We start from the raw sequence: 72,089 nt of genomic DNA, 5'->3' as shown, positions 1-72,089 counted from the left end.
GTTGATAAAAGCCGTTAAATAAAAAAAAAAGAAAATGTGGTATTGCCAGTGCGTAGTGAACTGTCAGAGTTCTGCAAATTGCTGATAGTCAGATGTGAGTTTCCATTGCGTATTATTCATATAGGAGGATAATTTGTAACTTAATTGTGAGTACGAGAGTTCATGTTACTCGATAAATCAGAATGAATCCACTAGCTTGGCAGACCACTCATCTTGCAGGCCTGACTGCTTGATGCCACAGTATGAGCAAGGCATGTGGGTGCCTCTCAACTATTACCGCCAAACATGTTACAATTTTTGTAAACTATATTGGAAAGGAAGTCACACATCTAGATTGAAGCAGATACGTACAATAAATAACAATAAAGGCAGTAAATAGGAAAAGAAGTAAGATAAACAGAAATGAATAAATTCAGAAAAATAAAGGAGTGCTAGGGAACATACAGTAAATGCCATCTTTCAGAGACTGGTAGTACTGCATTTTAAAAAGTAAAAAGCTTAACAATATGCAAGTAAAAAAGGAGCAAACAGGAAAAAACATTAACACGATACTCAAAGCTGTACCTATGTAACAATTTGCATTAAATAAATTAACCAAGTAAAGTAAAAACACTACTTGATGAGACAACTACAGTGAGTATCAGATATGGAAAGTAATATAAGTATCAGTCTAGACACAGATTTAACAGCTCTAACTACGGTCTATACGTATCACACAGACAATTTCAATAAAATAAGAGAACTCAATGAATATAGGAAAATGGACGGACATTGTCTGTTCCTTCATATGCCCCTGAGTATTAATTTTGTTTTAGCTTACTAGTTTTGTTTATTTTTATAAACTATTATATAGGCTTGCTGTCCCAGTTTTCTGTTAATTTTTTTTTCCTGTTTAAATCGTTTATGCTTATTTACTGTTCAACTTTTTGCTTCTTACATTGCATTACTACCACACTGTCAGAGATGTTATTTACTGTACGTCTCTGCCTCAATCTAGATGTGTAACATTTTTTCCAGTATCATTTACAAAAATTGTAAGTTCTTTGGAGACAATAGTCAGTAAATATCTGAAGATGGCGTTGCAACCTGAAAACCGGTTAACACAATAAAAAGATTACTGCAGAAAAAAATCAAACTAGCGCTTTACATTTATTACACTCAGCTTTCTTTCAAGTTCATGCTGGCTCAGCAGCAATCTTGATAATCCGTTCACCGTTGCATTAAAACCTGCCCACTTCCATCATGGGGTGTCATGAGCGCTCATTGATGACATCTGTTTTATTGTTCGTCAGTGTTAAATCCAGTTGTCAACCTCAGACTCGATCGTGAATTTAATCTTTGGACTCTGAGAACGTATTTTTCGCGCTGCATTTTCAATGCCATACATTAAAATTGAACTGTCATGGGACGTAACTGGCTCAGTCACATGTCAGCAAGCAACAATATTATGCAAAATTTTCTCAATAGAGGAACGGGGCTTAAAACTGTCTCTGAGCACTATGAGAACTGCTGAGGTCATCAGTCTCCTAGAACTTAGAACTATTTAAACCTAACTAACCTAAGGACATCACACACATTCATGCCCGAGGCAGGATTCGAACCTGCGACCGTAGCGGTCGCGTGGTTTCAAGCTGAAGCGCCTAGAACCGCTCGGCTATTCCGGCCGGCAATGGGGCTTATGAGGTCCAGAGTATTGAGCTCGTTAAATTCACCATTGTTGAAATTTGGTCAGAAAGTTCAACTGCAAGCTCAGAACGTTGGGTGACCAAGGAGCGCATTTTGCGTTGCGTTTCCCTAAATTCTTCCATGTAGTCTAGAACCTGGCTGGCAGAGACGACAGCACTCACAGGCCGCGGAACCGTAATGCACCTTCTGGAGCTGTGGTCCCTGCGAGGTATCGAGAAACGCCCTCAGCCTTTCCTAGAAGCATACACAGAGAAAGAGCGACTGCCACATTATCGTACGTAGTGTGGGGATCGAGCTGCAGTTTTGTGCCCAGACGAATTTTCAGCCAATCGGTGTGAAAGCCCGTCCTGCAGGAACTTCTAGTCGTTTTACCGAAACACAACAAGCGCTTTTGGAGAAAGTTCTGCGGACTTCCTGAGTAATTTTGAATCCGAGAAAATATTTTTGACTGTTCTGGTGACAAAAGTCGGGTTCCTACCTGCCACTGGTAGCGTAGGGAAGGTGTGACGATCATAGTGAAATGGAACTTGTTGTCCCGTTCCACATTTTTCTCAATAAATTCCGGTACAGGAGAATTATAGCGAGAGAATTTTTATTCTGCAGAAGTAAATCTGTGGGTAACAAGCAGGAGAGAATGGATCAAACGGAGTTTATTCATTCATTCATTCATTTCATTGTTGCCCTTATGGACAGTGTTTGAACTCGAAAATCACATGATGACACAATTTTCACTTCTTTCCTTTCTTCCTCTTCTCTTCCCAAAATCTCTTCATCCTTTGGCTGTGCTCCTGTTTCCTTTGCTCTGTCCATAATGTTCCTTTCTTCTTTCTCTCCTTTACAATAAATTTTGCACTCCTAACTTTGTTTCTGAAGTATTTCCTGTCTCCTATCATTTGCCTGTTGATCCCTATCTGCCTTATGTCTTCGTCTATTTCATGATACCAATTTGTTTTCTTGCTTGAGCTGTTTACTACATCAAAAATTTTCTTTGTAAGTCGGTTGTTGTCCATTCTCTGTATGTGCCCATAGAAAGTTAATCTGCGTTTTCTGATCGCGTTTGTTAGTCTGTCAGTGTGCTGGTACAGCTCTTTGGTAGGTCGCTTCATCCATACGCCATCTCTGTGAATTGGTCCAAATATTTTTCTGAGAATTTTGCGTTCTATTGTTTCTGTGTCTATGATGCCTGATGCTCCAATTGTGGTTGTTTCTGACGCGTACAATGCTTCTGGTAATACAACTGTTTTGTGGTGCCTAAGTTTGGCCTGCCTCGATATGCTTTTCTTATTATAATGTGACCATGTGAGTTTGTATGCCTTCTGGAGTTTCTTCGTTCGTTCCATGTTAGCCGCCTTGTTTGATCCTCCCATTTGTATGTACTCCCCTAAATACTTAAATTTTTCGACTCTTTCTACGGATCCATAAACCGTGTGCATGGTGTGTACATTGTTGGTCTGTCGTTCCATATATTGTGTCTTCTCGTAAGATACCTGCAGACCTGTTTTGGCAGCTATTTCATGCAAGCATTCCAGTGCTTCCTTTGCCTCCTGTGTATTATTGCTGAGTATGGCTATATCATCTGCAAATGCCAGACATTTTATGATTGTTTTGGTTTCACGTGTTCTTCCCAGCTGTATTCCTTTAACTTGTTCCTCCCACTGCTTGATAATTTTGTCTAACACCATGTTGAACAGGATTGGTGAGAGCCCGTCTCCTTGTCGGACACCTGTGTGTATGTGGAAGGGTTCCGAAATTTCTCCCATGAACTTAATCTTGGAGGTAGTGTCTGTAAGCGTCTGTTGTATAAGTGCCCTGGTTTTTCTGTCGATACCATATTCTTCCAGCACGTCAAAGAGTGTCTGTCTGTCTATGGAATCATATGCTTTTTTAAAGTCCACAAAGGTAACTACAGTGTTTCTTGCCTGACTGACTTTCAAAAGTGTTCTCCAGTTCCAGATCTGTTCGATGCATGATCTCCCTTTTCTGAAGCCTGCCTGGTATTCCCCAATTTGCAGGTCTGCTTGTGGTTCTAGTCTCTTTAATAGCACCTTAGAGAAAATTTTGTATGTAACTGGTACTAGCGAAATGCCTCTGTAATTGTTTGGATCTGACTTATCACCCTTTCTATGTAACGGATGGGTCAATGCACATTTCCATTCCTCTGGCACTTTCTCTGTGATCCAAATTTCGGAGATAATCTTATGGATTTTTTTGGTGATGTTTTCATCTTGGAGTTTCCAGATCTCGGCGATAATACCATCTTCTCCGGCAGCTCTGTTATTTTTCATTTGTTTTATGATTTCCTCTATCTCTTCTATTGTGGGTGGATCAGAATCCGCATTAGATGTGGTCTTTTGGAATGTTAATTTTCCTGTAGGTTTTTTGCAATTAAGAAGTTTATCAAAGTAATGTTTATTCATTTATTGATTGATTTTATTTCGTGTGTGCCACGTTTCGTTGCACACTTTCCCTTGTGTGACCTGGACGGTATGAATAAGAAATTATGCGAAATAGCAGAAAGCTTTGGTCAGAGGTCGTAGCATTGCATGAGTAGAGTAGTTCTGTGGGAGGATAGTACCAAACCCCAAACGCGAACAAGTTTGGCAAATGTAGTGTGCAAGTCAGGTCAGAGAGGTCACAAAGGCATGAGTATTGGCTCTGTCAGATTGGCAAACCATCCGCTCCACCACCTTTCGAACAACGGTTAGGCGATGTGGCCATAGGCGTTGGACAGACGTGGAGGACCGAACTCACAATTCTGGTAATGTTAACAAAGGTATTAGAATGTTTGAAATCTGTTCGCTAATAAAGTACAGATGTTGAAATCAGGTGTGAGGTTACCACTAAACCCCCGAAAGGGAGTTTCTTTTCGTAATTTAGTCAAATTTCAGTAAGAACTTTGCGTTTGTGCCTTGGTCAAGCATTCACCATGGGCCTTAAGCTCACGGTCATATTATTCCTCTGTGCTTAACGGAAGTTAACTCATTTGATGTATTTTAATGTGGTGTTTCTTTCACAGTAATATTTTGGGGGATTATCTTTTATTTTTCCTATGTTTTCTGTGTGTACTTGCTTCCCCGCCACATTGGTAAAGTGCAGTTTCGGTCTGAAAATGTACAGTAGACGAGTGAATAACTGTGCGGTAGTGCGTGAGTGTAAGATAGGGGAGGAATAATCTCGTGTGTCGGTATTTTTTGCATCTCTGTTGGCTACCGCAACTTGGCCACGTGTGTGGATTACTATCACGATGATAGTAGTAAATGTTTCTTGTGTCCCCGATAACTATTTGATTTGGTTACAATGAAGTACGTGACGTAAAATATACGTTTTAAACTCTTGTATCTAAGAAAGTTCAGATTTTTATTCCCATTGATGGGATAAAGGCTTGCAAAATTTTGCCGTCATATGATAGTAAATGATCTTCCCCCCAGCTCAGTAATGTGGTGTTATTTCTGAAAGCAAGATTAAAACAAAATCGCCAGTCATAGTCAAGTATATCACTTGCTGCCCTCTCTTCAGTTACGTTTTAATGAAAATCGAAATATTCAGTCAGATGCTCTTCCGCCCTGACCGTGTTCGCTTGTAGTGTCTTTGCTGAACTTGTTCTGCGTGCCCCTAGCAATTAAATGTAATAAGCATCGGTTTAGGTATAATTGTGTGCCTGTATAAAATTTCATTGAAGCAAAGCCTGCGTTCCCCTCTCCCTTTCCATAAAAAATGGTTCACATGGCTCTGAGCACTATTGGACTTAACATCTGAGGCCATCAGTCCCCTGGACTTAGAACTACTTAAACCTAACTAAGGTCATCACACACATCCATTCCCGAGGCAGGATTCGAACCTGCGACCGTAGCAGCAGCGCGGTTCCAGACTGAAGTGCCTAGAACCGCTCGGCCACAGCGGCCGTCCCCCTTTCCATAATTACGTGGCGAAAGTGAATTATGTTAACTAGAGAGACCAGTTGTGGTTATACATATTCCAACAGATACACGGTTAGTTGTTGAAATGCCATCGGTATTGAATAAGTACCAGTTAATCTACACCCTCGACTGATTATCTCCGACCTTCATCATAAAGAATAGGTGAAACTCACTATTTCAGTTGCATGCTGGCTCACAAATGAAAGTGAATAAAAGTTCTATGCTGCTTACTATGCCCTGCATAGCTCTTCTGTAGTAGATCTGAAAGATTCCGTTATCCGTTGCTTTCAAATTTTTTACCCATTGGTTAAACTCACCTGCAATACCACAGCAGGGGCCTGTAATTTCGTGGACCACACTAATTTGTTAAACCATTACTACAGAGGGTAGCTTGCAGGAGGTGTAGGACATGACACGCGACAGTAATCCTCCTACCAGGTCGAGCTTTACCAACACCAGTGGTAGTGAAACGTTACGTTGCAATAGGAGAGAGCAGTCAGACGGAGTGGCGTTCGAGGACGTTGTGTTTACTGTTCAGGCGACGTCTCACTGCGGAGATATTGCTAGGATGCAAAACGTCCGTGCTGTGAGCGGGTTTGGTAGTGTGAGACACCAGCTCTTGTACTCTACGTGACAGATCGTTCTTCAGCCACACCACTACAAAATTATGCACAACGGGGATCTGACTATAACTAATCAATATTTTGGTCCTCATGGAGGGAATGAAGTGGACTTAATGTAATAGACTCTTCACTACTTCGACCATCTGCCACATAAATTATTGTTGAAAGGGTTGTAGGCTCTGATTTCTACTGAAATTCGAGGCGTTTGGTGTGATTACACAAATTTGCTATAAGGACACAGAAGCGAAATACGATGATCCAATATAATGACACATAATTAGAAATCATATGGAAATTGCTGCAGTGCGTTTGAAAAAGTAAAGCTAAGGTGGACACCTACACCACAGTTCCCAACGATAATTCAATATGACTATAGTTCCCTGGATTCACAGGGTTTGTGAATGGCAAACTACACGCTAACGCGTTATATGTATGTCGAGCTACGATTGCAGCTGTTTGCAGGGGCGCACGCATTATGCTGTGAGCTATACTCCTATGAAGACCAATGCTTGCCACGCGGCCTCAGGAATCTGCAGTGAGATGAGCGGTGCGGCGTCGCGGCGGTGAATCGAGCGACCGATGTACCACAGTCTCTGCTTCTCAGTGCTGCATCTCCAAACCATACACCGCACTGCGATGCCTCGCGAACCAAAGCTCTCAGGCAGAGATTAGTTCAGATACGCCTTGCCGCAACAAACCAAAGGCAACCTGAGTTGCCTTGCACCTAAGGCCGTTATTACACTATCACCTTTCTACGACAAAGAAACATGAATGAGACTTTCACTCTGCAGCGGATTAAAACTGTGTGCCGGACCGAGACTCGAACTCGGGACCTTTGCCTTTGCCCGTGAAAGACAAAGGTCCTGAGTTCGAGTCTCGGTCCGGCACAGTTTCAGAAACAAACATGATCAAATATTCGTCAAGTTTATTTGACAAAGACTTCGATGTGCTACTAAAACGGAGTATTACACTATAGTCATATTTTTCGTCAAGCTTCAAGATGGCGGACAGGAACTACTTGTTATTATGCGCTGCAGTTGCTTCTACTACAATTGCATTGTTGTGTGTATTTGGAAAAAAAGCGGCGGAGAAACGGGAAAAATACTTGGGTGGAGCCTTGTGTGTAACGTAGAGATAATAAAAGGGTTCAGCAAGTTTGTTATGGGAGCTGCTAGTGGAGCACGTCAAGTCTTACATAAACTATTTACGAATGTGTGCGAGTGCATTTCAGTATTTGTTCAGTAAAGTGGCTTCTCATATTACAAAAAAGAGTACTCACTTGAGAAATGCCAAATGTGCGGAATAGAGGCCCCCCGTGACACTACGATTTTTTGATACAGGCGACAGGCACTCTACTAGCAAAATGGCTCTGAGCACTATGGGACTTAACATCTGGGGTCTTCAGTCGCCTAGAACTTAGAACTAGTTAAAGCTAACTAACATAAGGACATCACACACATCCATGCCCGAGGCAGGATTCGAACCTGCGACGGTAGCGGTCGCGCGGTTCCCGATTGAAGTGCCTAGAACCGCTCGGCCACTTTTTTTTTTTTTTTTTTTTGTGTTACAAGCTGTGAGTTCTTAACTTATTAGAGCCGACAATTTGCTCATTTGACAACTACATAAGCCCAGAAAATGATGAGGCGTACGGCACAGAGGAAAAATACATAACTGAGAAGGTATAAAAACGCTAACAAATGAAACGTCCCCTTATGAACAATTGTACAGACTGTGCTTAACCAGACACACAATATTTTTAGCGCAACGCAATCTGACTTTCAGAAAGCCCTACAAAAGAATGGCCCTGACTAACATTAACCTATGCATTTCACAAATCGCTTACCTCACAAAAATCTTGGTTACTCGAACTACTGCAATACAGCGAGCACCACTACTGCCAGCTAAATAAAAGATTCAAACTACGGAAGGCACTAACTACTGATAGGCATAGTTAGGAAATGAAAGACTTTAATAGAGAACAAACAATGTATTTACCTTAATAGTCATAATATATATAGCAGTTCATGACAAATTACAAAACTCCGCCATCTATCTCCCCACATCCACCCATCTCTCTCCCCACATCCACCACTGCTGGCGGCTCACCTCCAACTGCGCAACGCTACGCGCTGTTCACATCCAGCTGCCGCTGCCCAACACTACAATGGCAGACAACAATGCAAACTAGCCACAGACTGCACACAGCACAGCCAGTGATTTTTATACAGACCGCTACGTAACGTTGCCAATAAGAAAACATAAACAGCCTACTTACATAGCCCCCATGCTCCCCACAAAAAATTTTACAAATTGTTTTGGGCAGTGGCCAAAAATGATTTGAAGAAATTTTTCATGATTACAATAACAAAGAAATCAAATGCACACACTTATTGATACAATGTTGGTCAAAAGCTCAAATTTTCTCACAGTCCATAAAGACAGTCCTGCTCGTTCATCACGGTAAAATAGTAGTGTTTTTCTCAAAGTCTGAGCAGTAGAAGAAAATGCACACGAAAGTAGTGGATTTCCATGCAGTCTTGAAGAAGTAGTGTTGTCCTTCGAACGAAAAGACAGTGCTGACTCTTGACATGCAGACAGGTAATGGGCCACAACAGAGCAAACCCACAACAGAGTCAGTCGAAGTTTTGAAGAATATTGGTAGGTAGGTCATCACAGAGCAGACCCACAGTAGTGCTGGTAGAGATTATGGTATTGGTGGGCCACCAGAGGTGCAGACCCACTGCAGTCCTTGTAGAAATAATGGTATTGATGGGCCATCAAAGATGCAGATCCACTGTAGTCCTTGTAGAGACGGCCAGCAGCCATCTGTTGCGACTGTGCAGGTGCACAATCACAATTGAAGAGTCTTGCGGATAATATAGCAAGTCCATAACCACCACTTGTCCACTCACAAAAAACTTGTTTGAAATGTCCTTAGAACCAGCAATGCTGTTATCCAGTCCCTTGCTGAATTATTAACACACGTGCAAACACTATCAGTCCCTACTTCTCACATATTGTCCATATACTACGAACAACAGAAACGTGTGCAGTGAAATGTAACTTACAAGTTAATAATATGATGAACTGGTGTCAATTACAATTTTATAACATAAGAATACAATTACAAAGGTACAAAATACATCATTAAAGAACATAACAATACAGATAACATTTGTAGTACAGGTTTTACAACAGAATTGAAGTAAACATATACATCAGTGTTACAAAAATAATGACATAAGTACATACATAAAGATCAGAATAACTTTTGAAACATCACCTTCACATATGAGCATTAAAAAAAACTGAATAAATAATGTCTAAGCATATTTACAAGGTAAAGAACATATTATTAATGCCAATTATATTTGAGGATAACAGTATTCCTCATCATAGTGAATGTAGCTTAGTATTAGAAAAATTCTACAACATAAGTCTTATCAGATAAACATATAAATACAGGAAAAACATAAATACCCAAGGGTACACAAACATATAGCGGAATAACACAAGGAAAGGACAGGGTTTCTTTCACTGCAGTATTTTGCAAACAAAACTTTCTTTACTTCTCGGAGATCTCCCTTCGTTCCTCATTATTTCCAAAAAGTCCTATCTACACCTGCTTTCTGTACCTTTTTCGTATGACTTCTCAATGCATTTCTTCCAATTCATCGCAACTCATTCTCTTATATAGTCTACCCCCTCTAAGCTAACTTAAATCTACTGAGCTCAGATGCTAAACTAAGGGACGAGGCAATGCAGCAGCATAAAACAATTAATACAAACAGCAATGACAAAAAATTCAAATTGGCAAAGCAATTGCAATATTACAACTAATATAAGGCAATGTGCAGCAAACAATAAAAATAAATCAATAGTAAAACTGGCTTAACCCAGTAATACAAAGTCAAATTCAGTAACACTATGCCTGGCAAGCAGCAGCAGCAAGTGCTATAAACCTAAACATGACAAAGCTCAAGCAGAAAGAATATTACATTAAAAAATGGCCATGTCTAATACCTATGTCACATCTTAACACTAGAGTGATGCATCACGAGAACTTACACTAGCAGATAAGTTACCAAATTGTAAAGAAATTATTTATGCAATTCCTGTGAGAGGAAAGGTCTATTTATGTGCCCTCATTTTCTTGGAAGTAGATCATAAATTTCTTATTGACTGGATATGTAGGCATAAAATAACTATATTAGTACATATATTAAATTTTATTTTAACCAATGCTGCAGTGCAGCTAGAAACTAGATATTAAAGAAAATGAGCAAATATGTACAAAGGATGGCATGAAACATCATTCATTAGCCATATGGCATTTCATAAGGCAGTAAAAATTCTCTCAATTCTCGAGAAAGACGCTTGTCATAATCTGGTGTGCAGATGTAAATATCTTTCCAAGTAATGAGCGTGTCGTATTTGCGGTGCTTTCTACAAAGGAATGTCAATAGCGAGAATTGTGGCCTCCCTTTTTTTTTTTCTACCTGTGCCTCTGAAAGGGGCCCACGCTAATGGCTTTTTTTTTTCAGGCGACTGTCGCCCAGCTGGGTGCCCACGACGCATTACATGCAGGTGGTCACTTAACTTTCTTACCGAAATATTTACAACACCAGTTTCCGCTACAGTGACAGTCTCATATAAAAATATTTCACAGGTCAAGAATTTGCGTTACAAATCTGTAGAAACAAGATCCTATAAATATAACAGTGTCCAAAAAATTTTCAGTGGCACTGTAATACATTCACGCATTTACATACATTTCATAACTCTTAAAGTACGATTCTTGGTTTCCAACAACCGTTTTCACAAACCAGAGTCCCTAACCACTACTCATTATTCCTTACCTTATTACACATATACATATTCGTCGACACTTCTTCAATATTTTATCATAATAAATATGTAGCATAATCAAATTCCTCATTTAGCATCAGCTTATTGATCATAAACATACCTCAACAGCATAATACACATCGTCATCGTAAAAATAACATCATAACACCTCAGTCAAATCTCAAAAACGTCGTAGCTTTCTGCAATAATTTCAAAAGCTAAAAAAAATTCTCTGCTCATGTCAAAAGTGTCATCCGCCTCAAACGTACTTTAAAATCATGCTCCCTTACCAAATACATCATTCAAAGCTCTCATAGTATCACAATGGTTCCAAAAACTATGAACAGTTCACAAAGTACAGACAAAATACAATTTCATAAGTGTGAAGTTACCCAACTGTGCAATTACATAAACATCTGTCACTGATGTAATAAAAAAATGTTTGTTTCTCTGTTAAATAATCAGATAGCTGTGTAATTCTGTGTTACAGAAATATGGTACCGATGTGTAAAGTTGTATAAGCAAATACCATATTAGCTAGGGCTCCTTGTGCTTGCCAAACACATGGTACACGAAGTAAGCGTGTACCCCCCTGAGGATTAATGTAATTATACCCTCAGGTGTTACAGATTACAGCAATGGAATGAAATATATCACGGAAAACTTTCTTTGCAATTCAAAAATCTTGAAAAATAAATGGCTTAAGTACAAAATCTCTCAAATGCGTGTCCTGTAGCGCTAAGTGTGCGTCTTACTGTAAGGTAATTCTGTGGAAGTGTCGTAGTTATCATCCTCTGTAAGCAAAGTTCTGCTGAAGTCAATATACTTACCTCATCATAAACAAAAGTAAATGCTTTGCGTATGGATACCGTATTTATTACGTACCTTACCGTGATCAAGAAAGTACTATAATGTAACGTATTGTTGTGCTATGAAAAAGGCTGTCTCATTGTAGCTATAGCACAAAAGTTACTACTAAAACATGTTTTACTTTCCAGAATAATACAGAAAAACTGTGCAGAAATAAAACAGAAACACTGCAAAAGCAACATTGTAAATTGTCACTCATTAGTAGCATCGTGATAAAACCATGTATTTGTCACATAAACTAACCACTGTGTCGTCTGGTATCTCACAGAAAGTACTTTAAATCCAGAATGTATTTTCAAGTAAACCAAAATGTTGCATGAAAATCTCATTAGCAGTACTGGTAAATGTTCTAAGTATGTGAGCCTTATAGTCGTTGCGTAATCGTGCAACTAACAAGCAAGAATGTACAAATAACAACATAGTGTCGTCTGTTCACTATAACAATGCATTCATAATTTCTGTTGAAATAAGTTCTTTTGGTTCTTGACTGGATATTTAACTTCAAACATCGTTGCATATTAACAGATTCTTAAGTCTGACAAAGCATACTAGAAATGTGAAGTGAAAAGTTTTATGGCAAAGACAAAGTTAAAAAGCAGATTATCTTTCAATAAACGGTTTTACATGTGAAATGTGGTGTAAACCTTTATTCTTCCTAGTACGCAGAGTTTCAACTTCAACGCAATTATCCTGTGGTATATGTCGGATTCTGTAAGGTCCATTGTAAACTAGAAAGAATTTGTGACTCAAGTGTTTCTTCTTATGTGACAATGAATGAGCTTTAATGAGAACTTTCTGACCAATATATAATTTCTTTGCATTTGCTCTACCGTGTAGTGTCTTCTCCTTTTGTCTGCTGCAGATTTTATATTTTTAAGAGCCAAGACAATTATGTCTTTGTGTCGAAGTTTACGTGTATTCGGGAAAGGTACAAGCTCTCTGATTCTGTTTGGTGGTTCTTCATTCTTCAGTACAAGAGTAGGTGGTAAAGCAGTGGAGTCAGGCATTTCATTCAGCACGTTTTGAAATAAGTGTAAATATCTGTCCCAATGCTGATGCTTCCTGTGACAATAAAGTCTGCAAAGCTTGTTGATTTCTTTCATAATCCGTTCAGACGGGTTACAATGTGGTGAGTACAATGAAATAAAAACAGGTTTGATTTTATGATTCCGAAGCATGAGTGACCAAACAGCAGATCTGAATTGCGGTCCGTTATCTGAAATGACTTTACTAACGTGTCCAACTTCACGTAAGAAATTTTTAACAAAGGCGTTGGATACAGACCGTCCAGTGGCTTTACGTAACGGAGTGAAAGAAACAAATTTTGAAGTAAGTTCAACAGCGACTAGAACGTACGAAAATCCATTAGATGTTCTGACAAGCGGTCCCAAGAGATCAACAGCAGCAAATTCTTTTAATTTAGAAGGAATAATAGGAAACAACGGAGCACGATGTGAGACAGTAGATGGTTTCGCCTTTTGACAAAGTTTACAAATAGACAAGACTCTTCGAATTCTCTTTTCCATATTGTTAAAATAACAAGTCGTTCGAAGAATATGATAACATTTTCGTGGACCAAAATGTGCGTAGCTGAAATGAATGTACCAAATGAGCTTATTAACAAAATCGTCTGGAATGCAAAGTACCCATAGCTTGTCATCAACAGTGCAGCGTTTGAAGAGTATGTTGTTTCTAACCAGGTAATAATGCCAAATCTGTGTGTGTGTCTTTTCATGCCATTTGCTCTTGATGTCTTTCCAAATCGGATCTTTATCTTGTTCATGAGCAATGTCCTTTAAAGATGTGGTGATGAAGTTTTCAAAGGCGACTTTCTGAATGTAAAGAATACTGAAATTTTTCTCGAGGTTGCCTTCTGTGTTACTTTTCTCAAGCCCAGCCGGTGCGCGTGACAGTGCGTCCACAACAATGTTCTCCTTGCCGGGAATGTAGACTATTGTGAAGCGGAATTCTTGCAGAAACAATGCCCAACGTTATAACCTGTCATGATTTAATTTTGAAGACATAAGAAATTGTAATGCACGATGATCACTGTATACTTTTACGTGCTTACCAGAAAGAAAGAAACGGAATTTGTTAAATGCCCAAACGATAGCTAAAGCTTCTAATTCAGTAACGGAATAATTTTTTTCAGATTTTGTTAGCACTCGGCTAGCAAAAGCAATGGTTTTCTGAACGGTAGTGTCATTTTCTATGGCTTCTTGAAATAAATGGGCACCAAGACCGACTTTAGAAGAATCCGTGCTACGGCAGAAATCTTGTGACAGATCTGGATGAGCTAGTATTGGCGCGTTAAGTAACGCTTCTTTCAAGGAATTGAATTCCAACTGTGATTGTTCGTCCCAGTTCCAAATAGTATTTTTTCCAGTGAGAGAACAAAGTTTTGGTGTAACTAGAATTTGCATATTCAGAAAACGACGGTAAAAATTTACAAGACCTAGAAAACTGCGGACTTGTCTTTTTGTGGATGGAACTGGAATGGCTCTGATTGCTTCTAACTTTTCAGGATCTGGCTGAATGCCTTCAGAAGAAATAATATGTCTCAAAAACTTCACCTTTGTCCTACCGAATTCAGACTTTTCCAAGTTACCTGTAATTCCAGATTCTGCAAAAATACGTAACAGACTGTTGAGGATGCGATTACGTTGTTCCCATGAAGCTTCTGCTATTAGAATATCGTCCACATATAAGGTGATGTGACGTTTTAAGAACTCAGGTAATATGGAATTTAGCCCGCGAATGAATGCTGCCGAAGAAATGTTCAAACCAAAAGGAAGTTTCCGAAACTGATAACAAACGCCGAAACAAAGGAAAGCTGTGTATTTTCTACATTCTGGATGAAGTTCGATCTGATAAAAGCTGGATCTGAGATCAATGGAAGACAACACTTTTACACCATTAAAATTTTGAAGAAGTTCTTCCATCGTCTGTGGCCTGTCTGTTTCAGGAATAATGATAGTATTGATTTGTCTCGAATCTAAGACAAGCCTGATCGATCCATTTTTCTTCTCAACAACATGTAATGGATTGTTGTATGAGCTTACTGCAGGGTCAATAATGCCCTCGTCAAGCATAGATTGTATTTCTGTTCTAACACGGTCTCTATAATGTGCTGGAATTACGTATGGTCTAACACAAAATTTAGTATGCTCACGAACACGAAATTGGTATTGAAATCCCTTGATTGTTCCTGTTTTGTGAGTAAAAACTGTGGAATGTGCTTGTAAAATCTCAAAGAGGTCCTGCCTATCAGTGTCATTACAATTCTCAATTGTTTGAATTTTATTCTGAATTAACTCATTAGTTTCAAATATGCCGTCGATATCATCCCCGTCAGTACTTGCAGAGTGATTGTTAGTCTCTAGTTCCGTAGAAAATTCCGAACTGTTGTCTAACAGAAGGTAAAGCCGATTAATTTCTTCGTCATGGTTTGAGAGCCAATCTTCAAATTTCAAAGCTATTGACTTACCTTCTTTCTCTAAACTTATTTCAGCATCGTGAAAGTTTAAGATTGCTTTGTATTCATTCAAAAAGTCTACTCCCGATATAATTTCCGTCGACAATAATGGAACAATAAGAAAGTTCATAGAGAAGCTGTGGCTTTGACAAAAGAATTCTAAATTGGTTTGTTGGCATACATGTACACTTTTTCCAAAGATTGCACCTTGTAATTTAATCTTACGTAACGGAAGTGTGGGGCAATCGTTCGATATGTTGCATTTTCTAAAAGCTGTTTCACTAATTACTGAAATGGGACTGCCAGAGTCAAGTACTGCCGTAAATTTTACGTCATTTACAGTAATTTGAATCACAGGATATGCAATGTTGTTATGTTTTATGTCGTGTTCCTGGAGTAAGATGCCCCTAATGTCTTCCATTTTTACGTAATTACTAGCTACGGCAGCTGCGACGTCAGTTTCATACGTACGTTTTGTGGCTGCCAGCGGTATGAGTCATTGCCTATTGTCTCTTTGTTGGCGCGCGTCGTTATTGGGATTTGGAGACCTAACTTCTACAAATTCACCTCCTCGAGAGGGCCCTGCTCTGTCTGAATCCCGCCAGTTCTGATGCAATTCAGGTCTGTCGTTACGATCATATCGTCTGTCGTCATGTCGGTAGATGCCATAGTTTCTTTCTTGTCGGTCACGTGGTGGAGAATTTCTCCCTGAATCGTAACTGCGCGCTGGACCGTTGCGTCTAAAGTTATTCTGTCTCCCTTGATAATAATTGTTTTGGTTCCCATATTGTCTGTTTCTCTGATTGTCTCTGTGATAGTCATTACGGCGGAGAGGTGATCTTTCCCTGTAATTATTACTACTCTGCCAACGGTTGTCATACGGGTGGTGTCTGTTTCGGTCACGATTTACGTTGAAAGAATAGCCTTGTCGTATATTATTTCTGTCATCGCGGAATTGTGACGGATGTGGACAGCTCGCCTCAGGAATCCGAAATGACAGGACACAATGTCGCAAATACTGTAGATTCAGGTTTTGGGTCCTCACCGTTTTCTCAAATAAGTCAAGACACATTTTCTGCTTGTCAAAATGTTAATGTTGCTGGTGCAAATGCAGTGCCGAAAAGCATAGAGGAACCGATTCCAGACACTAACACATTATTATTGCAATTAATGCAGCAAATGAAACAAAATCAGAGACAAACACAGCAACAGTTAGACACAATGGAACAAAATCTTCAAAAGTTAGACACAATGGAACAAAATCTTAAAAAGTTAGACACAATGCAACAAAATCTTCAAACGTTAGACACCACGCTTGAACAAACACGTGAAGATTTAACTACTGAGTTACATAACATCGAATCGAAATGTCAAAAAGTCTGTAATGACGTAAAGACACAAATTTGTGAGCATTTCCAACCTATTTTTTAGCGTCATGAAAATGCATTACAGAATCATGAAGCAGCCATAAAAGAACTGCAAACTATTGTTCATGAAAATCACGACACCTTGCAAGCTAAAATTGACTCAGTTGCGTCTACCGATTCGGTTACGCAACTTGCAAAAACTTAAGAAAACTTAAAGGACACAGTAGATACGATTTCAACACGAATGGACACTCTGAAACTTGGTTCAGAAAAACACACTGAGGAAATAAGTACACTATCGGAGAAAGTAGCCGAACTTTCGGATCAGTTCACTAACTTATCTACGAAGGTAGATGATAATCTGAATGACACAAAACCGGTAGTCTTTAATGAGACAGAAGAGTGCGAACAAATTAGGAAACTGAAACAAAATCTGAATCAAATTAATACGCAACACCAAAGAGAAATCCGGGAAGTACAAGATCAGCTGACACAGGTAATACAAGAATTACGTATTTCAGAGGACACTCGCGCCCCAATACGGAATGAGGGACACAGAAATATGGAACAGCCACAAAATAATAACACTGGACACTTCGGAAATTATGAAAGAAATTGGCAAGGTGCATTGGATTTTGAGATGGAACCACCGAAGCGAAGTAACAACGAGCGATGTGCGACTCGCCGACATGATGATTTTGACTATTAGCTGTTCATTACTACACGTAAATTTAAAACATTTAAGAATCCTGGCAGGGTCGCCATATGAAACGTCCCCTTATGAACAATTGTACAGACTGTGCTTAACCAGAAACACAATATTTTTAGCGCAACGCAATCTGACTTTCAGAAAGCCCTACAAAAGAATGGCCCTGACTAACATTAACCTATGCATTTCACAAATCGCTTACCTCACAAAAATCTTGGTTACTCGAACTACTGCAATACAGCGAGCACCACTACTGCCAGCTAAATAAAAGATTCAAACTACGGAAGGCACTAACTACTGATAGGCATAGTTAGGAAATGAAAGACTTTAATAGAGAACAAACAATGTATTTACCTTAATAGTCATAATATATATATAGCAGTTCATGACAAATTACAAAACTCCGCCATCTATCTCCCCACATCCACCCATCTCTCTCCCCACATCCACCACTGCTGGCGGCTCACCTCAACTGCGCAACGCTACGCGCTGTTCACATCCAGCTGCCGCTGCGCAACACTACAATGGCAGACAACAATGCAAACTAGCCACAGACTGCACACAGCACAGCCAGTGATTTTTATACAGACCGCTACGTAACGTTGCCAATAAGGAAACATAAACAGCCTACTTACACAAAGAAAGAAAAACAACACAACCGCATGAGGAAAACGTTCTCACACGGAGACACACCAGCCCCAAGGTGGCAACAACTTGAGAAAGCGCGAGGGCCTGCCACAGCTACATACACTTTTTTTTTTTATGAAACTTTTCACTCGAGGGAAGATTCGAACCAGGGACCTTTCGTTTTTTTTTACCATTTTGGTTTTCCATTCATATATAAATAAAGAAAGAAAATTACCTCTTCCACTTCAGGCGTTGGCCCCTATCACCCATACTACACCCAAAAACCTATCTAGCCTAAAAACAAAAACAAAGCTAGTGCCACCGCCACTTTCATCCTAAAGCTAACTTGGACGGCCGTTCGCCACCACTTCAGGTTCCGCCAACATAACAAAAATTTAATATGCCTCTGAACTTTTTAGAAAAAAAATAATAAAAGGAGAAAGGAAAGGGTATAATACTTCATTATATTTTATTTGTTGTTCATTTTGTTCTTAGTTTGTTCTTGTGTATTTATTTGGATTCGAAAGTAGGTCTCCTGCCCATTTTTTTTTATCTTCTTTTATTTATATAGATATCAATGTGCGAACAGTCATAGTTAATCAAGCCTGGAAAACTAAAACAAAATGAAGACACCATCGAAGATACTAAACATAAATAACATGAAAAGAAAGCTACCACGTCGTAGTTAGGCTACCCAGCGACTGCGCCCACTGATATAGATTGTTCAATATATGCTCGTTTGCAGTTCGTTCTGACCTCATCTGCCACTGCCTGGAACATTCCAGCTGCACGGCGGGCTGTGAAAGGCTCTCCATAGGTAGTTTGCGAAGCACTGTCGATATCTGGTATGTCCGGAAATAGCATGATGTCTTTCTTGCAAATAGAGCCAGAAGTCAAGGAAATTCTTGTGTCCGTCACGACAGAGGTAATGGACCGCATGTCCACGTATCCAGGTGACGGAGTTGGTTCGAGTCTTGGGGTAAAATGTCTCATCCGGAAACAATAACGTGCGTGCAGATACATGCTCCGGCCTAACTCGCAAGAGATAAGCCAGCATCTGCCGCACTAGGTGCCAAACCGGTTCCGCCTCTCCACAGCTGAGGCGGTGCTCGTCAGAATCTACTGTATTACAACCCACACAATTGGGAGATTCTGCCATGTGGATATTGTAGAGACGTTCTTGCGTCACCAGCTTTCCATTAACGTCTACGTACCATTGGGAAACAACATCGGAATCAAGCATGGCATCGTGTACAGTCTTCCACACCACGCGCCACCGTACGTCAGGATATTTTAGTTCGACCACATTTAGGGGGCGGCGTTGCAGCATGTCGTGATATAGGCGTCGAGTTGTGGCCATTTGTGGTGTCGAGAGCGCTACACTGCAATAACTTTGTTCTAAATAGAAACGTCCTATATAAAAGAGGAGCGCTGGGATGTCCTGTAATGGCACCGGCGCTCTTAGTGAAGCAGGTCGTAGCGCCGCCAGAAGCAGACTCGTAAGGCTCGTAGGACAACGGCGCAGCAGACATAAATGTGAGCTAACATAGAGGGCAATGGCCCTGTCATGGACGTTAACTAGGCCGAGACCAACTTTTTCCTTGGGGAGGGTAAGAGATACGTATCTGATCTTCAGTAACATACCAGCGGTGACGAAGTATCCCAGCGCTGCCATAATGCTACGAGCCAAGGGTTTCGGAATGGGTAGCGTTTAGGCGACATGCGGTATGCGGGACGCAAGGTATACATTGGCATAATACGCCCGCTGAACGATGTTGAGGGATCGCAAGTGCTGATTTGCAATGCCGGCCCTAATTTGGTGAAGAAGGCGTAGATAATTTAGCGTCGTCGCGCGTCGCATGTCGTTCATGCAGCGGACAGTATCACTGAAGCGTAAGGGGGCAAAGTGTTCCTGAGGTAGCCCAATCCCGATGCTCAAGGCGATAGATTTGTCAACGTTGATTTGGCTACCAGAAGCTGTACCGAAGGTTGCAATCCAGTCCCACGCCGCGGCCATATCGTCAGCTCCTCGTATGACGATCATCAAATCATCCGCATATGCGGTGCAGCGATAGATGGAGCCGCCGAACTGTATCCCAGTGAGCCTGTCTCGGAGACCACACAACAAAGGTTCTAAGGCCAATGCAAATAACAATGTTGATAATGGACATCCCTGTCGTACTGATCGGCGGATCGGCATGGGTGCCGTCAGTCTTCCATTAACAAGAACTCGAGAAGTTGCACCATGTAGTAGGCGTGTCAACACTGTGATAAAGGGGTCGGGGTATTCCATGCGCCGTAGAACGGCCGTGAGGAAAGTGTGGCCCACACGGTCAAAAGCCTGGCTAAAGTCGATAGACGCGAGGGCTGCCGGCAAACGTCTCACCCGTGCAAGGGAGATGAGATCTCTGTAACGACATAACGCAGTTCCGATGTTGTTGGGTCCCCCCAAGGACATCTGATCGCTGGACAGGACGTGTAATAGCTTGCCGCGAAGACGCTCTGATGGCAGCCTCGAAAAGATCTTGAAGTCGCTGTTCAATAACGTTGTTGTTGTTGTTGTTGTTGTGGTCTTCAGTCCTGAGACTGGTTTGATGCAGCTCTCCATGCTACTCTATCCTGTGCAAGCTTTTTCATCTCCCAGTACCTACTGCAACCTACATCCTTCTGAATCTGCTTAGTGTATTCATCTCTTGGTCTCCCTCTACGATTTTTACCCTCCACGCTGCCCTCCAATGCTAAATTTGTGATCCCTTGATGCCTCAAAACATGTCCTACCAACCGATCCCTTCTTCTAGTCAAGTTGTGCCACAAACTTCTCTTCTCCCCAATCCTATTCAATACTTCCTCATTAGTTATGTGATCTACCCATCTAATCTTCAGCATTCTTCTGTAGCACCACATTTCGAAAGCTTCTATTCTCTTCTTGTCCAAACTACTTATCGTCCATGTTTCACTTCCATACATGGCTACACTCCATACGAATACTTTCAGAAATGACTTCCTGACACTTAAATCTATACTCGATGTTAACAAACTTCTCTTTTGCAGAGACGCTTTCCTTGCCATTGCCAGCCTACATTTTATATCCTCTCTACTTCGACCATCATCAGTTATTTTGCTCCCCAAATAGCAAAACTCCTTTACTACTTTAAGTGCCTCATTTCCTAATCTAATTCCCTCAGCATCACCCGACTTAATTAGACTACACTCCATTATCCTTGTTTTGCTTTTGTTGATGTTCATCTTATATCCTCCTTTCAAGACACTGTCCATTCCATTCAACTGCTCTTCCAAGTCCTTTGCTGTCTCTGACAGAATTACAATGTCATCGGCGAACCTCAAAGTTTTTATTTCTTCTCCATGAATTTTAATACCTACTCCGAATTTTTCTTTTGTTTCCTTTACTGCTTGCTCAATATACAGATTGAACAACATCGGGGAGAGGCTACAACCCTGTCTTACTCCCTTCCCAACCACTGCTTCCCTTTCATGTCCCTCGACTCTTATAACTGCCATCTGGTTTCTGTACAAATTGTAAATAGCCTTTCGCTCCCTGTATTTTACCCCTGCCACCTTTAGAATTTGAAAGAGAGTATTCCAGTCAACATTGTCAAAAGCTTTCTCTAAATCTACAAATGCTAGAAACGTAGGTTTGCCTTTCCTTAATCTTTCTTCTAAGATAAGTCGTAAGGTCAGTATTGCCTCACGTGTTCCAGTGTTTCTACGGAATCCAAACTGATCTTCCCCGAGGTTGGCTTCTACTAGTTTTTCCATTCGTCTGTAAAGAATTCGTGTTAGTATTTTGCAGCTGCGACTTATTAAGCTGATAGTTCGGTAATTTTCACATCTGTCAACACCTGCTTTCTTTGGCTTTGGAATTATTATATTCTTCTTGAAGTCTGAGGGTATTTCGCCTGTCTCATACATCTTGCTCACCAGATGGTAGAGTTTTGTCAGGACTGGCTCTCCCACGGCCGTCAGTAGTTCCAATGGAATATTGTCTACTCCGGGGGCCTTGTTTCGACTCAGGTCTTTCAGTGCTCTGTCAAACTCTTCACGCAGTATCATATCTCCCATTTCATCTTCATCTACATCCTCTTCCATTTCCATAATATTGTCCTCAAGTACATCGCCCTTGTATAGACCCTCTATATACTCCTTCCACCCTTCTGCTTTCCCTTCTTTGCTTAGAACTGGGTTTCCATCTGAGGTCTTGGTATTCATACAAGTCGTTCTCTTATCTCCAAAGGTCTCTTTAATTTTCCTGTAGGCGGTATCTATCTTACCCCTAGTGAGATAGGCCTCTACATCCTTACATTTGTCCTCTAGCCATCCCTGCTTAGCCATTTTGCACTTCCTGTCGATCTCATTTTTGAGACGTTTGTATTCCTTTTTGCCTGTTTCATTTACTGCATTTTTATATTTTCTCCTTTCATCAATTAAATTCAATATTTCTTCTGTTACCCAAGGATTTCTACTAGCCCTCGTCTTTTTACCTACTTGATCCTCTGCTGCCTTCACTACTTCATCCCTCAAAGCTACCCATTCTTCTTCTACTGTATTTATTTCCCCCATTCCTGTCAATTGCTCCCTTATGCTCTCCCTGAATCTCTGTACAACCTCTGGTTCTTTTAGTTTATCCAGGTCCCATATCCTTAAATTCCCACCTTTTTGCAGTTTCTTCAGTTTTAATCTACAGGTCATAACCAATAGATTGTGGTCAGAGTCCACATCTGCCCCTGGAAATGTCTTACAATTTAAAACCTGGTTCCTAAATCTCTGTCTTACCATTATATAATCTATCTGATACCTTTTAGTATCGCCAGGGTTCTTCCATGTATACAACCTTCTTTCATGATTCTTAAACCAAGTGTTAGTTATGATTATGTTGTGCTCTGTGCAAAATTCGACCAGGCGGCTTCCTCTTTCATTTCTGTCCCCCAATCCATATTCACCTACTATGTTTCCTTCTCTCCCTTTTCCTACACTCGAATTCCAGTCACCCATGACTATTAAATTTTCGTCTCCCTTCACAATCTGAATAATTTCTTTTATTTCATCATACATTTCTTCAATTTCTTCGTCATCTGCAGAGCTAGTTGGCATATAAACTTGTACTACTGTAGTAGGTGTGGGCTTCGTATCTATCTTGGCCACAATAATGCGTTCACTATGCTGTTTGTAGTAGCTTACCCGCATTCCTATTTTCCTATTCATTATTAAACCTACTCCTGCATTACCCCTATTTGATTTTGTGTTTATAACCCTGTAGTCACCTGACCAGAAGTCTTGTTCCTCCTGCCACCGAAATTCACTAATTCCCACTATATCTAACTTCAACCTATCCATTTCCCTTTTTAAATTTTCTAACCTACCTGCCCGATTAAGGGATCTGACATTCCACGCTCCGATCCGTAGAACGCCAGTTTTCTTTCTCCTGATAACGACATCCTCTTGAGTAGTCCCCGCCCGGAGATCCGAATGGGGGACTATTTTACCTCCGGAATATTTTACCCAAGAGGACGCCATCATCATGTAATCATACAGTAATAACGTTAAGGGGCGATAATCGCGGACATGATTCCGTCCCTTCGGCTTATGGATGCAGGCAACGGTATACCCGGGGACATCAATTCCTGACAAATTTCAACCCAACACGGTACCAACAGTTGTTTAAATGCTCGATAGAACTCTAATGGTAATCCATCGATGCCTGGTGATTTATGGGGAGCACCTTTACTAATGGCGTCGAGCACTTCCTCTTCTGTCAGGTCTCCCAGTAAAGTCGGTACCATGTCTGGTGGAACTGTACCGTGGACATGTGCTGAAACGGTGTCTACCGTCGCCATATCATGGAGCACTGCTGAATAAAGTTGAGCGTAATGCCTATAGAAGGCTTCTGCTATATCTGCTTGTTCTGCCACGTATCGTCCGTCGTCCGTTATCATGTCGGTTACCAGTGCCCTAAGGCGCCTCCTGCGTTCTAGGAGCACGTGGTGCATAGATGGCCTTTCTGATTGTATCCTGTCTGGAGCAGGCGACCATATAACAGCGCCCTGTAAATGATGGCGTGCTAAGGAGACGAGCTGCGCTTTCGCGCGATGGACTATGATCTGCCGGTCAGGTGAGGGCTCCATAGCAAGACACTCCCGTAGGACGGTGTAATAAAAGTTTTCCGTGCTCCTCCTCCATGCCGCCGCTTCCCGGCCGTAAGCCATGAAGGTGCGCCTAAGAGCGGGCTTCGCACATTCAATCCACCAACTGAGGGTCGGTCGGTAACGACCACGACGCTGTAAGGACGCGTTGCACGACTCTTCGACAGCACCTTTACATGCCGGCTCGTCCAGATGGGCGACGTTCAGTTTCCAGGGGGGCCTACTGCGCCACACACGTGCAGGTTGGAGGGCAAACCCGTTACAAATTATGAGTCTTTCACGCTAGGAGTGGCATCCCCAATGCCACCCCCTCCCCTGTCACCCGTGCCCTCTTCAGGAAGTTCTTCAACATCGTCCGACCACAGTGGCTGCAACACGATGCTGTGTAGCTGATCGGCACCTAAATCTCTCTCACGTACGTCGTCTTTGGTAGAGGTAGACGGAGCGCCATCCATCGACGTGACCTGTAAATGGGCACTCGTAGTATGGGCAGCAGGCGCAGCATCCATGCCGTCTGATGAGATGTCACCTTCTTGACCGGCCGTGTGTAGGAGGCAATCGTCAGAAGGGGTCCGCCGACGTCGCTTCCGTCGTCGAGGCGAACGTTGCTTTCGAACGTGGACATCCGTATCCGAATGTGGGAGGCAATCCAGCGTCGTATCACCTTCCGCTAGGAAAGCCGCGGTCGGGACAATGTTCGCGTCCACGTCCATCGCGTTCTGAATGTCACGTTGCGTCTGGAGTCCGTGGGACTGTTGCTGCTGTTGTTGCTGTGGAGGGGGTGACATATGGGTTGGCATCGGGGGTCCTTCCTTTTCCTCCCTTGGTACTTTCGACGTCGATGGGTGTGTCTGGTCGCCCGTTTCGTCCTCAACTACGGTGCGCATCGTCGTCTGAGCGTACGTGAGGGGCAGGATTGTCGTCCCCGTCGGGGAAACGGAGTGTCCCACTGGTATCTGCGTAATTCGACGTTGTAAGCAGCTCGATCGAACATGGCCTTCCTGCCCACATCCGGAACAGGTACGCGGTTGACCGTCGTACATGATGATTGCACGACAGCCACCGATGTTCAAATAGGATGGCACATGTTTCTTGAGCTCAAGTTTAATTTGGCGCACACCATTGTAGACCTTATACGTCGAGAAAGTTTGCCACTTTTCTGCAACGTGGCTGATAACATTGCCATATGGTCGGAAGGCGTCCTTGACAACTTCCTCTGGGACCTCGAAGGGGAGCTCAAACACCCTTACAGTCCTTAGGCCCATGCCTGCATGATCCACCGTCACTGCACCGATAAGCCCGTCAGAATGTTTGGATCTGAGTGAGTTCGCGTATTTAGACACAACTGTAGCGCAGATCTCTGCACTGGTCATTTTAACATAAACCACGCTCGCCGTTATAGAAAAATGTATTCCGACGACAGTCGCCGGATCTAAACGTAGATCGTCGCGTATGAACTGTTCTATTTCATAGGCTCGAAGACGCGCGTGATCTGGTTGGAAAGTAATTTTGATCGTATCGTGGCGCCATGTGTGTGCCATAGTCGCACTGAACTGGGAACAAATACAACTCGCTCCGCGAGAAGGTAAACACAAGCAAGCGCTCACGGTCGCGCACGGCGGGGCGCAGCGGATGTCCCCGCCCCACCGCAGCCGAAAGCAGACTGTAAATCCGGCCGGCACTCTACTAGCAGTCGGACACCACACTGTCCATCAACCAAAATAATTCCAGAAACGTATGAAGCGATTTATAAAGCACTGAAGAGGGAATATCTCAAGGTAAAGAAAGGTATAGTAAACTGTATGGACAACAAGAACTATTTTTATTTTTGAGTAATTTAATTTGTAGAATTAGTGTTCCAGCAGCTACAAAGTACGAAACAGATGAAACGCTTTTTCACTTGTGGCATCCCGAGTTCAAAAACAGCGAAATAAAATAGAATTTCTTTTTATTTTAGAGTGTGACCACCTTCTCTGTTCTGGCTTGCTGAGAAGCTGCCTCGATGTGTTCAGATGAAGAGGTGTACGGCTCTAGCTGTGGTTATGGATCTCTGCAGGACATTCTACCTGCCCAGCAGCACACGATTAATAGCATGCATTGTGGCCATTGCTCAACCCCCGAACGAACCCCTACGCCCCCCCTCTCTCCCCCCCCCCCCCCCCCCCCCCGGCCGCATCCGAAGCAAGGTTATTAGGAAGAGTCCCAACCATCACTGGTCCCAACTTTGCAGCCATGTTTACAAACACACTACAGAGACGTCAAATAGCTGAAGCGATGCCAGCGCTCCGAGCATTTGTATTTCACACTGCAGTGAACAGAAGACGAACGACTTTTATGATCAAATCTGCGCTGAGACTCTAGATTTGAACATAATCCTTTGACGAAATGCAAGATTTGACAGTTCCCTATTACACTATCAAACTCGGTTGACATAAATATTTGACATATCAACTTCGACAAAGAAACATGATAGCTTAATACCCGCCTAACCCCGAGCATATGATGGGCCTTGCGGCTGCCACACAACCACTTACGACTCCCGACAGCTTGATTACGGCACCTCTTTGGTAGCCTAATCGCTAGCCTCATCTTCTCCTCACGACATTCAGGAAACTAAACTGGTTCTCTCACAGCAGATTTCAGAACCCGAATCTTCCTCTTCACGCTCAAACGCCTTCCAAATTCATATGCCCCGTGTGGATGCTTCAGAAAATACAATCCATTTCTTGATCCAATAGCGCATTTTTTTTAATGCCCCGTACCTCCTCCCCCAAAAGATCCTCTATCACGCCATCCAACACATGACCTCCGGACACGCTTCGGTGTCACAGTCAACAAGCCGATTAAGATTTCGCCTCTCAATTCGCGCGGGAACACCAGTCTGGGGAGTCACTGCGTCCCTCAAAAAAAATGCAGGAATTTTCGAAACGCCTGGGTAACGTACGTCAAGCCGCGCCGAAGGGACAGCTTTTCTTCCACAGACCGAAACAGCGTTCTCCGGAAGGGAAGGCTCACGAGGCAAAACGCGTTGCGCCTACCTGTGGAAGTTGAGGCGCACTACTTTCTCCTACCTTCTCTGCCAAGAACAGGTACCAGAGCGACGCGATTCTGCGAAGGTGCCGTAAAACTCTGGCGCCGAGCTATGCAACGAAATGCCTTGCGGAGTTCCCGTGGGGCACGGGTCTACCGCCCGCTGCTGGGGCCCCCTCGTGGGCGTTCCCCCCACAGGGGCGGGGGGGGGGGGGGGGCGGGAAGCGTTAACAGACGCTCCTCGCCTGTCACTCAACATACCTGAGCACAGGCTCCCACATTTTTTAAAGTGCCTGCCGTAAAGACGTTGTTTTGCTGTCTGAGCCAGCGGCGGCCTCTGCGCCCAACAGTACCCTTAACTGACACGAGGAAAATGCTTTTCCTACATCAGCACCATTCCTTCACATCGAAATACCACATTTAAAAAAATGATTCAAATGGCTCTGAGCACTATGGATCAGTTTGGCTTTAGGAGAAGAGACACGAGAGAGGCTGATAATGGAACCAAGACTGAAGAAAAATCAAGACACGTTCACTGGGTTTGTCGTCCTGGAAAAAGTGTTTGTAAAATGGGGCAAGATGTTCGAAATTTTGAAAAAAAGTAGAGGGAAGCTATAGGGCGAGATGGGTCCTATACAATATGTACAACAGGCAAGAGGCAATAATAAAAGTGGAAAACGAAGAACGAAGTGCTAATATCAAAAAGGGTGTAAGACAAGGATGTAGCCTTTCACCCCTACTGTTCAATCTGCACATCGAGGAAGCAATGATGGAAAGAAAAGAAAGGTTCAGGAGTGGAATTAGAAATCTGCTGAACAGAATGAACAATGTAATGAGTACAGAATATGGATTGAGAGTAAATCGAAGAAAGACGAAGGTAATGAGAAGTAGAAAAATGAGAACAGCGAGAAACTTAACATCACGATTGAAGCTCATGCTACCTAGGCAGTAAAATAACCAATGATGGACAGAGCAAGGAGGACATCAAAAGCAGACTAGCAATGGCATAAAGGGCATTCCTGGCCAAGAGAAGTCTGTCTAATATCAAATATCGGCTTTAGTTTGAGGAAGAAATTTCTGAGAATGTACGTCTTGTGTACAGCATTGTATGGTAGTGATATAAGGACTGTGGGAAAATCGGAACAGAAGAGAATCGAAGCATTTGAGATGTAGTGCTACAGACGAATGGACTGATACGGTAAGGAATGACGAGGTTTTGCGCAGAAACGGAGAGGAAAGGAACATGTGGAAAACACTGATAAGACATGAGGGAATGATTCCCGTGGTACTAGAGGGAGCTGTAGAGGGCAAAAACTGTAGAGGAAAACGTTGGAATACATCCAGCGAATAATTGAGGACGTAGGTTGGTGAGGTTGGTACATGAGAGAAATTCGTGGCGGGTCGCATCAAACCAGTCAGAAGACTGATGACTCACAAAAAAAATAAGAAAGAGTGGTGGAGAAATCTAGATTATTTATTACGCTTTTATTATTTCGAACTAAGAAAATTCCTTGTAGATTGTGTTCCACAGCTTTTATAAATTTTTGGAAATTAAACAATGTTACACATTGAGCGGCTATTCCTGTTCTTTGTTGTGCGACCGGTGTCCATTCCATGTATAAAGCTCTGCATAACTACACATTGTTAATAAATATTATGTTTTTGACATTGTTCTTGTTATGTATGTATTTAACTCTTTATCACAACATTTTGCTGCTCTTGCACTGAGCGCGTTTACAGATAAAACTTCTGTTATGCAAAATGTTTTTTCATATAGATCTAAACATGTTTCAGCAACTTTGAGCCATCGTCAGTGAGTTTCTTTTATTTAAATCTGTAGATATTAAATAGATGTTACGTGATAATTAATCTACGAAAATTAAGTCTAAAACAGTTTCTGTTCGTCGTTGTCATTACCTGAATTTTACATTACACCGTTATGCGGGACCTCTGTACAATTGTCCTTCACTGGCAGTTTGCCATCTGCAACTGAATGCTATGTATTTCGTTGGTGAGGAACCCCCCCTCCCCCCCCCCCCCACACCCATCAGGCCCCGAAGACCACGTGATAGTCGACCGACAGCCTCTCAACCTCAATCGTTCATCGTCGGATGCGGTATGGAGGGGCACAATGAGCATAGCGCGTTGTGGAACCCGGCTCCTTCGCATGAAGGTCTGTCGCATTGACCACTCGGCTACAGAGGGAGAACATTAACTTTTTAATTTTTTTTGTGAGTCATCAGTCTTCTGACTCCCTTGATGCGGCCCGCGACTTATTTCTCTCCCGTGCCAACCACTTCATCTCAGAGTAGCACTTGCAACTTTCGTCCTCAATTATTTCCTGGATGTATTCCTCTACAGTTTTTGCCCTCTACAGCTCCCTCTACTTCCATGGGAGTCATTCCCTGATGTTTTAACAGATGCCTTATCATCCTGTCCCTTCTCCTTGCTAGTGTTTCCCACATATTCCTTTCCTCTCCGATTCTACGCAGAACCTTCTCATTCGTTGTCTTATCAGACCATCTAATTTTGAACTCGTCTGTAGCACCGCATCTCAAATGCTTCAATTCTCACATTTTCCGTTTTTTCCACAGTCCGCGTTTCACTACCATACAATTTTATTATCTAAACATATTTTTTTTCGCTATACTAAGTTATTTCGCTACTGCATTTTCGATTACTTACCCTTAGTTCTAGCTAATCGTTAAGATAGATCTTAAGACGTTGTGAAGCATATACACTATGTGATCAAGAGTATCCGGACACCTGGCTGAAGATGATTTACAAGTTCGTAGCGCCCTCCATCGATAATGCTGGAATTCAAGATGGTGTTGGCCCTCCTTTAGCCTTGATGACAGCTTCCACTCTCGCAGGCATACATTCAGTCAGGTACTGGGTGCCTTGGGGAATGGCAGCCCATTCTTCACGGAGTGCTGCACTGAGGACAGGTATCGATGTCGGTTGGTGAGGCCTGGCACGAAGTCGGTGTTCCAAAACATCCCAAAGATGTTCTATAGGATTCAAGTCAGGACTCTGTGCAGGCCAGTCCATGACACGAATGTTATCGTCGTGTAACCAGTCCGCCACAGTCTCTGCGAACAGGTGCTCGATCGTGTTAAAAGATGCAATCGCCATCCCCGAATTGCTCTTCGACAGTGGGAATCAAGAAGGTGCTTAAAACATCAGTGTAGGCCTGTGCTGTAATAGTGCTGCGCAAAACAACGAGGGGTGCAAACCCCCTCCATGAAAAACACGACCACACCATAACACCGCATCGGAATTTTATTGTTGGCACTACACACGCTGGCAGATGACGTTCACCCGGCATTCGCCATACCCACACCCTGCCATCGGATCGCCACATTGTGTACCGTGATTCGTCACTCCACACAACGTTTTTCCACCGTTCAATCGTTTATGTTTCCGCTCCTTACTCCTAGCGAGGCGTCCTTTGGCATTTACCGGCGTGATGTGTGGCTTATGAGCAGCCGCTCGACCATGAAATCCAAGTTTTCTCACCTCCCTCCCAACTGTCATAGTATCTGCTGTGGATCCTGATGCAGTTTGGAATTCCTGTGTGATGGTCTGGATAGATGTCTGCCTATCACACATTACGACCTTCTTCAACTGTCAGTGGTCTCGTTCAGTGGACAGACGAGGTCTGCCTGTATGCTTTTGTGCTGTACGTGTCCCTTCACGTTTCCACTTCACTATCACATTGGAAAGCGTGGACCTAGGGATGTTTAGGAGTGTGGAAATATCGCGTAAAGACGTATGACACAAGTGACATCCAATCACCTGACCACGTTCGAAGTCCGTGAGTTGCGTGGAGCGCCCCATTCTGCTCTCTCACGATGTCTCATAACTGATGAGGTTGCTGATATGGAGTACCCGGCAGTAGGTGGCAGCACAATGCACCTAACATGAAAATCGTATGTTTTTGGGGGTGACCGGATACTTTTGATCACATAGTGTACAAACATATAACATATTTTCAGTATGCAGTACTTCGCTTTAAATAACACCGATCAAATTACGGGAAAAATGTTGTTGTCGTGTTTCCAGGCTCAGATGGCGTTCACTTGTTCTCGATGTCGACGCTAAATTTGACTTTTTTAACCTCTCCCTGCCCCTCTCTCTCTCTCTCTCTCTCTCTCTCTCTCTCTCTCTCTCTCTCTGTGTGTGTGTGTGTGTGTGTGTGTGTGTGTGTGTGTGTGTGTGTGTGTCTATGTCGACTCTTTTGTAGTTCCTTTAATGTTTTAAACAGTAATTCTTGCTGTAAAGAAAAATCTGTACCGAATAGTGGTCTTTGACAGAAACCGGTCGTACAATAAAGAGGAAATTGAACAGCAGCTTGAGGTGTTACACGATCTTATTTCTATAAGAAATCTATTGCGTATATGTTTGACATTATTCAGTTACTTACACAGAGTGTCCATAAATTATCTTTAAAACTTAAGACTCTAATGACTTTAAAACTGTTCTAGATTTAACAAAAGAGTTTTCAACGTCACGTGTGATAAGATATCTCATAAAGTTGGCTTTTTTTTGTACATCATACTCCGCAACCCACCTAATGGCGTATGGCGGAGGTTACTACGGTACCACTACCAATAGTGCGTGGAAAGAATGATTTTCTCCTCGTGGTCAATAAGCGAGATGTGTCTGGGGGGGGGGGGGGGGGGGGAAGTAATATATTGTCCGACTCCTCCTTAAAAGTGCTGTCCCGAAATTGTAATAGTAAATCTCTCCGTGATGCACAACGCCTCTCTTGTAACGTCTGCCAGTGGAGTTTGTTTAGCATCTCCATAACGCTCTCTCGCCAGCTAAACGATCCCGTGACGAAACGCGCCGCTCTTCGTAAGATTTTTCTATCTCCTCTATCAGTCCAAGTTGATAGGGATCCCACATAGATGAACAATACTCAAAAATACGCGAACAGGCGCCTTATAATCCACTTCTTTCGTGGATGAGTTACATTTCCTTAAGATTCTTCCGAAGAATCTGAGTCTGGTGTCTGCTTTTTTCACCATGTGTTTTATATCCTCATTCCACTTAAGGTCGCTCTGGATTGTGAAACGCGTATGTATTCAGTACCAGCGATGGCGAGGCATGACAGAATCTCTGACCAGAGAGTTGTTTATCGTTGCTAGTCTGCGCTTGACCGCGCGAGAGTTCAGTTCCGAGTAGTACTCTGTCGGAAGTTGTGTGTGAGGAGTCGGCGGGCGTCGACATGGGTCTCTGGTCACGATTCAGGACGAGTTATATTGTTAAATAAGGTAATGAAGCAGCATTGCGCACATCTGATAATGTAATGTATGTTAATTGTAATTAATTTGATCAAGAAGTGCCCCAATAATAATTTTGTTTTCAAAGCAATCGTTTTTAAGAAAAGAATCATTCCAATTGAAACAATATTTACTATGCTTTTCCTCCCAAAATCAATTTATCTCGTTAATTATTGCACAGGGCCTAAGGTCAGCGCAGCTGCCCTTATACAATTTATCAGGTTCACCTTAACGTTAATTTTGTGGGGACTTAACATTTTTGCACATTTTTATTATCGTTGAGTTTTATCACTGTGGGAAGCTAACATTTGGCACTATTTGCAATTCTATTCAATTCTTTTCATTTTCTAATTTTCACGGGGAGGTTACAATAGTTACGCCTAGATATTTTACGGCACACGCTGTCTCCATCTGTTTGTCATCAGTAGTGTAGCTGTGCAGTAGTGGTTTTCTTTTCCTATGTATGCGCAGTATGTTGTATTTATTTACGTTCAGGGTCAACTGCCAGAGCCTGCACCATTCATAAATTCTCTGCAGGTCGTTCTGCAAATTCTTAGTATCTTCTGGCGTTGCTACTTTGGTACAGACAACTGCATCATCTGCGAATAGCCTTAAAGAGCATCCGACGCATTCTCCTAAATCGTTTATATATATTGTGAACAGCAACGGTCCTACCACACTTCCCTGTCTTACTCCGGATATTACCTTTACATCTGTCGATTTAGTTCCGTTAAGAGCGACGTGTTGAGTACCATCTGCAGAAAGTCTTGAATCCAACCGCAGATCTGCTCCGATACTCCGTAAGCTCGTATTTTTTTCATTAAACGGCAGTGCAGGATGATGTCAAATGCCTGACTGAAGTCAAGGAACACGGCATCAGCCTGGGCGCCGTTGTCCTCTGCCCTGTGTGTGTCATGGAGAAACAGAGCGAGCTGAAATTACTAAATATGCAGCAACCAGTTTCAAAATCTTGTTTATTTATTCACTTTAGCAAATCGATTTCAACTGATTAGCAGCCATCATTGGTGCTTTCAACCAATATGTGCCCTGAGTAGTAACACTGTCTTAACCTCTGCTTAAGACAGTATTACTACTCAGGGCACATGTTACACTGCTGGCCACCGTAAATGCAACACCCTGAAGGAAGCATCCGAATCAAGTGAAATTTACACCATGGGTTTGCAGCGATGAGATATGCAACTGATTAGAATTTCAGCGCAGACGCACATCACGCGCGCCTGTGGCACCACCTCATAGCGCCATTTAAGGCTTGGCGATTTCGACGAGTGTACGTTCGGCACGTGTGTTTACCTTGTGGTTGTTTCACAAGACGATCAGTTATGCCTCGTAGACAACAGCGAACATCTTTTGATCAAGTATCCGGGTTCGACAGAGGAAGGATAGTGGCTTACCGAGATTGTGGATTATCATACAGAGAAATCGCTAGTAGTGTTGGACGAAACCAAACAACTGTAATGCGGATATGTGACCGTTGGATGCAGGAGGGTACGACGGACCGACGTGGTCCATCGCATTCACCTCGGTGCGCCACTGCACGTGCTGATAGGCAAATTGTGCCCATGGCAGTGACGGATCGCTCAGTGACATCCCGAACCGTAGCACAGCACATTGCGTCTGTAACGCATCATCCAGTGTCTGCGCGTACCATTCGACGCCGTTTACAGCAGAGTGGTCTGTCCGCAAGACGTCCATTGCTTCGTCTACCATTGACGCAGAACCACAGACGTCTCCGTCGCCAATGGTGTGATGACAGACGGATGTGGACGGCAGAATGGAATGACGTTGTCTTTACTGACGAGGCACGCTTCTGTCTGCAGCACCACGATGGTCGGATTCGAGTGTGGAGACACCGTGGAGAGAGGATGCTGGACAGCTGCATTATGCACCGTCACACTGGTCTTGCACCGGGTATTATGGTATGGGGCGGTATTGGATATTACTCTCGCACGCCTCTAGTACGCATTGCCGGTACTTTAAATAGCCCGCGCTACATATCCGAGGTGCTGGAGCCAGTTGTCCTTCCTTACCTTCAGGGCTCGGCCACAGCCATATTTCAACAGGATAATGCGCGACCACACGTGGCACGCATTGTCCAAAGGTTCTTCGTCAATAACCAGATTGAATTGCTTCCCTGGCCGGCTCGCTCTCCGGATCTTTCGCCGATAGAAAACATGTGGTCCATGGTTGCTCAACGAGTGACCCAGATTACATCCCCAGCTGGCACACCAGATGATCTTTGGCGACGTGTGGAAGCTGCTTGGGCTGCTGTACCCCAGGAACACATCCAACGTCTCTTTGACTCAATGCCGAGACGTGTGGCAGCGGTGATCTCCAACAATGGCGGCTACTCTGGCTACTGATTCTGGCAGGAACCACATGTCACAGACGTCTGTAAACGTAATCATTTGATACTTGGTCAACATGTTATCTACAAAATAAATTTTGTTGTGCTACCTCTTGTCTTTCTTTGTGTTGCATTTACGGTGGGCAGCAGTGTAGTTGAAAGCACCGATGATGGCTGTTAATCAGTTGAAATCGATTTGCAAAAGTGAATAAACATGATTTTGCGACTGGTTGCTGCATATTTGGTAATTTTATGGTTTACGGCCGCTGCACGACTTGGGAACCACATGGAGCCCACCACTCATAAGAGCGAGCTGAGTTTCGCAGGATCACTGTTTGCGGAATCCATGTTTATAGAGGAGATGTTCATTTTGCAAAACTGCCATAATTCTTGAGCATAAAACATGTTCTATAATTCTACATCAGATTGACGTCAACGATATAGGTTTATAATTGAGTGGATCTGTCTTACGGCCTTTTCTAAAAACGGGAATGACCTGCGCTTTTTCGAGTCGTTAGGTACCTTTCGTTGCTAAAGCGATCTACGATAAGTTACTGCTAGAAGGGGAGCAAGCTCTTTCGCATAATCTTTGTAGGATCTTATAGGTATCTCACCTGGTCCTGAAACCTTCCGCTACACCTTCCAAGTGACGCAATAGTGAACTCGAAAACCTATTAAAATGTGAATGCCACAGGAGAAATCTGTCAGTGGTCTGGCTCATACGGACGACGTGCAATGCACAAGTGCAACGAAACTTTCGAACATGCTATGGAAGGCAACCAGGATCCTAGCCAACTTTTCGGACTTGGTTTACGTCATTTATGGCAACGTGGGCTAGGAAGTATTCCGAGATAATCGCTGCGTACGATGGCCAGAGAGTTGAAAACGAGACGATTAACGGTACACAGCGTCTTGCGAAAGAGGTTACTGTTAAATGCGTACAAGGTCCAGCTTTTTCGAGTATTGAACAGTTTGCAGCGCATGTGGTATGCGTTGTCCATGTCATTAAGAGTGCACACATTGATATGTGAATGAGGATGTAGAAGTGTGAGTTAGCTTATCACATGTTGAAAACTATTTCTTCGTATCTAGCACAGGTTTAAAGGTATTAAAGTCTTAAGCTGTAAAGATATTTCATAGCTCCATACGAAACGCTGTAGTCGAGTTTGTTACCATTGCCATCTTATGTCTGATTGTGATGTCTGTCATGTTTACTAACCAATCTCAATCTGTATGCGGCTTTTGAGTGAGCATGAGCATATATATTCGGTGCACTCTGTATGATATTTTATATAATGATTGTTTTACGTTCGACATGCCGCCATGCTATGACAAACATGTTCTTGGATTGTCTGTTTATTACGGAACACTAATTATTATACTTACGAAGAAGATTCTTTGAAGAGCAGTGTATAAGTTACGTTGTGGATCCATATTATATGTGAAACGTCCCCTTAGAGAAATTATACAAGACTGTGCTTAAACTGACATTCAATATTTTTAGCGCAACGCAATCTGACTTTCAAAAATCCCTACAAAAGAATGGCCCTGACTAACATTAAACTATACCTTTCAGAAATCACTTACCTCACAAAAATCTTCATTACTCGAACTACTGCAATACAGCGAGCGCCCCTACTGCCAGCTAAATAAAAGATTCAAACTATGGAAGGCACTAACTACTGATAGGGATAGTTAGCAAATGAAAGATATTAATAGAGAACAAACACTGTATTTACCTTAATAGTCATAATATATATAGCAGTTCATGACAAATTACAAAACTCCGCCATCCCTCTCCCAACATCCACCACTGCTGGCGGCTCACCTCCAACTGCGCAACGCTACGTGCTGTTCACATCCAGCTGCCTAACACTACAATGGCGAGAATTACAACAATGCAAAGCAGCCACAGACTGCACACAGCACAGCCAGTGATTTTCATACAGAGGTGGCGTTACCAATAAAAAAACCTAAACAGCCTACTTACATAGCCCCCATGTTCCCCACAAAAAATTTTGCAAATTGGTTTGGGCAGTGGCCAACAATGATTTGATAAAATTTTTCATAATTACAATAACAAAGATATCAAATGCACACACTTATTGATACAATGTTGGTCAAAAGCTCAAATTTTCTCACAGTCCATAAAGACAGTCCTGATCGTTCATCACGGTAAAATAGTAGTGTTTTTCTCAAAGTCTGAGCAGTAGAAGAAAATGCACACGGAAGTAGTGGATTTCCATGCAGTCTTGAAGAAGTAGTGTTGTCCTTCCAACGGAAAGACAGTGCTGACTCTCGACATGCAGACAAGTAATGGGTCACAACAGAGCAAACCCACAGCAGATTCATTCGAAGTTTTGAAGAATATTGGTAGGTAGGTCATCACAGAGCAGGCCCACTGTAGTCCTGGTATAGATTACGGTATTGGTGGGCCACCAGAGGTGCAGACCCACTGCAGTCCTTGTAGAAATAATGGTAATGGTGGGCCATCAAAGATGCAGACCCACTGCAGTCCTTGTACAGATAATGGTAATGGTGAGCCATCAAAGATGCAGACCCACTGCAGTCCTTGTAGAGACGGCCAGCAACCATCTGTTGCGACTGTGCAGGTACACAATCACCATCGAAGAGTCTTGTGGACAATATAGCAAGTCCATAAACCACCACTCGTGCACTCACAAAAATTTTTTGTTTTGTTTTGAAATGTCCTTAGAACCAGCAATGCTGTTATCCAGTCCCTTGCTGAATTTTTAACACACATGCAAACACTAACAGTCCCAACTTCTCACATACTGTGCATATACACTCCTGGAAATGGAAAAAAGAACACATTGACACCGGTGTATCAGACCCACCATACTTGCTCCGGACACTGCGAGAGGGCTGTACAAGCAATGATCACACGCACGGCACAGCGGACACACCAGGAACCGCGGTGTTGGCCGTCGAATGGCGCTAGCTGCGCAGCATTTGTGCACCGCCGCCGTCAGTGTCAGCCAGTTTGCCGTGGCATACGGAGCTCCATCGCAGTCTTTAACACTGGTAGCATGCCGCGACAGCGTGGACGTGAACCGTATGTGCAGTTGACGGACTTTGAGCGAGGGCGTATAGTGGGCATGCGGGAGGCCGGGTGGACGTACCGCCGAATTGCTCAACACGTGGGGCGTGAGGTCTCCAGAGTACATCGATGTTGTCGCCAGTGGTCGGCGGAAGGTGCACGTGGCCGTCGACCTGGGACCGGACCGCAGCAACGCACGGATGCACGCCAAGACCGTAGGATCCTACGCAGTGCCGTAGGGGACCGCACCGCCACTTCCCAGCAAATTAGGGACACTGTTGCTCCTGGGGTATCGGCGAGGACCATTCGCAACCGTCTCCATGAAGCTGGGCTACGGTCCCGCACACCGTTAGGCCGTCTTCCGCTCACGCCCCAACATCGTGCAGCCCGCCTCCAGTGGTGTCGCGACAGGCGTGAATGGAGGGACGAATGGACACGTGTCGTCTTCAGCGATGAGAGTCGCTTCTGCCTTGGTGCCAATGATGGTAGTATGCGTGTTTGGCGCCGTGCAGGTGAGCGCCACAATCAGGACTGCATACGACCGAGGCACACAGGGCCAACACCCGGCATCATGGTGTGGGGAACGATCTCCTACACTGGCCGTACACCACTGGTGATCGTCGAGGGGACACTGAATAGTGCACGGTACATCCAAACCGTCATCGAACCCATCGTTCTACCATTCCTAGACCGGCAAGGGAACTTGCTGTTCCAACAGGACAATGCACGTCCGCATGTATCCCGTGCCACCCAAAGTGCTCTAGAAGGTGTAAGTCAACAACCCTGGCCAGCTAGATCTCTGGATCTGTCCCCCATTGAGCATGTTTGGGACTGGATGAAGCGTCGTCTCACGCGGTCTGCACGTCCAGCACGAACGCTGGTCCAACTGAGGCGCCAGGTGGAAATGGCATGGCAAGCCGTTCCACAGGACTACATCCAGCATCTCTACGATCGTCTCCATGGGAGAATAGCAGCCTGCATTGCTGCGAAAGGTGGATATACACTGTACTAGTGCCGACATTGTGCATGCTCTGTTGCCTGTGTCTATGTGCCTGTGGTTCTGTCAGTGTGATCATGTGATGTATCTGACCCCAGGAATGTGTCAATAAAGTTTCCCCTTCCTGGAACAATGAATTCATGGTGTTCTTATTTCAATTTCCGGGAGTGTATTATGGCCAACAGAAACGTGTGCAGTGAAATGATACTTAATTTGAAGAACTGGTAACAATTACAATTTGATAACATAAAAATACAATAACAAAGGTACAAAATACATCATTGAAGAACATAACAATACAGAGAACATTTGTAGTACAGGCTTTACAAAAGAATCGAAATAACATATACGTCAGTGTTACAGGAATTATGACATGAGTACATACATAAAAGATCAGAATAACTTTCGAAACACCAACTTCACACATGAACATTAAGACAAAACAGAATAAATAATGTATAAACATCTTTACAAAGAAAATAACATAGTATTTGAAAAATTCTACAACATAAATCTTATTAGCTAAACACATAAAGACAGGAAAAAGACAAATACACAAGGGTACATAAACATATAGCGGAATAATACAAAAGGAAAGGACAGGGTTTGTTGTACTGCAGTATTTTGCAAACAAAACTTTCTTTACTTCTTGGAGATCTTCCTTCATTCATCATTATTCCCAAAAAGTCCTATCTATACCTCTTTTTTGTATTCTAACCATATTTCTTTCAAAATAATTATGGCTCATTGTACAATACTCATTTTGGCCCAAATCTTTTTCATATAACTTCTCAATGCATTCTTTCCCTATATAGTCTACCCCCTCTTAAGCTAACTTAAATCTACTGAGCTCAGATGCTAAACTAAGGAACGAGGCAATGCAGCAGCACAAAACAACAATTAACACAAACAGCAATGATAAAAAATACAAAAGGCAAAGCAAGCAGCATAAATTACAACTAATATAATGCAATGAGCAGCAAACAAGAAAAATAAATCAGTAGTAAACTGGCTTAACAGAGTAATGCAAAGTGAAATTTAGTAGCACTATGCCTGGCAAACAGCAGCAGCATCTAAACATGACAAAGCTCAAGCAGAAAAAATATTACACTAAAAAATGGCCGTGTCTAATACCTATGTCACATCTTAATACTAGAGTGATGCATCACGAGAACTTACACTACCAGATAAGTTACCAAATCGTAAAGAAATTATTTATGCAATTCCTGTGAAGGGAAATGTCTATTTATGTGCCCTCGTTTTCTTGGAAGTAGATCATAAATTTCTTATTGACTGGATCTGTAGGCATAAAATAACTATATTAGTACATATATTAAATTTTATTTTAACCAATGCTGCAGTGCAGCTAGAAACCAGATATTAAAGAAAATGTGCAAATATGTACAAAGGACGACATGAAACATCATTCATTAGCCATATGGCATTTCATAAGGCAGTAACAATTCTCTCAATTCTCGAGAAAGATGCTTGTCATAATCAGGTGTGCAGATGTAAGTATCTTTCCAAGTAATGAGCGTGTCATATTTGCGGTGCTTTCTACAAAGCAATGTCAATAGCGAGGATAATGGCCTCCATTTTTTTTTTCTTTTCTACCTGTGCCTCTGAGAGGCACTCACTAATGGGTTTTTTACAGGCGACTGTCGCCCAGCTGGGTGCCCACGACGCATTACGTGCAGGTGGTCACTTAACTTTCTTACCGAAATATTTACGACAGCAGTTTCCACTACAGTGGTAGTCTCATATAAAAATATTTCACAGCTCAAAAATTTGCATTGCAAATGTGTAGACACAAAATCTTATGAATATAACAGTGTCATCTACCTCAAACGTACTTTAAAATCATGATCCCTTACCAAAGACATTATTCAAAGCTCTCATAGTATCACAATGGTTCTAAAAAAATATGAACAGTTCACAAAGTACAGCAAAATACAAGTTCATAAGTGTGAAGTTACCCAACTGTGTAACTGCGTAAACATGTGTCACTGATGTAGTAAAAAAAAGTTTATCTCTCGGTTAAATGATCAGATAGCTGTGTAGTTTGTGTGTTAGAGAAATATGGTACCGATGTGTAAAGTTGTATAAGCAAATACCATATTAGCTAGGGCTCCTTGTGCTTGCCAAACACATGGTACACAAAGTAGGCGTGTACCCCCCTGAGGATAAATGTAATTATATCCTTAAGTGTTACAGATTACAACAATGGAATGAAATGTATCACGGAAAACTTTCTTTGTAATTCAAAAATCTTGAAAAATAAACGATTTAAGTACAAAATTGATCACTCAAATGCGAGTCCTGTAGCGCTAAATATGCGTCTTGCTGTAAGATAATTCTGTGGAAGTGTCGTAGTTATCGTCCTCTGTAAGTAAAGTTCTGCTGAAGTCAATGTACTTACCGTATCATAAACGAAAGTGAAATGCTTTGCGAATAGATATCATAGTTATTATGTTTATTGGCGTGATGAAGAAATTACTGTACAGTAACGTATTGTTGTGCCACGAAAAAGGCTGTCGCGTTGTTGCTATACCACAAAAGTTACTACTAAAACATGTTTTACTTTCCAGAAGAATTCAGAAAAACTGTGCAGATATAAAACAGATACACCGCAAAAGCAACGAGGTAAATTGTGTCACACATTAATAGCGTCGTGATATAGTCGTGTAGCTGTCACATAAACTAACCACTGTGTCATCTGGTATCTCACAGAAAGTACTTTAAATCCAGAATGTATTTTCAAGTAAACCAAAATGTTGCATTAAAATCTCATTAGCAGTACCAGTATATGTTTTAGGTATGTGAGCCTTATGGTCGTTACGTAATCGTGCCACTAACAAGCAAGAATGTACACACACAATAACGGTGTGTCGTCAGTTCACTATAACAATGAATTCGTAATTTCTGTTTAAATAAGTTCTCTTGGTTCTTGACTGGATATTTAACTTCAAACATTGTTGCATATTAGCAGATTCTAAGTCTGATAAAGCATACTAGTAATGTAAAGTGAAAAGTTATATGGCAAAGACAAAGTTAAAAAGCAGATTATCTTTCAATAAACGGTTTTACATGTGAAATGTGGTGTAAACCTTTACTCTTCCTAGTGCGCAGAGTTTCAACTTCAACACAATTATCATGTTGTATACATCGGTAAAGAATGCTAAAATTTTTCTCAAGGCTAGCGTCTTATGTTATTTTTCTCGGAGCCAGCGGGCGCACGCGGCTGCCTGCTGTGCGAGTCATTGTCTGTCTCTTTGTTGGCGTGCGCCGTTATTGGGATTTGGAGACCTAACTTCTACAAATTCACCGTGACGAGAGGGCCCTGCCCTGTTTAAATCCCGCCAGTTCTGATGCAATTCAGGTCTGTCGTTACGATCATATCGTCTGTCGTCATGTCGGTAGATTTCATAGTTTCTTTCTTGTCAGTCACGTGGTGGAGAATTTCTCCCTGAGTCGTAACTGCGCGCTGGACCGTTGCGTCTAAAGTTATTCTGTCTCCCTTGATAATAATTATTTTGGTTCCCATATTGTCTGTTTCTCTGATTGTCTCTGTGATAGTCATTACCGCGGAGAGGTGATCTTTCCCTGTAATTATTACTACTCTGCCAACGGTTGTCGTACGGGTGGTGTCTATTTTGGTCACGATTTGCGTTGTAAGAATAGACCTGTCGTGTACAGTTATTGTTTCTGTCGTCACGGAATAGTGACGGATGTGACCTGTAGTGATTGTTTTCCTGTTTTCGCATCCCGCGACTGTCTGTGTCAATTTCTAATTCTTGTAAGAGTCCCTGAAAAGCTTCAATGTCGTCTTTGCAACGTCCTGCCAAAATAATACACTCCTGGAAATTGAAATAAGAACACCGTGAATTCATTGTCCCAGGAAGGGGAAACTTTATTGACACATTCCTGGGGTCAGATACATCACATGATCACACTGACAGACCCACAGGCACATAGACACAGGCAACAGAGCATGCACAATGTCGGCACTAGTACAGTGTGTATCCACCTTTCGCAGCAATGCAGGCTGCTATTCTCCCATGGAGACGATCGTAGAGATGCTGGATGTAGTTCTGTGGAACGGCTTGCCATGCCATTTCCACCTGGCGCCTCAGTTGGACCAGCGTTCATGCTGGACGTGCAGACCGCGTGAGACGATGCTTCATCCAGTCCCAAACATGCTCAATGGGGGACAGATCCGGAGATCTTGCTGGCCAGGGTAGTTGACTTACACCTTCTAGAGCACGTTGGGTGGCACAGGATACATGCGGACGTGCATTGTCCTGTTGTAACAGCAAGTTCCCTTGCCGGTCTAGGAATGGTAGAACGATGGGTTCGATAACGGTTTGGATGTACCGTGCACTGTTCAGTGTCCCCTCGACGATCACCAGTGGTGTACGGCCAGTGTAGGAGATCGCTCCCCACACCATGATGCCGGGTGTTGGCCCTGTGTGCCTCGGTCGTATGCAGTCCTGATTGTGGCGCTCACCTGCACGGCGCCAAACACGCATACGACCATCATTGGCACCAAGGCAGAAGCGACTCTCATCGCTGAAGACGACACATCTCCATTCGTCCCTCCATTCACGCCTGTCGCGACACCACTGGAGGCGGGCTGCACGATGTTGGGGCGTGAGCGGAAGACGGCCTAACGGTGTGCGGGACTGTAGCCCAGCTTCATGGAGACGGTTGCGAATGGTCCTCGCCGATACCCCAGGAGCAACAGTGTCCCTAATTTGCTGGGAAGTGGCGGTGCGGTCCCCTACGGCACTGCGTAGGATCCTACGGTCTTGGCGTGCATCCGTGCGTCACTGCGGTCCGGTCCCAGGTCGACGGGCACGTGCACCTTCCGCCGACCACTGGCGACAACATCGATGTACTGTGGAGACCTCACGCCCCACGTGTTGAGCAATTCGGCGGTACGTCCACCCGGCCTCCCGCATGCCCACTATACGCCCTCGCTCAAAGTCCGTCAACTGCACATGCGGTTCACGTCCACGCTGTCGCGGCATGCTACCAGTGTTAAAGACTGCGATGGAGCTCCGTAAGCCCCGGCAAACTGGCTGACACTGACGGCGGCGGTGCACAAATGCTGCGCAGCTAGCGCCATTCGATGGCCAACACCGCGGTTCCTGGTGTGTCCGCTGTGCCGTGCGTGTGATCATTGCTTGTACAGCCCTCTCGCAGTGTCCGGAGCAAGTATGGTGGGTCTGACACACCGGTGTCAATGTGTTCTTTTTTCCATTTCCAGGAGTGTATATCGTAAATGTTCAGGTAATTTGATTAAGCAAATGCGGATGAGTTCTGAAGGGCTGTATGGGTTTGGAAGATATTGATTCTTATGCAACATGTCTTCAAAATATTTGACAAGACTGGAAAATTCAGATTGTTCAAAGTGTTTCATCATCATGATGCTATGTTTTACTCGGTCTTGTGTAGCTTGAGACCAATATGCTGAGAGGAAGGCATGGTAAAACTCTCCTTCACTGTGACCGATCGCATTCTTACAGCTGGTTCATTCTCTAAGTAGCCACACATAAATTCTAATCTGTGCTCTAATGTTCAGTTGGGAGGAAAACAATGAGTGAATTGATGGAGCCACGCTTGTGGATGAATGTCGTTGCCAGAATTCTTAAATGTTTTGAATTTACATGTAGTAATGAACAGCTTATAGTCAAAGTCATCATGTCGGCGAGTCGCATATCGGTCATTGTTACATCGTTTCGGCGGTTCCATTTCAAAATTCGGTGCACCTTGCCAATTTCTTTCATAATTTCCAAAATGCGCTGTGTTATTTTTTTGTGGCTGTTCCGTATTTGTATGTAACTCTTCCCGTATTGGGGCGCGAGTGTCCTCTGAAATACGTAATTCTTGTATTACCTGTGTCAGCTGATCTTGTACTTCCCGGATTTCTCTTTCGTGTTGCGTATTAATTTGATTCTGATTTTGTTTGAATTTCCTAATTTGTTTGCACTCTTCTGTGTCATTCAGATTATCATCTACCTTCGTAGATAAATTAGTGACCTGATACGAAAGTTCGGCTACTTTCTCCGATAGTGAACACATTTCCTCAGTGTGTTTTTCTGAACCAAGTTCCAGAGTGTCCATTTGTGTTGAAATCGAATCTACTGTGTCCTTTAAGTTTTCTTGAGTTTTTGCAAGTTGCGTAACTGAATCGGTAGATGCAACTGAGTCAATTTTAGCTTGCAAGGTGTCGTGATTTTCATGAACAATAGTTTGCAGTCCTTTTATGGCTGCTTCGTGATTCTGTAATGCATTTTCATGACGCGAAAAAATAGGTTGGAAATGCTCACAAATTTGTGTTTTTACGTCATTACAGACTTTTTGACATTTTGATTCGATGTTATGTAACTCAGTAGTTAAATCTTCACGTGTGTGTTCAAGCGTGGTGTCTAACTTTTGAAGATTTTGTTCCATTGTGTCTAACTTTTTAAGATTTTGTTCCATTGTGTCTAACTTTTGAAGATTTTGTTCCATTGTGTCTAACTGTTGCTGTGTTTGTCTCTGATTTTGTTTCATTTGCTGCATTAATTGCAATAATAATGTGTTAGTGTCTGGAATCGGTTCCTCTATGCTTTTCGGTACTGCATTTGCACCGGCAACATTTACATTTTGACAAGCGGAAAATGTGTCTTGATTCATTTGAGAAAACGGTGAGGACGCAAAACCTGAATCTACAGTATTTGCAAAATTGTGTCCTGTCATTTCGGATTCCTGAGGCGAGCTGTTGCCGAGCGATCGATCGATAATGCTTCCCTGTTCACTACCTGTTTCACTGTCTACGCCATTGTTTGCAGCCCGCTCCATTTCCCTATGCACAGTTACCAAATTACTACTTTGAACGTCTGTTAATTCATTACACAGTGGTGCTGGCAAGCTACGCTCGTCGTCACTATTATTTCTCAGTTTACTTTGGAGCCTAGTGTTACGTTTTTCACACGCCATTATTGTCACAATATTTCACACGATAACACAGAAAAGCACAATTTGAAGAGCAAAAATAAGAGAACACATTAACATAGCACTGAAAATAATATCTAGTTAATTGCAGCTGCGAAATACTAGGTGCAAATCTACATGCACGCCACAACTGTGTATTGTACAACAATGAAAAACTTCAACTACAATGGAAACTCTCTCTATAATTACGCGCTAGCAATAAACAAAAGCTACACTAATTACACAAACTACAAGAAAAAATCAGAAGATTCCAGTGAGGTATCCTCGGCTAAGGGTCGACATATGAAACGTCCCCTTAGAGAAATTATTCAAGACTGTGCTTAAACTGACATTCAATATTTTTAGCGCAACGCAATCTGACTTTCAAAAATCCCTACAAAAGAATGGCCCTGACTAACATTAAACTATACCTTTCAGAAATCACTTACCTCACAAAAATCTTCATTACTCGAACTACTGCAATACAGCGAGCGCCCCTACTGCCAGCTAAATAAAAGATTCAAACTATGGAAGGCACTAACTACTGATAGGGATAGTTAGCAAATGAAAGATATTAATAGAGAACAAACACTATATTTACCTTAATAGTCATAATATATATAGCAGTTCATGACAAATTACAAAACTCCGCCATCTCTCTCCCCACATCCACCACTGCTGGCGGCTCACCTCCAACTGCGCAACGCTACGCGCTGTTCACAGCCAGCTGCCTAACACTACAATGGCGAGTATTACAACAATGCAAAGCAGCCACAGACTGCACACAGCACAGCCAGTGATTTTCATACAGAGGTGGCGTTACCAATAAAAAAACCTAAACAGCCTACTTACATATGAAATATGTTGTATAGATATCTCACACCCAGTTTTGTGCTTACTAGATGCTTGCAGATCCAAAGATGGTAACATAATTTGCCGAAACCGGTAATTTGAATAAACGCTCTACTAATGCGATCGTGATATTTCGAAGTTTGTAATTTCTATTTTCAAACACACTGTCGAAAAAATCTCAACATCAAGAAGGAGTTGTGCGATATAAACGAAAGTTGGTAGGCGTGTTTCTACATGAAAGTTAATGATCTCTTAGATTTCGTCGCATAAGGATGGCACCAGTAGCGTCACTATGAGGACGCTGCAACGGCCGTGAGCGTTCGTTACCTTTGAGATTGGACATGATGAGCCGATGTTAGTCAAGAATGTCTTTAAGGCGAAAAAGACGGCATTATCAACACATCACTGAGTTTGAACGAGGTCGTAGATAGGCCTACGAGAAGCTGGATGTTTCTTAATTATTTTCCTTATAGAATTTGATTATGATTACTTTTTTCCTGTTATTTTCTGTAGTTTTTTCTGCGGTTATTGCAGAAAGACTTGGAAGGAATGTAGTCACTGTACATGATTTCTGCCATCGGACGTGCCGATGTGGATACACCTGGTCCGTTCAGATCACTAAAATTAAGCACCACCGGGCCTGGCCAGTACTCAGATGGGTGACCGTCCAAGTACGCCGCACGCTGTTTTCCCTTTTGCCTTTACGGCAGGTGGGAGAGGAGAGATAGTGTCGTGAAATCCCTGATCACCATTTCCTGATCAGCATTTGGCAACAGAGTGACACAACTCACTGTTACAAATCGGTTACTTCAAGGACAGCTCCGAACCACATTTGAACATTTGAACAGCGTTCTAGGGGGTGTTTTCCAACAGGATAACACCCGCCCACATACAGCTGCTTAACACAACACGCTCTGCAAAGTGTCTACATGTTGCCTTGACCTGCTCGATCACCGTATCTGTCACAAATCGAGCACATATGGGACATCATTGGACGACGACTTCAGTTTCATCCACAACCAGCGTTAGCCGTCCCTGCAGTGAAAGACCTCGCGCACCGGGCATGGAATTCGATCCCACAAACTGACATGTGGCAATTTGTGCTACACAATGCATGCACGTTTGCATGCTTGCATTCAATATTCTGGAGGTTATAAAGATTAGTAACGTATCAGCATTTCACATGTGCAATGACTTATCTCGCGCTTTCATTAACTGTGATATTGCAATGTTAAAGCCTTAAATGTGTTAACCAGACAAATGTATTCCCAAAATTTCATTACTTTACATTAACTACACTACTGGCCATTAAAATTGCTACACCACGAAGATGACGTGCTACAGACGCGAAATTTAACCGACAGGAAGAAGATGCTGTGATATGAAAATGATTAGCTTTTCAGAGCATTCACACAAGGTTGGCGCCGGTGGCGACACTTACAACGTGCTGACCCGAGGAAAGTTACCAACCGATTTTTCATACACAAACATCAGTTGACCAGCGTTGCCTGATGAAACATTGTTGTGATGCCTCGTGTAAGGAGGAGAAATGTGTGCCATCACGTTTCTGACTTTGATAAAGGTCTGATTCTATCCTATCGCGATTGCGGTTTATCGTATCGCGAGATTGCTGCTCGCGTTGTCGAGATCCAATGACTGTTAGCAGAATATGGAATCGGTGGGTTCAGAAGGGTAATACGGAACGCCGTGCTGGGTCCCAACGGCCTCGTATCGTTGGCAGTAGAGATGACAGGTATCTTATCCGCATGGCTCTAACGGATCATGGAGCCACGTATCGATCCCTGAGTCAACAGATGGAGACGTTTGCAAGACAACAACCATCCGCACGAACAGTTCGACAACGTTTGCACCAGCATGGAGTATCAGCTCGGACACCACGGCTGCGGTTACCCTTGACGCTGCATCACATACAGGAGCGCCTGCGATGGTGTACTCAACGACGAACTTGGGTGCACGAATGGCAAAACGTCATTTTTTCGGATGAATCCAGGTTCTGTTTACAGCACCACGATGGTCGCATCCGTGTTTGGCGACATCGCGGTGAACGCACATTGGAAGCGTGTAGTCGTCATCGCGATACTGGCGTATCACCCGGCGTGATGGTATGGGGTGCCAATGGTTACACGTCTGGGTTACCTCTTGTTCGCATTGACGGCACTTTGAATAGTGGACTTTACATTTCAGATGTGTTACGACCGGTGGCTCTACCCTTCATTCGATCCCCGTGAAACCCTACATTTCAGCAGGATAATGCACAGCCGCATGTTGTAGGTCCTATACGTGCCTTTCTGGATACAGAAAATGTTCGACTGCTGCCCTGGCCAGCACATTCTCCAGATCTCTCACCAATTGAAAACGTCTGGTCAATGGTGGCCGATCAATTGGTTCGTCACAATACGCCAGTCACTACTCTTGATGAACTGTGGTATCGTGTTGAAGCTGCATGGGCAACTGTACCTGTATATGCCATCCAAGCTCTGTTTGACTCAATGCCCAGGCGTATCGAAGCCATTATTACGGCCAGAGGTGGTTGTTCTGAGTACTGATTTCTCAGGATCTATGCACCCAAATTGCTTGAAAATGTAATCATATGTCAGTTCCAGGATAATATATTTGTCCAATGAATGCCCGTTTGTCATCTGCATTTCTTCTTGGTGTAGCAATTTTAATGGCCAGTAGTGTATATTTTTCTATTGGTATTTTTTTCCCTGCCAGTGTACAGGATGCGGCGATCAAATCTGGACAAAACAAAACTTTTTTAAAAATCAAATTTATTCGAACAAATACACATGAAAATCTTCCAAAAATAACATTACTCGACGCGACCTCTGCCGCAACTACAATATGGCGGGATATTCAAATTGAAATATTGTCCGTATATAAGCGCCGCACCGTGTATATTGTGTCGCGTTCCCCTGCGCAGAGCTGCCCGCTTTTCCCGAACTTTGGCAGCCGGGATGGGCAGTGTTGTCGCAGCGGGGCAGCGCGAGTAAGCAAGCCTGTGTTTGCCGGGCCGAGCAGCGAACTTGGCCGCCGGCCGCGGGCACGGCTATTGGTTCGCAACGAGGCAAGTTTCCGGCGCAGCCTAGCTACTAGCTAGCCAGGCGCGTTCCGCAAGCTCAGGGCTCAGAGAGGTCTGGACGGACTCTCTGGTCGTGGTATGTGCTTCCTCCGCAGTGCCGCTGCGTCGTAAAGTGGCTTGGCTGCATGTTTCAGACAGGTTGTACCTGTGTGTTATACGGGGGGGGGGGGGGGGGGGGGGGTGAGGCGTTCAATAAGTACTGCAATACATTTAGTTTCTCAACCAATTTCGGTTGGAAAAAAATGCACGTCGTCGAATATACTCGCTCTGGTAGGTCGCGGCGCTATAAGCAGCTTTCAAATTCGCGTCTGCAAAGGAGGTGCGTTCCAAGTAGAGAGCTTTCACTGAGTTTGTTTTGGAGAAAAACCAGAAAATGCAACTGTTATTTCTTTGGTTAATTTGAGCAGGGAACCAAAGAACGAGGTCATTGGCCGTGCCCTTTCAAAGGAGTCATCCTGTCATTTGTCTGAAGTGATTTAGGGAAATCACGGGAAACTTAAATCAGGATGTCCGGACGTGGGTTAGGATGCAGATATCCAAAGGCGCTTGCTGAATGTTTGCGGAGACTTAGCAGTGACCAAAAGCACGGTGAGTCTGAGAGGTGGCATGAGCCCCCTCTCGTATTTCTATCTTACGATTTTCCTCTCTAATTGCATGCAGTGAAAATTCGCTATTCCTTCACATGCGGACTTCACATGCAGCGTCTCTCGTCACCCGGGTGGTCCGGTGACAGGCGGGATATGCTGATCTGGAAAGGGTAAAGCCGACAGGTGTGAGGAAGTCGAGTGCATGCTTTGCAGACGCCGACATTGTCAAAAGACGCCCGGAGGGGTCTGAAGTAGCGGCTGGGCTAGAGGTTCCGTTACTTCACAGAAACTTACCAAAAACACTTTCTGGCGGGCTACCAGCGAGGCGTGGGAATGACTTGTGTACCCAGGCAGTTGTGGCGGGAAAATTCCCGCGCTTTCTGCAAAATAGTAACTGTGATTGGCTTGCTCAGGGCATAGCTCCGTGACGTAGCAAAATCAGCGCAGAAATTGGCGCCAAGAATCTCCATTGGTGGAATGGTAGTGCTCCGGCAATGGGGTGGAATTTTCCGCCGGTTTTCGAGTTGCTGATTGGAACGTTTAACCACGGCCACTGTCGTGGGGGCAGGAATGTTGTGTGTTCGGCCTGTACGGGTGCTCTAGGTAGTCGGCTCTCGCCTTTCGGTCGAGGACGTCAAAGCAACCAGCCATCGCTTCCAGTACGCCAGATCGTGTCCTTCCAGCTAAGAAGACAGCTTGGTAATGTACGTCCACAGCACCGGCAAAGCAGGCTTTTTTGCTAGGCGATAATCAGAGCTCAGCAGAGCGCGCCTGTTCGTCTTTTTCTAACTTTGTTCTGTCTTGGGTAGCAGCAATTAATGTTGGGTTAGCTGTGTGTCTCTCTTAAGATTTGAGTGGCAAGGAATTGGCTCCACATACCACTTCGTCATAAACCTCACAATCTAGTTTAGGGACAACTTCACCTTCACAGCGTTTGAGTATCCAATTTGATGTATTATAAATGTTTCATGTGTTTTTATTATTTTGTGTTTAGTCTTAATAAATCATATTGTTATTTTGGACAGAACTTTCATTCTGTTAATCGGTAGAGCAACCCTATCATTTCTCACTACGTTAATGAAACCTTCCTTTATTTAACTTATTTATCAAATTAAATTATTGCAGGTGCCAAACTCTTTTCTACTCCACTTGCAGGGTTGATTAGTCAGTTCGCGTATATTTTTTAATCCATGTGCAACAGCAAATGTTGGAGTTAGAATAGGGGGGGCTTAAAGCATCATTTACATATGTGGATTCTAGAAGAATTTAGTTTTAAATACACTGCTAGCCCCGGCACCTCGCAAGTCGTTGGACAAGGCATCTGTCATCACCGCAACATGCATTCCAGCTCGTCGCACACTGTTGTGACTTCTGCAACAATGGAACGTGTGGACACTCTCATTAGAAGTGATCTTGGCAACTGTCTACTCTCAAGGGATTGTTCTGTGTCCTTCCTCAAGATTCAACGATCAGTTCTGAAGTTTACTGTGCTGCCCTCAGAAAATTGAAGAAACGACTTCAGAGTGCTTGTCGCCACAAAAATGCAAACGAACTTCTCGCTCTCCACGACTGTTCTTCCTTATCCAGTCCACAGCCCGGATCTCACATTTTCCAACTTCTATCCACTTCGGTACGAGGGTGATGGGGAGGTTATTGATGTGTCAAGACGTTGGCTCCGAAGTCGCCCAGTAGTGTGGTACATACAGGCCCTCCCAGTAAGATGGCGTAAGCCGCCCTACTGAACGGAGATTATGCTGAAAAATATGGAGTTTGTAGCCAAAGCAGTGGAGAATAATATGGTCCATTGGAATTCTGAATAAAACCAACCGACTTTTGGAAAAAAATATGTTGCATTACTTCTTGAAGGCAATGTCCTGACTGGCTGGCTGGCTGATCCATCTCCACCCCTGCCCAGACCACTACGGATAGAAACTTGAAATTTGGAAACGGTCCTCATTTTACACTATATGCATCGTTTAAGGAGAGACTGTTCGAAATTATACCCGTAAGGAGGTGAAATAGGGGATGTATTTTGTCATTTCAAGAAATTTAGCCCGTGTCGGAGTGATATGATGGGTGACCTTTTTTTTTTAACTCCCACATCAAAAGAAGTTTTGCATCACCCCGGTTCCCAGCACTCCTGAAGATAGACGTCAACTGTGGATATTGTTTCACAGACACAGTCCCTTTGACTGTTCAGAGATGTCACTAAACCAACCCAAAGATGTAAACAATCATGCATGAGCAGTGCCTATTACACGGAGGGCGTCCGACAACTTCCAAGACCAAAGTTGTCTTCTCTGACACTGATGCGTCACCAACTTTATCTTACATTTTCAGGAGAAAAAATCACAGCAGGGAGATATCAGCCCCAGCAATCGATTCCATGCGAAAATTTGGGTCATAATTCTGATAATGCAAAGTTACGTCCTTCCGAAAGTATGGCTATCAAACTCCCGCGAGCACCAGTTCTTTGTCATGCGCTCAACCTAATGCCCGAGCGCGAAATCTTGCATTACAATATTATCGCACCTAGGAATGAGGGCGCTTCGGTCAGCTTATCGGGTTTATGGTGATATTTCATAAAGACAAGCTGAAAGACTTGACACTATATGCACAACGGTTTTGAAATCATCCACAGTGCGATGCACTGTCCTCAGCCACCACTGTACTCGTTTATTGCATCGTCACCGCGTGTTCCTATAATGGCCACGGGAGGCCAAGTGTAATAATATCGTGATCAAGTATAGTTCAATTCTTTTATCTTGGCGGTTCGCGCATGCCCGCCCAGACGCGGGAGATTGCTGCGTTGCCAGTTGCACGCGCCAAGTGAAGCAACGCCATAGTATACAGGGTGTTACAAAAAGGTACGGCCAAACTTTCAGGAAACATTCCTCACACACAAATAAAGAAAAGATGTCAGGTGGACATGTGTCCGGAAACGCTTACTTTCCATGTTAGAGCTCATTTTGGTTTCGTCAGTATGTACTGTACTTCCTCGATTCACCGCCATGATTTCGTATAGGACACTCTACCTGTGCTGCTAGAACATGTGCCTTTACAAGTACGACACAACATGTGGTTCATGCACGATGGAGCTCCTGCACATTTCAGTCGAAGTGTTCGTACGCTTCTCAACAACAGATTCGGTGACCGATGGATGGGTAGAGGCGGACAAATTCCATGGCCTCCACGCTCTCCTGAACTCAACCCTCTTGACTTTCATTTATTGGGGCATTTGAAAGCTCTTATCTACGCAACCCCGGTACCAAATGTAGAGACTCTTCGTGCTCGTATTGTGGACGGGTGTGATACAATACGCCATTCTCCAGGGCTGCATCAGCGCATCAGGGATTCCATGCGACGGAGGGTGGATGCATGTATCCTCGCTAACGGAGGACATTTTGAACATTTCCTGTAACAAAGTGTTTGAAGTCACGCTGGTACGTTCTGTTGCTGTGTGTTCCCATTCCATGATTAATGTGATTTGAAGAGAAGTAATAAAATGAGCTCTAACATGGAAAGTAAGCGTTTCCGGACTCATGTCCACATAACATATTTTCTTTCTTTGTGTGTGAGGAATGTTTCCTGAAAGTTTGGTCGTACCTTTTCGTAACACCCTGTATAGTTCGCAAACTTACGTTTAGGGGGGAGCGCGCAGTTTGTGAAATAAAGCTACCACTGCCACGTTAACCCTTTCGCTGCTACAGAGACGTGTTCCCCGCATCCGCAATGTGCGCGATTTTGTCATCATTGCACTGCTCGCCTGTGCGGACACATGGTGTTTCGACTGCTTTGACACACTTTATCATTCGATTTCACAAAAATTATTTGGCCCAAAAATGTTATTTTTACACGTCTTCTTGACTGATACCCCCCCCCCCCCCATAAATGACTTAATTTTGTTTCGAAGTTCAACGCAGTAAACCATTGAAGAGCTTGCAGAGGTAAAAGTCCATAGCGTATACTTTCCGTATGGTCGATTTTAGTTGCCACTAGAAATTTCAAAAAATTACATTCAAACGAATAAAATACATGAAGTAATACACTTTGATATTGTTTTTAAATTAAGAAAATACTAAGCACCGAACAAGGTTTCAACTCAAAAAACTTCTGCTTAGCAGTCACACACTTTAACCATTACGCTCTCGCAGCTCGTCGATTGTTACGTCTCCCAGAGGACTTTAAAATATCACGCAAAATACCGTCAAACACTGTTGGTATGACTATGAATTACTCACGTTTCGTCGAAATACAATAGGAAATAAACAATTACCGCTGTTATTTATTGCGAAAAAGCGGTTAGTGAGAGTGATACAAATACCTTTCCTTGCTATCGCCTAAATTAGGAGGCTTATTGCTTGTTTGGTTTAATTAATTAATAGAATATGAAGCAACTGGTATAAAAAACGCTTTTTCCAAACTTTCTATAAAAGAAAGTCTGCTATCAAGACACTGCTTTCGTTCAATTACTTTATTTATGACTGAAAGTTTCTAAAACTGAAGACACTCGTCCGTGCTCTGCACTGCAGTGGAGCTCTGGCAACGTCGTTCTCTGTTCATTGGCTGACTGTGTTTTGTGACGTCAGATGCGCAGAACGAACCTAAACTCGGCTGCCGTCGTAAATGACGCGCACTTGAGTACAGCAAATTGAACACCAGAACCATCCTATTCGTGCGTTGTTGAGGTGAAGGAAGAGGAGAGCTGTGGACGCATCTGCTCAACGTGTTTTGAAATCTTTTTCGAGAAATACGTTATTTTGCGCGAAATATAGTAAATAATGGTGAGGTCCAATACTCCGCGGAGCATAGGGGACGATGTGGGAGACCCACACCGCCGTACTAGGCAAGGTCCTAGTGGAGGTGTTTTGCCATTGCCTTACTCCAACCGTAATGGGGATTAATGGTGACGACGGTGAAGACGATACAACACCCAGTCATCATGAGGCAGGAAAAATCCCTGACCCCACCGGGAATCGAAGCCGGGAACCCAGAACGCTACCGCACGAGCTGCGGACATAATAAGTAATATGATTATGAAATACAGTATGTCTGTACGTTCAATACATTTTAACAAGATTCTCGTATCGACATTCTGTAGCTATGTATATGCCTCAAAATCAAAAAGAATATGCCTAAACAAGTGAAGGATTATTATTAAATGAAGTTGACGATTGTCGATTTACAGTTTAATTGCTCCAGTCACGTTGAAGAATAGCGCATCTCACGCAAATGTACTCCTCTTTTACAGTGCTAGCTTTAATATCCAAAGAATATAACGCGTAGCTGCGATAACTAAAATAGCGCTACACTACTTCTTTAATGACATACTCTTTTTCGGTTCAGTCTTTTGCACTGCCCTTGTGAACCACAACATAGTAGTGTTCAAAGCAAAGAAATCTGTGGCACCATCCACAGGTTAGAAACCTCTGACTTTGACACCACGAATAAAGCGTGTTACCAATGTTAAAATGGTACTTCACAAATCTCTAACTCACTCCTCACGCCGGGGCATTGCGCTGCCGTTGTGGGAAGGAGCGAGTGCCATCCGGTAAGTGAGCGAGAAAGTTTGAAAGCTGTACTCTCAGAAGGTCATAATATTATTATGGCCCAAATTTTCAAGCGCAATCTGTCGCTGAAGCTGATATCTTACTAGCGTGACTTTTTCTCCTTACAGTATGACGTGAAGTTGGTGAGTTTTCCTTGTAAGGAAAGAATCCAAACGTCGGCCGCAGACGGTCGCAGGTTCGAATGCTGCGTCGGGCATGGATGTGTGTGATGTCCTTAGGTTAGTTAGGTTTAAGTAGTTCTAAGTTCTAGGGGACTGATGATCTGATCTTAAGTCCCATAGTGCTCAGAACCATTTGAACCATTTTTGAAAGAATCAAAGCAACCTTGTCAATAAAATGAAATACGATTGAATCCTCTTTGAAGTCCCTCAGCACTGTGGTAGATGAGCAGTGTGGCTTCAGGAAAGAGATCACATCTAGACGTGGCCAAGTGAATATCAGTTAGCACGAAAAACTTTTCGTAAGATCGAATCTTAACCTGCAACTGAGGATGCGAATGAGTCGTTCGTACGTATTCCGCATTTTTCTCTACGGGTGCGAAAGCTTGATCCTTGACCAGGACTAGACAAAAGAATGGATGCTTTGGAAATGTATTTCTATCGATGTCTCATACGAATGTACTAAAAATTTCAAACTAACAAGTTCCTCATCAGATGAAGAAGCAAAATGAGATATTGCTCACTATAAAACAAAGGAAAAGCTCAGTAACTAACACACATTGTAAGAGACTAAAGATACCAGTTGTTACAGATCATCATTAACGGTAAAATACAAACGAAAAGATCTGTTGGAAGAGGAAGGAACTCTTGACTGGAGGACATTTGGATATGGTTCAACTGCTCGCCATCAGATGCTTTCCTATAACTTAATGTCGTTCATCATATTACATGTTTTGGGAAAGCTTGCAACTGTGTCATTCATGATTTAAATAATGGAAACTGCACCAGTTACTTATATCTGCTGCTTAGCACAACGCATTTCGAGAATTTATTATCATTTTCAAGTGAATTTGTGAATTTGTTTACATGAATATGTTTGATGGTGTTCGAATGCAAACGTCACCAAACATATTCATGTACACTAATGCACAAATGCACTTGAAAATGAGAATAAATTCTCGAAACGCGTTGTTCTAAACACCAAAAAGTAAATAACTGGTGCAGTTTTCACTATTTAAGTCACAAATACGGGAAGCGTGTAAGGGATAAATCCCTGCAGTCGCGCTATTCATCTATGTCCCAGGTGGCTCAGATGGATAGAGTGTCTGCCATGTAAGCAAGAGATTCCGGGTTCGAGTCTCGGTCGGGACACACATTTTCAGCTGTCCCCATCGAGCTATATCAACAACCCCATGTTGGCAGCTGAGGGTTTTAGTTAATTATCATTTAGTAAAATCTGTATTATACTGTCAGTTGCAACAGTTTTGCTGAAATTGAACGAAAAGTATACAATACTGCAAAGTTCTTATGTCTTGAGCGCGCCAAAAATAATAAAATAATAGCGAAAACCTGTTTTGTTTGTGATCTATGTTTTTGATAAATGTGAAATACGGGGTGTTTATAAATGAATATCGGGGTTTTAACGCTTTATAATATTTATTGTATTTAACTTACAGTTATAACTGATATGTCAAATGAAAGAACAACTCAAACAGTTTTACCAAGAACCTTATAAATGTTCAATGTGAGGACCATTTGTAGAACGGCACACATCAAGTCTGTACCCAAGCGCTGGGTAGGCCGCAAGGGGCCCAAAGACAGGGCTTGCTTTGCATGGCCACCACGTTCACCCGACCAAACGCCATGCGATTTTTTCCTTTGGGGCTTCATCAAGGATCGTGTGTACGTACCTCCGCTACCAGCAGACCGCCCTGAATTAAGAAACCGGATTGAAGCAGCTGTTGGTACAATCACTGAAACACTTATCAACGTTTGGGAGGAACCCGACTATAGGCTTGGTGTGTGCCGCGTCACAAAGGGTGCTCACATTGAACATTAATAAGGTTCTTGGTAAAAATGTTTGAGTTCCTCTTTCATTTGACATATCATTTATATATGTAAGTTTAATATAATAAATATTATAAAGCGTTAAAACCCCGATATTCCCGGAACGGCGCGACTGCTATGGTCGCAGGTTCGAATCCTGCCTCGGGCATGGATGTGTGTGATGTCTTTGGTTAGTTAGGTTTCAGTAGTTCTAAGTTCTAGGGGACTGATGACAACAGATGTTAAGTCCCATAGTGCTCAGAGCCATTTGAACCCCGATATTCATTTACAAACACCCTGTATAAAAGTGTCGTATGCAGTGTGACTGCACTGCCATTGAAATGTGGCGCATTTGCAGTCCTCCCCCCCCCCCTCCCCCTCTAATTCAGCGTGCTGTGGTGGTGGTGGAGGTGTGCAGTTATGCCGAGCCAGGCCACATCTAGCCAAATTTTAGGCCGCCCCTGCTGTACCGCTTCGAAATTGATGGGGTGTTGATTGCTACAAATCACCTGCTGTTCCTTCTAATCCCAGATATTTCATATACGATTGAGATAAGGTGATTTGGTGGGCAACTCGAAAGGCTATACAGTGCGTGAGTGGTACTCTAATCAGCAACATACTCGCGGCTGTTCTCACCTTGGAAGATGGTAGATTGTACACCACATATTCATCATAAAAATATGAAGGTTGGGGCAACGCTTGGTCACTGAGAATGTTAAAGAAACTGTCCTATTCCATGTGAATTGCAACCTGACTGAGTGGGGCCAAGTCACTGCATGAAAAATCAGATACCACCTGCCAACTGTTCCCGGGTTCGATTCCAGGCGGGGTCAGGGATTTTCTCTGCCTCGTGATGACTGGGTGTTGTGTGATGTCCTTAGGTTAGTTATGTTTAAGTAGTTCTAAGTTCTAGGGGACTGATGACCATAGATGTTAAGTCTCATAGTGCTCAGAGCCATTTGAACCAACCTGCCAACTGCACCATCCGCTCAGCAGTATGAGGGTTCAGCACCTCATTAGGTTGTCGTGTACTGGATGCACTGCGTCATATGATAACACAGGGGCTCACCGGACGACACTACTTGCCTACAGCCATCTAACGTCAGACTTTTACGTCTTCTGATCCACTGAATACGTGCAACCTAATGTGCTACTTTTGAGAGGTTCTCGACTCTAAACGTCCCATTTGATTCAGTTTCCTTAGAAATAACTGGTCAAAACGAACCTGTACTCGCTGGTAACAGCAAAACGTATCAGGTTTCATCTACATCTGCATGAATACCCTGCAAATTACACTTAAGCTCACGGCAGACGGACCTTATAATATTTCTCTATTATTACACTCTCTAACTGCGCGCGGAAAAAATGAACACCTACACCTTTCCGTGCGAGGTCTGATTTTATTATGATGATCGTTTCCCCCTATGTAGGTCGGCATCAACAAAATATTTTCCCATTCGGGGGTTAAGTTTGTGATTGAAATTTCGTGAGAAAATTCCGCCGCAATGAGAAACGCCTTTGTTTTAATGACGTCCAACCCAAATTCTGTGTCATGTCAGTGACACTGTCTCCCCTATTTCGCGATAATAGAAACGTGCTGCTCTTCTTTGAACATTCTCCATGAACTCCGTCAGCCCTATCTGGTAAGGATCTCAGACCACGCAACAGTACTCCAAAAGAGGACAGACAAGCGTACTGTAGGCAGTCTCCTTAGTAGATCTGTTACATTTTCTAAGTGTCCTGCCAATAAAACGCAGCCTTCGGTTTGCCTTCCCCACAGCATTTTCTATGTTTTCTTGCCAATTTAATTTGTTCGTAATTGTAATTCCACGTATTTAGTTGAATTAGCGGCCTTTACATTTGACTGATTTATCGTCTCACAGAAGTTTAAGGGATTCCTTTTAGCACTCATGTGGATGACGTCACACTTATCGTTATTTAGGGTCAATTGCCAATTTTCGCACCATTCAGATATCTTTTCTTAATCGTTTTGCAGTCTATTTTGACCCTCTCATGACTTCACTAGACGATAAACGACAGCATCATCTGTAAAAACCCTAAGACGGCTGCTCACATTGTCTCCTGAATCTTTATGTAGATAAGGAACAGCAAAGGGAACCTTGGGGAACGCTATAAATCACATCTCGTTTACTCGATGACTCTTCGTCAGTTACTACGAACTGTGACCTCTCTGACAGGAAATCACGAATCCGGTCACATAACTGAGACGATATTCCACGGGCACGCAATTTCACTACAAACCGCTTGTGTGGTACAGTGTCAAAATCTAGAAATACAGAATCAATTTGAAATCCCTCGTCAATACCACTCAACACTTCGTGTGTGTAAAGAGCTTGTTGTGTTTCACAAGATCTGTGTTTTCTAAATCCGGGTTGACTGTGTGTCAATAGATCGCTCTCTTCGAGGTAATTTATGATGTTAGAACACAATATATGCTCCAAAATCCTGCTACACATCGACGTTCACGATATGGGCCTGTAATTTAGTGGATTACTCCCATTACCTTTCTTGAATATTGGTCTCACCTCTGCAACTTTCCAGTCTTTGGGTACGGATCTTTCGCCGAGGGAACGGTTGTACATGATTGTTAAGTATGGAGCTACTGCACCAGCATACTCTGAAAGGAACCTAATTGGTATGCAGTCTGGACCAGAAGACTTGCTTTTATTAAACACCGATACTGATTGTCACATCAAGAGGCACATAGACACCACTTTACTGCCATGACATGAATGCCTGGCACCAAATCCACACCACGTACAAAGCATCAAAGCGCCCACTCTACACTTAAAAACGTAAGTAAAATTTTGTCCAGTGAGTATATTTGCACCTAAGTTTTAAATGTGTGTGTGTGTGTGTGTGTGTGTGTGTGTACACTCTTTGAGCAAAACTGTGTTTTAACTTTTTTATATATACAATGTGTTTTCCAACGTAGGTTGATTAACTTCTTTTTGGGAAATAGAATATTTCCTGGTAATAAATGTTTAAATGTGAAATGTAGCAGTTTGATGAATTCCTGTCAATAATATTTTATTATTTATTTCTTAAACATAACACAGATACGGGTTATGGTAGGGATTTCAAAAGACATGTAAAATTAGGTATTTTTAGGGTTGTATATATAACACACATCTGTCGATCATCCGACTGAGTAGCATAGGTTCTGTTGTAATTTTTTGTTTCCCACTTCACATCAGTGTTTTTGGTTAGGCATGAGCCCTCAGATCCACTCCTGCGCTCCTGTGCCTTGTATCGTTTTATTTGGTTCGGTCTTGGGCGGCAGATCCTACAAGTGCCCTATAAATTTGAAAAAAAAAAATTGCCCACCCTGTTCTCCCCCTCTATTTCCACCTATTAAGAGGCTGTTTAAAATTAAGTCATTTGTGTCTCTATCTAAGCTGTAGATGTTCTCAAATGCTTATCCTCATCATTCTATCAGCTAATCGTCCGCCTTACTTCCAACCCCCTCTTTCGGGAAAAAAATTAGCCCTGTTTGCTCCCACTTTCTCTGTAGTGTGTTCTGTACCCATATTCATCAAAATATTTCTACTGTTTAAAGGTGTCCCCCCACCCCGACCCCACCCAGATCTTCCATTGGGAATGTGGAATTAATAGTGTAATAAAGTTTTAATCTCTATGTTCACATTCTTCATTAAAGAATTTTTTACTATTTAGAAAAGCGCGCCCACGCCTCCCCCCCCCCCTCCCCCCTCCCCACCCCTACTGCTAGCCCACCCCCACATCTTCCATTGGCTATGTGGAATGAAAAGTGTAATAAAGTTCTACTCTGTAGAAATGCGTTTACCGTTATAATATGTATTGGTATAGTATAGGATACAGTGTGAGGCCCACTTTCTTTTTATTTAAACTGTACGATGCATCACTTTGTGAGCTGATGTTTACTTGCTACTACATGCTGTTTTGCTTTTTATCTCTTAACAACATCCTAGCCCAGTAATGTGTTCTAGCCAACTTATTTTTCGGCTGTAACGATCTTTTGTAGGAGAAAATTTCGCCACTGTGCCTCTGCCTGGTGTACTGATGCCGTTAAATGGTTTTCTATGATTTAAGATGATACATTTCCGGCAGTTACGACTTTTTTTTAGTAAAGGAAACAAAAGAAAAATTCGGAGTAGGAATTAAAATCCATGGAGAAGAAATAAAAACTTTGAGGTTCGCCGATGACATTGTAATTCTGTCAGAGACAGCAAAGGACTTGGAAGAGCAGTTGAACGGAATGGACAGTGTCTTGAAAGGAGGATATAAGATGAACATCAACAAAAGCAAAACGAGAATAATGGAATGTAGTCGAGTTAAATCGGGTGATGCTGAGGGAATTGGATTAGGAAATGCGACGCTTAAAGCAGTAAAGGAGTTTTGCTATTTGGGGATCAAAATAACTGATGATGGTCGAAGTAGAGAGGATATAAAATGCAGACTGGCAATGGAAAAGAAAGCGTTTCTGAACAAGAGAAATTTGTTAATATATAGTATAGATTTAAGTGTCAGGAAGTCGTTTCTGAAAGTATTTGTATGGAGTGTAGCCATGTATGAAAGTGAAATGTGGGCGATAACTAGTTTGGACTAGAAGAGAACAGAAGGTTTCGAAATGTGGTGCTACAGAAGAATGCTGAAGATTAGATTGGTAGATCACATAACTAATGAGGAGGTATTGAACAGAATTGGGGAGAAGAGGAGTTTGTGGCACAACTTGACAAGAAGAAGGGACCGGTTGGTTGGACATGTTCTGAGATATCAAGGGATTATAAAGGTCGCCAGTGTGGCATTTCTTGATGTAGTGCGTGTGTATATGGAATTTCACGATCTAGCTCACTAATTTATAGTGTTTACTTGGAAACAAAGATTAATATGTACCTCTTAGTAAATTGATACTACAATTGTTGGCACGTACTATGGTTTGGTTCTGTCTTTGACTGTATCCTATTTGGTAATGGTCATTGAGCGAAAATAGCAGCGAACTGTGTAAAATAAATGACGGCTGAAGGTTTCACCATGAATTTAACGAGTGTATTTACATAATAGCAAAAAAATCTGTGCAAAATACCTAGCAATCTCAAATTGTTGTTACCGTGGACGCATCTTCTGAACGGAAACGAAGGAAGTGTGACATGGCCGTTATCTTTGATGGGATACACTATTATAGCGTTATATATGCTGTATTCTGTCCTATTACGCAGTAATTACCTAACAGTTTATTTCACCAGGTCTAACCACGAATACATAAAGATGGGGTGTAGGCTACCGTTGTGAGCTGTGGAGCTATGCCAATTCCAGTGCTGTGGCCAGCTGCACTGGGTTTCTCGAGGATCCATGGCCCGAACAGCCCAGTCAAGGTGATCTCACAGATTCCGCACTGGATTTCAATCGGGGGAGTTTGTAGCCCAAGGAAGTATGGTAAGCTCATCCCGGTGCTCTTAGAACCACGCGCGTGCACTGCGAGCCGTGTGACACGTTGCATTGGCCTGTTGGTAGACGAGGAAAACCAGACTGCATGTGAGGGTAGAGATGGTCCCCAAGGATAGACCCATACTTGTTTTGATCCACTGCGATTTCCGTAATGACGAGACTGCCCAGGAAACGCCACGAAAACATTCTCCAGACCGTAACTGTCGCAGGGTGTTTGCTTTCAGTCATTTCATGCCGCACACGCCGACAACCATCTGTTCGACGGAGCATAAAACGTGATTCATCTGGCAAGGCCTCCTCTCGCCACTCATTGGACGTCCAGTTGCGATATGAGTTTTTAAATGGCGATAAACAGCAGTCAACATTGGTGCATGCGGAGGCCCATATGCAGCAACATTCGTTGAACGGTCGTTGAGTTGACGCTGTTGGTAGCTTTGTGGTTCATCTGGGCGGTCTACACGTTTAATCAGGTATGTCGTAGCCATCGTCCACACCTGTCATCTATGACCCTGAGAGGTGGCATGCCCTAAGATGCACACAGTGACTTGCCTCCTCTCATATTTATAACTTACTCTAAGTAATTCGATTTGGGGAAAGTATTGCCGAGTATTAAGAACTCAGAAGATATGAATACTTTCCTCTCTAATTGCATGTGGTGAAAAGTTGCTATTGGTTCACACGCGGACTTCCCACGCAGCATTTCTCGTCACCCGGGTGGTCCGGTGACAGGAGGGTTCTGCTGATGTTGAAAGGGTTAGGCCGTTGGGTGTGAGAGAGTCGGTTGGATGCTTTCCAGACGCCGACATTGTCATAAGAGCGGGGGCGACACGCCCACAGGGGCCTGAAGGAGCGGCTGGGGCTAGAGATTCCGTTACTTCGCAGAAACTTAGTGAAACACTTTCTGACAGACTTCCAGCGAGGCCTGGGAATGACTTGTGTTCCCAGGCAGTCTTGGCGGGCAAATTCCCGCGTTTTCTGCAAAATCATAACTGTGATTGGCCTGCTCAGGGGATAGCTCCGTGACGTAGCAAAATCGGCGCAGAAATTGGCGCCAAGTATCTCCATTGGAGGAATAGTAGTGCTTCGGCAATAGAGTAGAATTTTCCACCGGTTGTCGAGTTGGTGATTGGCACGTTTTAACCACGGCCACTGTCGTGGGGAGGGGGGGGGGGGGGAATGATCTGTGTTCGGCTTGTACGGGTGCTCTGGAGAGAGTCGGCTCTCGTCTTTCGGTCGGTTACAAGACTGAGCTCTCGCTGCTCTGGACACCCTGCCTTCCAACAGCTGTCTAATATACTTTCACTTAATTGTAACTGTTTGAAGTTACGACTTCTGAAGTTGCTGAAGTTTCGACTTCAACGTAACTCTCTGAGTACAGTTGGCAATTGAGCGTTCTGTGTACAACTGGACTATGTTGTCCGTCTTGAGCAGTTTTGGCTAAAGTTGACTGTATCGGAGTTACTGTGTGACTTCGCTTGTTAAAAATCAATCACTGTACCGTCAGTGATTGTGTAGCGAGCCTTCTTCGTCTCCCTCAGAGGCGCATTTGTGTTGCTAGGAAGTCTCTAGTCTGGAACAACCAGACCAGAAAAATTTGTTTCGGGCTATACTCGCAACATTATCATCGCCACGACGGGACGTCGAAGCAACCAGCCATCGCCTCCGGTATGCCAGATCGTGTCCTTGCATTTAAGAAGACAGCTTGGTAATGTATGTCCGCAGCACCGGCAGATTAGGGAATTTAGCTACGTGACAATCAGAGCTCAGCAGAGCGGGCCTGTTCCCGTCTTTTCTAACGTGGTTCTGTCTTGGGTGTTCATTGTCTGAGTTCTCACTGCAGTAGCAGCAATTAATGTTGGGTTGGCTGGGTGTTTCTCTTAAGACTTGAGTTGCAAGGAATTGGCTCCACATACCACTTGGTCATAAATGTCAAAATATAGTTTATTGACAACTTCACCTTCACAGCATTTATTTGAGTATCCAGTTTGACGTATTGTAAATGTTTCATGTGTTTTGTTTATTATTTTGAATGTACTCATAATAAATCAAATTGTTATTTTGGACAGAACTTTCATTCTGTTCATCGGTAGGGCAACCCTTTAATTTCTCACTACGTTAGTGAAACTTTCCTTAATCAAATTAATTTCTATCAAATTAAATTGCTGCAGGGTCGATTACAGTCAGTTCGCGTTTCTTCTTAATCCATGTGCAACAGCTAAAGTCGGATTAGAAAAGGGGGGGGGGGGCTTAAAGCACCATTTCCATATGAAGATTCTAGAAGAATTTAGTGTTAAATACACCGATAGCCCCGGCACCTCGCAACCCGAGGTGCAGTTTACTCAGCGTCGGGTTAGGATAGCGCGCTTTTTTTTTAATGCACGCTACAGCTTAACAACAGTGGCACACGAAGAGTTCACAAACTTAGCCGTTTCGGAAATGCTTCCACCAGTGGCCCGAAAGCCAATGATCTTGCCCTTCTCGACATCAGAAAAATCGATTCTTTTCTGTCTTAGGACAATGACTGAACTGGTTTGCCCGTCCCCTGACACACACCGTATACCCTCCACTGCTGAAGATGTGCTCCAGTCTTCCACCATGGGGTGATAGCAACAGCGGGCGACGGCAGTCCACAACGGTGCACCGTTTCAATTACTAGGGTTTCTTCCCGTTCCATTCTTTCACGGAGTGCAGCAAGGATGACAGCTGAAACGGTTCAAATGGCTCTGAGCACTATAGGACTTAACATCTGAGGTCATCAGTCCCCTAGAACTTAGAACTACTTAAACCTAACTAACCTAAGGACATCACACACGTCTATGACCAAGGCAGGATTCGAACCTGCGACCGTAGCAGCAGCGCGGTATTGGACTGAAGCGCCTAGAACCGCTCGGCCACATCGGCCGGCACAGCTGAAATGTCTCTGTGCGATGGTGATCTTGTTCTCACGATCCCTGTGGAGTTGTAGCCTATTCCTAGGTTCATCATTTAGTTCCTGAAACATTGTAAGTAGGCTTTCTGGGGATAGTCTGCATGCATCTTCAAGAGATTCCCAGTTCAGTTTCTTCAGCGTTTATGTGAAACTCTTCCATGGGTCAAAGAAACATTGACAAGCAGTCCGCTGTTACAACGACCGACGCGTCCAGAACCTTCTTCGTGATTTGCTCCGCTCTTCTTCGATAATCGCTAATGGAGTTCACGCATCTATTTTAGACGTGTCTGTTTGGTAAAGAAACTGTGTGGTATGCAAGCCAGATAAAGCCGACAAGTGCCGCTGGAGAGCGCTGAGAGGGCAAAATCACGTTGAACAGCTCGCCCCGTGTGGCGACGGCGCTCCGTCTCTGAGGCTGGATTTCCGTTCCGCGTCCACGTCAACATTATGTGCCTCGTCCCGTGTGAGGACTGCATTAGCCGTATCAACGCATTTTCAATGACACGTACTACCAAGCAGATTGGGGGGGGGTTATGACCACAGAAAAAATTTTAAAATGCAGATTTCTGTACTTGATGTTGACTGTTACTCAAAACATACATTTTCATAAGATATTGATGTGTAAGTAAGGATCTGAAACTGAGAAACACCGAATACGACGTTCACTGTGGAAAGCAGTATCTACTACAAAGACTCAATTTTTTTAGTTAACGGAAAAATTTAGAACATTTATGGAATATAGTATGGAATTTCCTGGGACAGATGTGGACTCTGACCACGATTTATTGATTATGAACTGTAGATTAAAACTGAAGGAACTGGAAAAAGGTAGGAATTTAAGGAGACAGAATCCTCGATAAATTGAAAGAACCGTAGGTCATAGAGAGTTTCAGAGGGATCATTAGGGATCGACTGACAAGAACAAGAGAAGGAATAGAGTAGAAGAAGTATGAGTACCAAGGCAGCAGACGATTATGTAGGTAAAAAGACGAGATGTAGTAGAAATCTTTGGGTAACACAAGAGATACTGAATTTAATTGATGAAAGGAGAAAATATAAAAATGCAGTAAATGAAGCAGGCGAAAAGGAACACACACGACTCAAAAATTAGATCGACACGAAGGGCAAAATGGCTAGGCGGAAATGGCTAGAGGACAAATTTAACGATGTAGAGGCATATATCACTAGAAGAAAGATATATGCCACCTACAGGAAAATTAGAGAGACCTTTGGAGAAAAGAGAACCACCTGTGTGAATATCAAGAGCTCAGATGGAAAACCAGTCCAAAGCAAAGAAGGGAAAGAACAAAGGTGGAAATAGTATATAGAGGGTCTATGTAAGGGCTATGTAAAAGAGGGAACATTATGGAAATGGGAGACGACGTAGATGAAGATGATATGGGAGTTATGATACTGTGTGAGGAATTTGACAGAGCATTGAAAATTTTAAGTCGAAACAAGCAGCCGGGAGTAGACAATATTCCGTTAGAACTACTGTTAGCCTTGGGAGAGCCAGCCATGACAAAACCCTTCCATCTGGCGAGCAAGATGCATGAGACAAACGAAGCACTTCAAGAAGGATATATAATAATTCCAATTCCAAAGAAAGCAGGTGTTGACAGATGTGAAAATTACCGAACTATCAGTTTAATAAGTCACAGCTGCAAAATACTAAAGGGAATTCTTTAAAGACGAATGGAAAAACTGATAGAATCCGACCTCAGGGAAGATCAGTTTGGACTCCGTAGAAATGTTGGAACACGTGAGGCAATACTGACCCTACGACTTATCTTAGAAGAAAGATTAAGGAAAGGCAAACCTACGTTTCTAGCATTTGTAGACTTAGAGAAAGCTTTTGACAATGTTAATTGGAATACTCTCTTTCAAATTCTGAAGGTGGCAGGGATAAAATACAGGGAGCGAAAGCCTATTTACAATTTGTACAGTAACCACATGGCATTTATAAGAGTCGAGGGGCGCGAAAGGGAAACAGTGGTTGAGAAGGAAGTGAGACAGGGTTGTGGCCTATCCCTGGTGTTATTCAATCTGTATATTGAGCATGCAGTAAAACAAACAAAAGAACAATTTTGGAGTCGGAATTAAAATCTAGGGAGAAGAAATAAAAACATTGTGGTTTGCCTATGACATTGTAATTGTCAGAGACATCAGAGGCCTTGGAAGAACAGTTGAACGGAATGAACAGTGTCTTGAAGAGAGTATATAAGGTGAACATCAACAGAAACAAGACGAGGATAATGGAATGTAGTCGTATTAAAGCAAATGGTGGTGCTGAGGGAATTAGATTAGGAAATCAGACACTTAAAGTAGTAGATGAGTTTTGCTATTTGGGCAGCAAAATAACTGATGATGGTCAAAGTAGAGGGGATATAAAATGTAGACTGGCAATGGCAAGGAAAGCGTTTGAGACTAAGCGAATTTTGTTAACATCGGCGACATCTTTTCTGAAACTATTTGTAGGGAATGAAGCCGTGTACGGATGTGAAACGTGGAGGATGAGCAGTTTAGACAAGAATAGCACATAATCTTTCGAAATGTGGTGCTTCAGAAGAATGCTGAAGATTAGATGGGTAGATCACGTAACTAATGAGGAGGTACCGAACAGAATTGGGGAGAAGAGAGCTTTATGGCACAACCGGACCAGAAGAAGGGATCAGTTGGCAGGACATGTTTTGAGGCATCAAGGATTGACCAAGCGAGAGAGAAGCGTGGAGGGTAAAAATCGTAGAGGGAGACCAAGAGGTGAATACACTAAGCAGATTCAGAAAGATGTAGGTTGCAGTAATTAATCGGAGATGAATAGGCTTGCATAGGATAGAGTAGCATAAAGGGCTGCATCAAACGAGTCTTCGGACTAAAGACAACAAGAACAACAACAACAATAACAGCAACATATAATATGGTACAAGAACTGCTTAACAACACAAATATTTTGTCTACATTGTAAAATAGAAAGTAAACGATTAGATTACAGTGTTTTCGAAAGGTGGGCACAATGTACCTTCACCCTCTTGGTAAGGTGAGGGTGAAGTGAGGAATCTAGAAACATATTTTAGCCTACCACGCACCTGTCCCAGAGGTATAACGACATTTGACTAATTGCGGCACATTCTGGAGCGTTTTTGCAGTCATTCTTCGTGCGCTCCACGTATGACTGGTACGAGAAGAAGCCCTCTAGTAACTGGTGGCACAGTGGAAGTTGTCCTCTGCCGTGCACGTAAAAGTGGACGAACCGTGAAAGGGAATTCAACTTTCAAAGCGCGGTCAAGATGGAGTCTGCGTCTCGAAATGAGACATCAGAACCTGTGAAGGCTTCCTATGCCGCCCCCTAAACAACCTGGCATGACTACTCAGGGTCTCGAGTAACAAAAAAACTTCTTCTCTCTCTGGGATACAAGATGAAACTTTGTAGACAACAAAAGCCGGAGACCATTGTAGCGACCCCTCGGCTCATGGGAATTTCTCACAGTAATTTCCTTCCTCTCCCCCCGCTCCCCACCCCTCTCCCCCCCACTCGTTCCCCCGATGTGTTCAAAAGAAAGCAGTAATATTAAATTTAAATGAATCCCGTAGTCTCAGGACACCCTCAGTTGAATTACAGCTAATGAAACTCGAAGAAACCTTACAATGACGACACCAGCAGCTTTAGTTATAGGACGAACTTGAAACGGCAGCCGGCCGGTGTGGCCGAGCGGTTCAAGGCGTTTCAGTCTGGAACCATGCGACTGCTACGGTCGTAGGTTCGAGTCCTGCCTCGGGCATGGATGTGTGTGATGTCCATAGGTTAGTTCGGTTTAAGTAGTTCTAAGTTCTAGGGGACTGATGACCTCAGCTTTTAAGTCCCATAGTGCTCAGAGCCATTTTTTTTTAAACGGCAGACAGTTAGAGAGCAAAAGGTGTCTGTTAGTCTTCTACGTATTTCTCACGATTGTTTGAATACCTTTAGAAGTAGATGCTCGGTCATGCTTCACACTACCATATAGTTCAAAGATGGCCGATCAAACAATTAGCTACTTGAGAAGACGATCACATCATATTTGGGGAAGCACAAGGCTCGAAACAATTGAACCAAAACTCATATGCTGAACTATAAACAGCGAGCCACGGGGAAACCTTTAAAAATGTGTAATCTGAAGTTACTCTTTTAAATTTTTTAGTTTTGCGGGAAATCTACCGAAAAATGAATACACCGAACTTCTCAAATTTTCCTGTACAGTGTTTAACCCTCTCCGACCTGAATTTTTTCTGGAGAAAGGAAAGTTTTTCTTTCTGCTGTAAAGCTTTTAGGTGATTTTTAAATTATTTTAGATACAATATCGTACAATAATATTTAGCCGTTTTCAAAGTATACTTAGTGCACTTGGCTTCTTTTTATTGACTAAAATAACTACTTTTGAAATATTCGCTGTTGTAATAAATAAACTCATTCAATAATTACCATGCAAAATAGGAATAATCATGTTCATTTATACAGTGGCATTAACTAACTAAGCACTTCCGTAGATTCTGACGCTGACAAACTGGTTCACACTGCTATATTGACTTGTCGATATGTCTATAGGAAAGCCCAACAGTTGGCTGAAGTTTTACCTGATAAAAAGATAGAATATTCACAAATGTGTACATGAGGTTTCCACTCCGAAAAAATATTTTTGTTGCAAATAAAAGACAGTAAAATTAAATGTACACAGTGGTAGCCAGAGTGTCTGAAAGAGTTATGGAAGTGCTATGGAAGTGTAAATTATTTTTGCCTCGTACGTTAACTGAGTCAGTCTCGCACTTCGTTTCGAATGGACCACGTCATTAACCACAAATTCTACGATTTACATGGGTGCCAGAATTAGAATTGCAACACTTTTGAAGAGCAGCAAGGACGGAGTCCGTGAACTGGCATCATTCACCAGCCTTTTCTGCACTACGAGTACTTCTTGTGGAAGCACAGAGCTACCTAAGTTCATCGCACAAAACATAGGGTAACCACAAAGTTCATGACACAGTTCAAGAAAATGCATACAAATAAATAGCCAACAACAGTATAAAAAATCATACAGTAAGTCAAAGCCAAATGCTCAAACCCTTGTTTACATTGCCAATAAATGTTCTATTTGTCCACTCTTCTTCACACAGCAGACACCATACTGGTAGTCCTTGGCGTGGAGAAGAGCTGAAAAAAGGCACCGCAGTTCTGTTTTACAAAGAGTGCACTACAGCATTGGCCCCTTACCTACCTTGCATTTACCGCGAACCTCTATCCTAGCGCAAGGTCCTAAGCGACTGGAAAAAAAGCGCAGGTGACACCTGTACATAAGTAGGGTAACAGAACGGACGAGCAGAATTACATACTACTATGTTTAACGTTGGTTTGCTGCAGAATTCTTGAACACATTCTCAGCTCGAATAGCAAGGTTTTAGAAAGTTTCGCTCCAGCGAAATTCAGCTCGTCCTTTGCTCGAATAATATACTGCGAACTATAGATGAAGCGCAACAGACAATTCCATATTTGTAGATTTCGGAATAGCATTTGACGCAGACCGTTAACGACGGTACGAGCATACGGAATAGATTACCAGGTATGTGAGTAGCGAGAAGACTTCTTCA

Source organism: Schistocerca piceifrons, chromosome 9 (genome assembly GCF_021461385.2).
Source record: "Schistocerca piceifrons isolate TAMUIC-IGC-003096 chromosome 9, iqSchPice1.1, whole genome shotgun sequence".
Taxonomy (NCBI): Eukaryota; Metazoa; Arthropoda; class Insecta; order Orthoptera; family Acrididae; genus Schistocerca; species Schistocerca piceifrons.
The sequence above is the reverse complement of the archived record's forward strand: the minus strand, read 5'-3'. Positions refer to the sequence as shown.